This window comes from Muntiacus reevesi, chromosome 9 (genome assembly GCF_963930625.1).
Source record: "Muntiacus reevesi chromosome 9, mMunRee1.1, whole genome shotgun sequence".
Lineage (NCBI taxonomy): Eukaryota > Metazoa > Chordata > Mammalia > Artiodactyla > Cervidae > Muntiacus > Muntiacus reevesi.
In genome coordinates, this window is record NC_089257.1 from 13,238,197 (window position 1) to 13,310,285 (window position 72,089).

A 72,089-nucleotide genomic window follows, 5' to 3' on the forward strand; every position below is an offset into this window, starting at 1 on the left:
GTCCTTGTAAATTATAATCTCATCTGACGAAATATTCCTACTCGTGCTTTATTCTCCTAATTATATTAAGGAAACGTCTGTGCTAGTCTAAGTTTTGATTAAACAACAACTGTCACTCATCCCACCCACCAACCATCTATTATTTTCCTGGAAACATAAATCTTCTTAAAGTAACTAAATCTCCCAACTTGCTGAGGATTTGATGCTCAGCATGATATGAATGAAAGGAGAATCATTGATTGTCAGAGGAAGAGACGCGCAAATCTAAGAATGCTGGAGAGAAGGTTCTTGTGTTGATCAGGAACCTGCACACTCTCTTTCTAAGCCTGGTTACAAAGGCAAATACAGTTTCTGCGGGAAACACATCTGACTGCGACCTTTTCAGAGGAGGACATTGTGGCCAAGAGTGTATGGCCACCTGTGTAACAGTCTTTGCAGGCACTGTCCTAAGTGCTTTAAATATATAAGCTCATTTAATCCTCATAACATCTCCATAAGACAGATTATGATTTTTCTCCTCATTTCTTCAGAGGAAGAAAGTGAGAGGCACATTTAGAAACTTACAGAAGCACACTCAGCTAATAAGTTGCAGAGTTAAGACTTGCACCCAGGCAGTTCTGCTACAGAACTGTGGGCTTCACCATAGTATCCTGACACGTAAACTCACTTAAGCTTGAATATTTCCAGTACCATTTATTTTCCATGTAATCATGGACAATTTCTCAAAGCCTCAATGTTCTTATCTATAAAGTGAAAATAAGAGTACTGCTACGCCCTGAGTCTGTAAAGAGGGGTCAATGAAAACAGTGCATGTAAGTGTTTGTACAGAGCCTGGATATGATAACCACGCCAGCAGTGGTATCGCTGAGGTCACCGTCATCAATGCCATGGACAACAACTTACATTTACTGGATCTGAGAGCACAAGTATGTCATCAGGTGTTTTGTCTTCGTTTTTGTTCTTTTACATCCTAACATCATGAAATGGTGGACCTGGGCGAGTTATTAAAGGGTCACCTAGACCAGCTCCAAGCATATCAACGCAAACATCTCTGTTTCATGTGCTTAAACTCCTGTATGAGATTAAAACTGCTTTTCTCATTTAGGCAGATCTCAGACTGGGGAAGTACTGTTGATTGCAGGAATGCATCTGAGCTGAAAGTTTCTTAGACTAGCATTAGGAGAAAACCCCAAAGGGCATCATTCATTCATAAGCAGCTGAGAATTTGTTCCATTATCCATTTCCCTTATTTCCTGAAAAACTCTATGGCATTTAAAACCACCCTTTCCAGTTGTCTCTGTTTTAAAGGTAGTGGATTTAAGGCTCAGAAAGATGCGGTGCAGACTGCCCAAAGTTGAACTGATGGTTCCTGGTGGAGGTGCAGCTGGAACCCAGGTCACTCGACCCTCCAGGCTCTGTGCTTTCCAACATCACCACCCACTTCCAATGTCTACTTTCTCTATCATTGACAAGCCATGCTGTGGCTCACGTTAGGGAGAAAAGCCTCGAAACGAAATAGCTGGCTTGTCGTCCCTGCTTTGTACTAACAATGCTCGTCAACATGGTCTCAGAAACTCTTTCTCTTGCCGCTGAGAAGGGTGACTTATACGGTGGGCGTGATGACACGGTGATTATCACTGCTAGTTTCTCTGAAGACTGATGCTCTCCCCGCAGCATCACTTGCTGAAGCAGTTCTGGGCCTTGGTTTTGCCTCGTTCACAGGTTAGAATGCAATGTGGTGCCGTTGTTAATTAGACCCTTTGAATACAGTTTTGGTCTCACAAGGAAGAGACTTTCACCTTCCTAAAAGTGCCCAGTGACCTTCTAGTGTCTAGAGAGAGTCCACAAGTTGTCAGGAGGAAAAGGGAGTTAGGATATTTCAGGAACAGATATTGGAGGGTTAGTGTCTTTAGGAAAATTGCTGACTGGACAGCAAGGACAAAAGTTAATAGCATTTACTGATCATCTTCAAGTTCTAAGTGCAGGTCCTAGGCGCTTTCATCTCCAGTATCCTTTGTCGTTTACTCCCTAAGTTGTGTCTGACTATTTGCGACCCCATGGACTGTAATCCACAGGCTCCTCTGTCCATGGAATTCTCCAGGCAGGAATACTGGAGTGGTTTGCCATTTCCTTCTCCAGGGGATTTTCCCAACCCAGGGATCGAACCCAGGTCTCCTGCATTGCATGTGACTCCTTACCGCTGAGCCGCTGGGGAGGCCATATATTACACACAACAATGTTAAGTAAATGTCAATATTACCTCACTTATTGGGCTTTAATAAGAATTAAAGAGCAAAAGAAAAGCTCTTTGCACAGAGTAAACACACAAATAAGAAAAACCGCCATAATTAATTTTTTTACACTAGCATTGATTTTTTGATGTTTACCCCATCCTAAGGGTAGGGTCACCATTATGTTCAAATAAAGAAATATTTTAGACAGAGGTTTTCTCAGCTTGAGGCTTAAAGAAAGTCATAAATTAAGGTCAGAAATCTGTTGCCTCCCAAACACATAGAATGAGTGCTCAGGTCAAGACTTTATTCACAGAAAGGGCTCAGTAAATAGCTGTCATCAGCGTTACCAGTTTCATCGTCACCCTCATCACGTTTTTCTCTACATCATCCTGTGACATTCCATGTTTCTTGGGAACTACAACTAGATGTTTAAAAGATAACTTTGAGTTTTTAAATACACAGTTGCTTATATATATATTGTTTTCAAAATAATCACTCATTATGGCAAAATATCTATTGTTTAAAGCCTTTATAACTGCAGCGAGAGCTAACCTGGTAATAAAAGCTTAAGAACATTAGAAATGCAATGCTGGCATCACCTTATGTTCAAATTCCTGGTTGGGAACTCTCCTGAAAACAAGTTTCTGAAGTCTTCTCCATAAATCACAAACTCTGTGCAGAGATTGATCTCTTGGTCTCTCCAACTGAGCTCTCCCTTTTTCTCTTTCTTCCAGAGGATGGAAACAGGATAAAAGGATTCATTACCAGTGAGAGCTTCTGAAATAAGTGCTGCTGAAGCTTCCCTGGTAGCTCAGCTGGTAAAGAATCTGCCTGCAATGCAGGAGACCCTGGTTTGATTCCTGGGTTGGAAAGACCCACTGGAGAAGGGATAGGCTCTCCACTCTGGTATTCTTGGGCTTCCCTGGTGGTATAAAGAAGCCACCTGAAATGTGGGACACAGTAAACTCTTGTATACTACAGGGAATGAAGAAATGTAATTTTCAAAAAGTACTTTTTTGTGCAAATGTTATCTTTGTGGGATTGTGATAAGTAAAAATTTCTTTTTATTGCTGTGTTTATTTTATTTATAAACCTCTCAAATCTGGAAATATCAGAAAAAGTGTATAAATGTACTTTTATTTAAGTACAAGATTTTTTTAATGAATATTGACATGCAGTTAACTTCTAAATTTTCTTTTTAGCTCTGAATGTCTCACAGATAGCTTTCTTTTACTCTGGGGGACAAATTTCATTGACAATTCTTTGTAAAGTTATATTAATGCTTGTCTATTAGAATGAATATTCATAGGTATATGGACACAATATTTTAAATTTAACTTTGTATCTGACATGAAAAGTGCCAGTCAAACCTTACTCTATACCAGCTGTGTTCTGTGACCCGTTATACTCTTTTTTCAAAGTAATGCGCATGCACACACAGAGGCAGAGCTGCAGATGGAGTTTTTGTCCCTTAAAATGCAAAGAAACTATCTTTATAACAGCTCTTTGAGCAGCATTCACTCAACAGCCCCGGATGTTGTGTCTGGCTCAATAAGATAGTTACGCTCACTCTTTCCACATCTTTGGATGCGAACATGTAAGTGGTGCAAAGTTCCCTGAAAAGTTCTCAATATTTCTGAAATGAACTTTCTGTGCAATTGTTCTTTCATCGCACTAGAATGATGCTCTAGGTTAGCTATATTACCCTACTCACATTTTGCTATGAAGTGATATAAGTCAAGAAGTTTTCTTGAGTTTCCTATTGACCAGACAAAAATGTTAGGACCACCTGAAGTAATACAATTTCCCCTTTTGGAATAAGTTTTATCAATTAAGATGAACTTGAAATTTTCATTACTAATGTAAAAACATTGAATATATATAAGAATGCATTCTTTCTCTTGGGGAGTGAGCCTGTATATAGGTTTTTAAGATAGACTACACATTGTTGAAACCAAGATCATAAGTTATTTTATTCATTATCTTTCTTTTTCTCTTCTTTCCCTAATCCTTGCCAAAAACATAATCACATATTTTTTCCTCAAAAATTTCTGGGCACAGAAGTCAGCATCATGATCTCTCAGGTTTCACTAAGGATGAGGTAAGACAGTTTAGAGTTTTCAGGAAAGCTTATGCCTGAGCTGTTTTTCTCTCTCCATGACTCCAACCATGGTGACTATGGCCAATCATTCTCCAAGATTTAGCTCACAAATCCCGACTTCAATGTGGTGGCACAGAAGTCATGAAAAGAGGGGAGAATTTTTAATAATTGCAGAGATCTTCAGGATCAATCTACTTAGTGAGACTTAAACGTTAATCCCAAGCTTGTAAAAGTGGCTTTAGTGGTTCTCAGCATCATCTTGCCTGGGAACACTCCAGACAGTATTTCCTATTAACATTTTCACATCATTGTGTCCAAATTCATTTTTAGAGAGAAAGGCTAAGTGTCAATTTACAGAATCTAACTACAAATATTATTTCAGTGAAATGAAATTGGCTAAGTTAACCTTAAATTTTGGGGAAAAGAATTAGTTACCACTAACTTGGATCATTTGGTTGTGGATTCCTCAGTTTCTAGATTAGACACAGACATTGCTTTCTTCCCACCAGGCATTTGCCCCACAGCTGCAGATAGACTGTAAACTAAGGAGGAGGACAGTGGAATTCTTCTGTCTCTAGACAACTCTTCCGTTTTCTGGATTTACTCAGAAAACAAGCTGCTTTAGTTGGGAAACTTTGATAGCTTTCAGATTTAATTTTAACTCACTTTCTGGGCTTATTATGAGATTATAAATGCATCTTCAAAACATATATTATTCAAATGTATACATCAAATTATTCACATGATTCTTCAAAGTAAGAAAAAACTTGTATATGAAATTGTAGAATGTGTGTGAAAGGGAAAGTATTAGTCGCTTAGCTGTGACCCCATGGACTGTAGCCCGCCAGGCTTCTCTATCCGTGGAGTTCTCCAGACAAGGATACTGGAGTGGGTTGCCATTTCCTCCTCCAGGGGGTCTTCCTGACCCGAGGATCGAGCTCCTTTATTCCTGATTTAAGCCCTTCTTCTAGCTCATACTGACCTTGGGAGCAGGGTCTCCCAAACAGACCTCCACCTTGTTGATGCACGGCTCTGTGGCTGTTATTTACTTCAAGGTTCTTGTTTGTAACTCTTTCTTCACTGACTCTAGAGAAATGTTTAAATAGACTTTCAAAACAGCTCAGAGTTTGGTAATACATTGACCTCCCAAGTCCTCAGAGGATTAGTAATTGGCTCTGTTGGAATATTTGCTAAAGCATCAGCCAAGGACTTTTTTTTTTGCTCCTGTTTGACTCCCACAAACAACGTTAGAGACCAGCTTTAGAAATGCTGTTGAGCTTTGGTTAAAAATATACTTCTGGCTATGGGCTTCCCTGGTCGCTCAGGTGGTGAAGAATCTGCCCTCAATGCAGGAGACGTTGCTGATCCCTGGGTTGGGAAGGTCCCCCGGAGAAGGGAATGGCTATCCACTCCAGTGTTCTTGCCTGGAGAATCCCATGGACAGAGGAGACGTGTGGGCAACAGTCTAGGAGGTTACAGAGTCAGACATGACTGACTCACACACACTTCTGGCTGTAGTTTAGGATGAAACTTAGGTAAGGTAAGTGCAAAGCTTGGTATTAGGATTTTGTTGCTCATTTTGATGTTGGTGACCTTGCCAAAGTATATATGGGGTGATTTTAGGCATAGGTCAGAGTTCAGAGGATGGATTTCTCTCTGAAAACATGAGTGTTTGGTACAATATGGTTAACCTCAGGGTAGAAATGCCAGTCTGGGCCAGATTACCCTCGGACATTGTGACATGTTTATTAGTGACCGACCGAGGAGACTTAAATAGCAGGTTCCCAGCTCCCAGTTAAAAGAAATCAGGGCAGTGGGACAGACTGAGAGTGAGGGTGGCCGCTAACAGGAGCAGCATTGTTAACCGCTGAGAACAGAACTGAAAGCATTGCTTCTCTCTCTGTTCTGAACTCCAGGAATGCATCAGTTTGGTTTAAAGTTAAAGGCAGGTGAGAAAGAAACATGATTCTGTACAGAGTTCCAGCCAGCTCTTCATCACTTCGAAGCTGAGGGAGAGAAGACTGTATGGAGCATCCTTTCGAGTAATTTAAAAGTCATGAACATTTAAACTATCTCTGGGATGAGTACCTAGGTGACAGAGTCTCATGGTGTGTTGTAGAGCTTGTAGCTCTGCCACACACAGAGAGAAGAACCACAGGAATGTATAGTGATTTTACTGCACTCTATGCTTTCTTGGAGGAGCCTTGGAAAAAAGTCACGCTCAGCCAAGCACGTGTGTATAAAGACACCCAGAGGGAAAGAATACAAACACTACAGAAAGGATGCTGTTTTATTTTTAATTTTTTTAATTTCTATTTTTTTCCATTTATTTTTATTAGTTGGAGGCTAATTACTTTACAATATTGTAGTGGTTTTTGCCATACATTGACATGAATCAGCCATGGATTTACGTCTCACTACCTTTAACTTTAAACCAAACTGATGCACTCCTGGAGTTCAGAACAGAGAGAGAAGCAATGCTTTCAGTTCTCTTCTCAACAGTTAACGATGCTGCTTCTGTTAGCGGCCACCCTCACTCAGTCTGTCCTACTCCCCTGATTTTTTTTAATTGTCATAAAACACATATAAGATGAAATTTACCATTTTAAATACACACTTGAGTGGCATTAAATACCTCCACGTTGTTGTGCAAACACCTCACCAACCATCTTCATAATGTTTCACTTTCTCAGACTGAAACTCCATGTTCATTAAATGGTTATTTATCATTCCTCCCTCCCCTCACGTCCTAGGCATCACTATATAACTTTTTTTCATGAGGGTCTGCTACTGCTGCTAAGTCACTTCAGTCGTGTCCGACTCTGTGGGAGCCCATAGATGGCAGCCCACCAGGCTCCCCCATCCCTGGGATTCTCCAGGCAAGAACACTGGAGTGGGTTGCCATTACCATCTCCAACGCATGAAAGTGAAAAGTGAAAGTGAAGTCGCTTAGTCGTGAACGGCTCTTAGCAACCCCATGGACTGCAGCCTACCAGGCTCCTCCATCCATGGGATTTTCCAGGCAAGAGTACTGGAGTTGGGTGCCATTGCCTTATCCCATGAGGGTCTAGGTGTCAATATATCATAATCTGTTTGGGAGAATAGAGGTTTGCTTCTATGATGGGAAATCTTGAGGACATAAAGGAGTATGCTTATGTGCAGAAGTGACTGAGAAAATCACACTCAGCCAAACTTCTTTGTAGAATACCCCTGTACAAAAATGGAGAACAACCCTGTAAGTAGGAGAGCTTTGCTTCTGTTTCCTCTTTTTCAGACTCTGATATGGAGTTGATTGCAACCTTACCACCAATCATCTGGAGTGATGTAATTCACTGGGCACTTTGAGTTCAGGATGTTTCTCTACCTAAGGAGTGGATCAGGAGTAGGGATGGTTATGCTCCCTACCCACAGAACAATGCCCTATTGAGAGGCTGTCTTTGAGGAAAATGTCAGAGTCCTTGGGAATTTAGAGAAACGCTTATTCACATAAGTAGAACATGGATTCCATCAGCTTGACTGGTTGGTTGGGGCTTTGTCCTGGGAGGAGGATGCCAGCAGACACAGGATGACTGACCCATAGTGGGACCTTCCTAGCAATGACCCAGAATAATTACAATTCTGATTGATCATTGATTTCGAGAAGACAAGAAGGAAACTGCTTCTGTAATCATCCCTATTTTTTTTCTTCTGGAACACAATCCCTTAGATTTATCAAGACCCAGAGACACTCTGAGAGATAGTGAGGGACAGGGAGGCCAGGCGTACTTCAAGTCAGTCCATGGGGTCTCAAAGAGGGGGTGTGACTTCATGATTGAACAACAGCAAGGACACTTGAGTGTGATCTGAGAGTTGATAGAACGGTGAAATCATGCAAAGAGATTGCGAATTCAGTAGGAAGAGCTGGTCTCCTAATTTACAGAAGGAAGGATGTATTGGAAAGGGAAATAAGCTAACAAGGAGAATTTGGTGGGAGAGGGAAGACTGGGGATGAGGTTAGGAATAACTGAGGAGGGACTTAAGTGATTGCATAGATTGGAGCCAAAGGTACTGTTGCCTTGTTTAACCCCAGATTGCGTGTGAATGGGGGTTCAGTTAGAGCATAAAGATTAATGACCAAAGGTTAAAATTTTGATAGTTAGCAAAGTAAGATTTCTAAGAGGAGAGAAGGCAGTTGCATGCAGAACACACATAGCTACATTAAAACTAAATAGGAACCCTTGCATATCTATTAATACCTTGCAATAGAGGGCAAAAAGGTGATATGGATACAATTATTGATGAGGAGGCTTGAGATTAACAGAAAGATTCTGTTTGGGTCCCCGTTTTTCCTGAGAAGTAGGGAGCATAACGTCCTCCTGAGATACATGGAAATTTTGTGGGGATAAAGTTTATAGGAGATCAGTGAAAATTTAGAACATATACTAAAAAGAATGTGTGGGAATAAGGAACTGTTTGGAACAGCCAGAACATTTGCTCAAGAAGTTTTGAAGATGTAATTTCAAGAAGTTGAAATTTTTGTTGTCATTCCTAGTTAATAATGGGCTCCCCAGGTGGCTCGGTGGTAGAGAATCTGCCTGCCAACGCAGGAGCTGCAGGAGACTCAGGTTAGATCCCTGGGTAGGGAAGATCCCCTGGAGGAAGAAATGGCCATCCACTTGAGTATTTTTGCCCAGAAAATCCCACTGACAGAGGAGCCTGGAGGGCTACAGTCAGCCCATGGAGTCACATATAGTCAGACATGACTGACCGACTGAGCAGCAATACCTAGTTAATAATTTTCTTCAAGATTGCCTTATATCTCAGGTGGAGGGAAAGACATGATTGTGTATGAACTTGTGGTTTAGATACTTCAGTTACTGTAGTGCATTTAGTTCAGTTCAGTTCAGTCGCTCAGTCGTGTCCAACTCTTTGCGATCCCATGAATTGCAGCATGCCAGGCCTCCCTGTCCATCACCAGCTCCCAGAGTCCAACCAAACTCATGTCCATTGAGTCGGTGATGCCATCCAACTATCTCATCCCCTCTCAGTCGTCCCCTTCTTCTCCTGCCCCCAATCTTTCCCAACATCAGGGTCTTTTCAAATGAGTCAGCTCTGCGCATCAGCTGGCCAAAATATTGGAGTTTAAGCTTCAACATCAGTCCTTCCAATAAACACCCAGGACTGATCTCCTTTAGGATGGACTGGTTGGATCTCCTTGCAGTCCAAGGGACTCTCAAGAGTCTTCTCCAACCCCACAGTTCAAAAGCATCAATTCTTCTGTGCTCAGCTTTCTTGATAGTCCAACTCTTACATCCATACATGACCACTGAAGCAAAAATGTTCTATTTGGATTTGTTTTTGTAAAGATTGCCATTTATTCATTCTGTGTTTTGAGAACGAAGATAACTGCAAAAGTGATGGAAACCTTTTCTCTCCTTGATATTTATAAGTCTTTTAAAAGATGAAATGAGTCAAGATAACTAGTCAGGAAGGATCGTTTTGCTGTGGCAACAAATGAATCCTGAATTCTCAGTGGCTTATCACTTCAACTCTCATGTTGTGTTCAGGCCTAATTCACTGAGAGATAGTTGCTCCTCTAGGACAGCCCTCTTCCAGATAGCTACGGGTCGACACAGCTTGCTTCACTGGGTGGCTCTGCCATCTCAGTGTGTGTCTTCCAGGCTTGCTGTAGCAGGGAAAGAGAAATGGAAATAGTCCTGGCGAGGAACATACTGACTTCTCAATGTTTAAGCCTAACTGTGACACGTATTACTTCCTGTTTAAAAGCAAAGGGGCTGGAAAATATGGTAGTAACATATGGATTCTTAGTGATCAGCAAGGTAACACTTGAAAAAAAAACCAACCTCCCATTTCAGGGGTTTCCCAGATGGTGCCGTGGTAAAGAGTCCACCTGCCAACGCAGGAGACAGAGAGACGTGGGTTCAATCACTAGGTCAGGAATATCCCCTGTGGAAGGGAATGGCAACCTACTCCAGTATTCTAGACTGGAAAATCCCATGGACAGAGGAGTCTGACGGACTGCAGTCCATGGAGTCAGAGTCAGACATGACTGAGTGTCTCCCATTTAGAATAAATTACTTACTAAACCATTGAAGATTAATGTATATGCAATGAATACCTTAGGTATGCCTATGGAGTCACTTGGGTTAATTCAAGTCCTTCTGAAGGTAGACGTAACTTTGATGGATTTGCAAAACTTGAGTCTTAGCCCCAATTTGGATCCCTTTCTTTTATTGGGGTTATTTCCTTTAAACTTGCACTGTGTCTATATCTCATATTATTTTCCGTCTCATTGCTTTACAATTGGTCTAAAATTTTCCATTCAAATTTGAATGTGCACGCTTTCTGTCTTGATTACTTACCTATCACCAACTTAATTTTTGTTTGTACAGGATACTTTTCTATCCATTAGCTAAAGCACAAATCAGTCTCCCTAAAATTGTTTGGATATCTTTTACAAAAACAGTGCTCCACAAAACTCTGCCTGGGAAATTGTGTGCAAGATAGCTGTACAGCTGTGCCTGGAAGAATTTTATATCCCTTCTTGGCTTTAGACATAGAAACTAATTTACTTTGATAACAGCCCAGATTACACTATAAAGGGTGCCCCTGGAATTGTGCAGCACTTGTTACTAATTTTGGAATGAGTCCTGCCTTTATGTCACTCTCATTTCTCAAAATTCATTCATTTCTCATTGGTCATCATCTCTCACAGTAATAACTCTACCTTACCTACAGTACTAAAACTATTCATTTGAAAAAAAAAAATGTGGTTGTTAGGACTTATTGTTTACTTAAATATTGTGGTTGTTAGGACTTATTTTAATTATTTGGCCTATTGGTTATGTAATGTATATCTGAAGCTTTACAGAGAATCATTCTACTGAAAGCAGTAACTCAAAGTTTTTCCAGCCTCTGTGATTCTCTAAGGTGATTAACAATGCCACTTTGAGGGCTTCCCTGGTGGTCCAGTGAAGAATCCACCTGTCATTGCAGGGGATATGGTTCAGTCTCTGATCCGGGAAGATCCCACATGCTGAGAAGCCACAACTGCAGAAGCCCATGCACCACGACTACTAAAGCCCTGACACCTAGAGCCCGTGCTCTGAAATTAGAGAAGCAGCTGCAGTGAGAAGCCCGAGCACCTCAACTAGAGAGATGCCCTCGCTCACTGCTACCAGAGAAAGCCCGCATGCTGCAACGAAGACTCAGTGTAGCAAAAGAGAAAAAAAACAAAAACCCTGAAAAAATCAAATTAAAAAGTAATTTTTTAAAAAACAACATCCCTTGATTAGTAGTAATTTATAGAAGCAAAGAAGTTTCTAATTGAAGAGCTTTAGTCATCATTTAATCAAATCTTGATATTTTATGAAAGATGAACCATTAAAGATTCAGAAAGCAAGGGGGTGAATAATATACTTAAAGTCACATATTTTAACTTCAAAATCATTTTCCTTTCTATTAGTCACTCTTGTCCTTAAGATATGAATAGATTTTATCTTCTCTACTCACAAAAATTGTTACCCAAGGTTACTCTTTGGCTCCAGAGCGTCTTCATGGCATTTTCACCTCTGAGTTTCTGAGGGTGTAGATTAAAGGTTTAACATGGGTGTTACCATGGTATAAAGCACAGCCGGCGCTTTATCAATAGGGAAGGTGATCGTGGGCCGAAGGTACACAAACTACAGGCTACAAAGAACAGGACCCCTACGGCAACATGGGAAGCGCAAGTGGAGGGAGCTTTCTGCTGTTCTGCAGTGCTGCGTGCTCTTAGGAGCAAAGGATGAGAACGTAGGAGGTGATAAGAATAGAAAAGATGAGCATGCACATCAGCACCCTGTTGGCAGCAGCAAAAAGACCAAAGGCGTGAGTGGCGGTGCAGGAGAGTTCAGCAGAGGGAAAAGGTCGCAGATGAAATGGTCAGTGACGCTGGGGCCACAGAAGGACAACCAGACTCTGAAAATAATCTGAAGCAGAGCGTGAAGAAATCCTCCGGCCCAGGCCGTGGTCACCAGGACGCCACGCACTTGCCTGTTCACTGAGATGGTGTGCTGCACGGGCTTGCAGATGGCCACGTGGCCACAGGCCCTCACCACGAGCAAGAGGATCTCAACTCCTCCAAAGAAGTGCTCTGCAAAGAGCCGAGTCATACACCAGCTGAAGGAGATGGCTTTCTTTTGAGCAAGTAAGTCAAGTATCATTTTGGGGGCCATGGTAGAAGAGCAGCAGCAGTCTATGAAGGACAAGAAAGACAGGAAAAAATACATGGGGGAACCTGAGGCTCTGCTAGTGGCGACTGTCACAGTGAGAAAGCAGAGGAGGGTAAACAGAGCAAACAGGGGCTTCTGTACCTCCGGGCTCTGTGTCAGGCCAAGCAGGAGGAATTCTGTCACATTGTTCATTTGCTCCCGGAATCCAGTCTGGCGTTCAGATAACTGATTTCCCTGAGAATAGCACAGGGATCGCAATTGTGAGGATCAATTTAGACCAATCGCAGTAAGTTTTCTCAGAATTATTTTTTTGTAAGAAAAACATCAAGTAGATAAACCCAAGACTAAAGTTGGGCCATGTTATTATTGACCACAAAATGAACACGTAACTGTCTTCTCTCTCTCACACACACCCCCACTCACCCACACATGCACATACACATTCGTGCACACAAATGCAGTTTTATCACTGTTGACATCCCAGTCATCTTCCTACAAGTGCACATTGATGGGTATTCCCCCTAAAATGCTCATGTATTTTCTCTGTAGGAAAAGAGGAATAAGAAGAGGACTCATACGAAGGAGCAGAGGCTTGAGTTCCTGAGAATTTTCTCTCTGTGTCGCTTCTCTAGTCACTTGTGCTGATGGGGTGCTGCAGAATTTATTATTCTTACTTTTAACTTGTTTCAGGTTGAATATACAACATCAGGTAAACTCAACTCAAAATTAGGGATGATGTAGTTACACCTCAGGAAAAACTGAACGGAATGAATGCTTAAGGCCCCAGTAAGGTATAACTTCTTTACTTAAGGTATACTTCTTAACAAAGTATCACTGAGGGCGTCCCTGGTGGCTCAGGTGGTAAAGAATTCACCTGCAATGCTGGAGACCCTGGCTTAATCCCTTGCTAGGGAAGATCCCCTGGAGAAAGAAATGGCAACACACTCCAGTATTCCTGCCCTGAGAATCCCATGGATAGAGGAACCTGGTGGGCTACAGTCCATGGGGGTCACAAAGAGTCGGACATGACTGAGCAGCTTCACTTTTTGCACTTTCACTTTTGAGTTATAACTGGCAGTTATATTTGTGAATTTATATTACATTCAAATAAAATTTTCTAAGAATACCACCACATAAGAAGAAAAAAGAATATTTTGAAGAGGATAAAATAGCATAATGTAATGCAATATCTCCAAAATCACTGCAGATGGTGATTGCAGCCATGAAATTAAAAGACGCTTACTCCTTGGAAGGAAAGTTATGACCACCCTACATAGCATATTAAAAAGCAGAGACATTACTTTGCCAACAAAGGTCCATTTAGTCAAGGCTACGGTTTTTCCAGTGGTCATGTGTGGATGTAAGAGTTGGACTGTGAAGAAAGCTGAGCGCCAAAGAATTGATGCTTTTGAACTGTGGTGTTGGAGAAAACTCTTGAGAGTCCCTTGGACTGCAAAGAGATCCAACCAGTCCATTCTAGGGGAGATCAGTCCTGGGTGTTCATTGGAAGGACTGATGCTGAAGCTGAAACTCCAATATTTTGGCCACCTCATGAGAAAAGTTGACTCATTGAAAAGACCCTGATGCTGGGAAGGATTGGGGGCAGGAGGAAAAGGGGACGACAGAGGATGAGATGGCTGGATGGTGTAACTGACTCGATGGACGTGAGTTTGAGTAAACTCCAGGAGTTGGTGATGGACAGGGAGGCCTGGCGTGCTGCAATTCATGGGGTCGCAAAGAGTCAGACATGACTGAGCGACTGAACTGAACTGAACTGAATGCAATATCCCCCAGGTTTATTTGAAACATTATGATTCACTACTTTAAGAATTTTTATCATGTTTAGGTTTCAGAGGAATTTTGTTAATCAGGCTTGGTTTAGGGAAGACTATGAAAAATACTCTACATCTCTTTAGAAAACAGGTACTTTTAAGGTAAGGAAACTAAAGCATTATAGTTTGTTTAGCAGCATGTGTTCTGTGCAGTCAGGTATTTCTAACTTCTGTTTTCACTGATTAGAAGCTATGTGATGACCTTAGTCTTATTGCACCTAAACTTTCTCATATACAAATAAAGAAAAATAACAGATGGTATGGAGGAATTGAAGAATATTATTATTATATAGATCAAAATGCTGTACTAAAAGTAAAATGCATAACTTGCCACATACTACAAATTTTTGATGAGTATAAAAGTGAAAAAACAGACCTATCATTATTCTTATCCTTGAAATACTTGATTATTATAGTTAGTATCTAGAAAGAACACAAAGAGAGAAAATAACTGAATTAATTAATCAGCTCAAGAGGTTAGAAAAGCAACTAAATATATTCAGAAAAAGCTGAATGCAGAAATTAACATATTAAATAATACAAAACTAGTAGACTATAAATGAATTCAAAAGGTTTTTTAGAGTTTTAAAAATATGAATGAAATAAATGAGCAGACAAGCTCAATAAGAGGAATAGATGGGGAGACAGTGGAAACAGTGTCAGACTTTATTTTTTGGGGCTCCAAAATCACTGCAGATGGTGATTGCAGCCATGAAATTAAAAGACGCTTACTCCTTGGAAGGAAAGTTATGACCAACTTAGACAGCATATTACAAAGCAGAGACATTACTTTGCCAACAAAGGTCTGTCTGGTCAAGGCTATTGTTTTTCCAGTGGTCATGTATGGATGTGAGAGTTGGACTGTGAAGAAAGCTGAGCACTGAAAAATTGATGCTTTTGAACTGTGGTGTTAGAGAAGACTCTTGAGAGTCCTTTGGACTGCAAGGAGATCCAACCAGTCCATCCTAAAGGAGATCAGTCCTGGGTGTTCATTGGAAGGACTGATGCTGAAGCTGAAACTCCAGTACTTTGGCCACCTGATGTGAAGAGTTGACTCACTGGAAAAGACCCTGATGCTGGGAGGGATTGGCGATAGGAGGAGGAAGGGACGACAGAGGATGAGATGGCTGGATGGCATCACTGACTCGATGGGCATGAGTTTGAGTCAGCTCTGGGAGTTGGTGATGGACGGGGAGGCCTGACGTGCTGCAATTCATGGGGTCGCAGAGTCGGACACGACTGAGCGACTGAACTGAACTGAACTAACTGATGGTCAAACAGTAAAAGGCCATTATTTTTAAAGAAAATTTGAAGAAATATTATGTGTAGTTCATAAAAGATTTTTTAACAACTGAATAGACATTTTTCAAATAAAGCCTATCTTTTATGCCATCACCAAATAAAAGAAAAAGAGAGAAAAAAGGGTAGCATGCATTAAAGACTTTCAATAAAACAGATTTCTTCAAAAACAGAAAATCAAATGAACAAATATATATCTAATCTCTAGGTCGGAAAGAGCATTTTAAGCAAAATTCAATGGTATAAAAACTAAGACAAAGCTAACAGATTTAACTACATAAAGGTATAGAACACATTGGAAAACAATTTGCAACAAGTCTGATAGACAACTATTATCATAGACATAGTTTTTACAAAAAAAGTTATACCTACACAATTATAAAAATTAACAAAACTTTTTAATAAAAAGAAAATTCTTAGAAAAAGCATTAGATGCCTTAAAAAAAATCCCTATTTCATAAGCCATCAAGGAAATACAATTTAAAAACAGTGAAATAAATTAGAAAATGAGCAAAAAATTATGATAATTTTATTAGTACTGTGTTGATATAAAATATTCTGGAAAGAAGTTTGACTTTGTATAGTAAGGGCTTTATAATTGGTCATGTCCCTTGATCCAGTACTCCTTATTCTTCAGAATCTATTCTGTATAAAGATTATGGACAAAGACTGCACACAGGCTATATTTTATATTTTGTATGATAATAAAAAAGTGAAAACATTTCAGATGTCTACATAAAGAGGAACAATTAAGCAAATTATAGTTATAAAATATCAGGTAACCATTGAGGCTATTTACAAGAAAAATTAATGTGGTGTGAAAAAATTTTTCCAACATAATATTGAGTGGAAAACACAATATATTAAACAGCTTCTGTGCTACATATACACCATGGAATATTACTCAGCCATCAAAAAGAATTCATTTGAATCGGTTCTAATGAGATGGATGAAACTGGAGCCCAATATACAGAGTGAAGTAAGCCAGAAAGATAAAGACCAATACAGTATACTAATGGATATACATGGAATTTAGAAAGATGGTAACGATAACCCTATATACAAAACAGGAAAAGATACACAGATGTACAGAACAGACTTTTGGACTCTGTGGGAGAAGGCGAGGGTGGGATGTTTTGAGAGAACAGCATCGAAACATGTATATTATCAAGGGTGAAGCAGATCACCAGCCCAGGCTGGATGCATGAGACAAGTACTCAGGATTGGTGCCCTGGGAAGACCCAGAGGGATGGGATGGGGAGGGAGGCGGGAGCGGGGATCAGGATGGGAACACATGTAAATCCATGGCTGATTCATGTCAATGCATGGCAAAAATCACTACAATATTGTAAAGCAATTAGCCTCCAAATAATAATAAATTAAATGGGAAAACAAACAAACAAAAAAAATAAACAGCTTCTTTATTATGATCTAAATGGTCTAAAATGACATATAAACATAGAAAAGCACCTGAAAGAAATACTCTAAAGTCTAGTAATGCTTATTTGGATTATGGATTTAAGATAAATTTTTTATTCTTTTTACAATTTTCTGATCTGAATTTCCTACAAAGAGAATATGTTACCTTTATAATAAGAAAAATAATTTAATAAAAGAGATAATATTCTGTGTGACTCCTTTTCTTATTATTAATAAAAATCTGTGACAGCAGGAATAGATGTCTAAACCTAACTCACCTTTAATTTGAATACGCTAGTATGAGATGGTTGGCATCACTGATTCAGTGGACATGAATTTGGGCAGGCTCTGGGAGATGAGGAAGGACAGAGAAGACTGGCGTGCTGCAGTCCATGGGGTCGCAAAGAGTTGGACATGGCGATTAACAACAACTGCAAAGTATCCCCTTGGGAAAGCGTGATAAGGAAGCCACAGACTGTGCTTGCCTCTCCGGGTGCATTTGGGAAATAAGTGACGTCTCATTTCATAACAAGGTGTTACTTGGAGAGCATAATTTGCTTGGGGGTAGCGATCATTGACCTATCAACGCTGCTGCTTTAAAGGTTTATTCACTTTTTATCTTAATTGTAAATTCCCTTTTCCTTACTTAATGGTTTGAAAATGATTGCTGAAAGAGAATTCCTAAATAATGCTGAGTTCATGGACTGTGTTTTAGGTTTACTTTATTGGCTCATGCCATTATGTGAGTAAGGTACACACATCTCAGCTCAGATAACAAATTTCTTTAGTCTGACACCTTCCGAAGTGTTAGGCTTTGAAAGAAAGTGATGGGAAAAAACCTAACCATTGGAGGAAATTTCCATTTATGCCATCTTACTATACATTTGTCAGTCTATCTTGTGCTCAGATGAAGTGTATTAAAAAGAGCCACTTGAGATCTATCCTGACTTAAAGCCCTGGAAATAGCAAACTCTTAAAGTAGAAAAATTAAGGATTGTAAGCACCATAAAATCAGCAACAAATAAAAGTTGATTTGAGGTAACAATTCCCTGAAGTTATCTCTTTCAAATCTTTTTCTTACTAAGCCTGTGCTCAGCCTATAAATATCTTATTTGGTTCCTAGGAGTCTGGATCCAAATGTGTTGAAGACTCAAAACCACACAGCTTCTGTGATTTGGGGATGATTATGCTTATATGATCTTCCTGGGTTCATCTTTACCAACACTTTCAAGTGTGGTTAAGGGAAATATTTAAATAAGTATTACTCAAGTGCAAGGAGTTAGGGAGTCTCTGATCTCTCAGCTCCCAGAGGATTAGAACTAGCAGCTTCAACCAAGATGGCAGCCAAACCAGTTTATCCATTCTCTCTTGTGGCCATGGCATCTTGATCAAGGAGACGAGGGAGGGGCATCTGGGCTGGGTTTGCAGCCGCTCTATGACTGTGTTTAGAAAATGATCTTGGTCTCTGGGACCCAAGGCACAGAAGGTCCTAGTCATGGGATAATGGATGCATGAGCCCCCTAGTGTTCATAAAACAGCCTTGTTCATACCTGTCTCACAGAGTTACAGGGGGGATTGAGGAAGATAACATGTGGAAATATCTAAGTCCCTGCAAAACTAAGTCCCTGCTAATGCCCTGTAGATAAAGATGTGTAGCCTAGATTGGCTCAGACTGTAAAGAATTTGCCTGCAATGCAGGAGATCTGGGTTTAGTCCTTGGGTCAAGAAGGTGCCCTGGAGAAGGGAATGGCAACCCATTCCAGTGTTCTTGCCTGGAGAATTCCAGGGACAGAGGAGCCTAGGAGGCTACAGTCATTGGGATTGCAACGAGTCAGACACGACTGAGCAACTGCCAGCTAAAGAAACTGCTTTTAGTAACAGAACAGTGAATCGTGATTAACTGTAAGAGTTTTGCCGCCTCTTCTGTTGGCTAACTATGTGATCTTGGGCCAGCTCCTCAGCCTCTTTCTTTGTACCTGAGTTCTCTCACTTGTGAGGCGAGGGCGATAGGAGCACCTGTCACGGGATGTTGTGGGGCTTCTACGAGTTAGCACGTGTAAAGTGCTTACAGAGGCGCTTGGCGTAAAGAGAAAGCTCACCGGTGTCTGCTGTCACTTTCTGTAGAGGAAGCCAGAGCACATGGCTCGACTGATTCAAGTTTCTCTGGAAAGGATTGTCTCAACTCACATACATGGCTTCTTTATTCTTAAGGTTGGTAGAATCTGGGCAAATGCAGAAACTAAGAGAGAAGGCAGGTTAAGTTTTAAAGTATCAAATGCTGATTCATAAGTCATTATAGTTCAGAAATCTATGGATGTTCAGCCATCTCTCACTAAAAAATCTGAGAGTGTAGTTGAGTCCTAGAAAGGTTGTAGGAGATACAGGAAATGTGGATGCAGTGAGAACTAACAGATAATGAGCACTCTGAATTTACATCACTGTGCTACATGTGATATTTCATCTAATTCTCACATAGCCTCCATGTGGGATATATTAATCCTACTTTATATAAATGAAGATTGATGCTTACTGGGAGCATCTTTTGACCAAGATCTAAAAGGTAATAACAAGTAGACCTTGGATTGAAATATAAGCTGGTCTAATTTCTAAGCTTGAGCTCTAACAATTATGTTATTTTAGGGCACTGAACATTGATTCCATGATGTGATTCGTGCACTGGGCTAGGTGGGGGAGGAGGTGCTGATTCAGACCAGCTGTGCATTGTATAGAGGCCTTGCTCTTACCACCAGTGGCAGGGAGGACATATCCCGCAGACAGACCCCCTGTGTAGCTTTGACCAGAAAGGACCTTCGAGGAAAGAGAACATTTCTCATCTTCATTTCCACATTTGGCCCTCATCTGGGATATCTTCCTAGGCACTCTGTTGGGAGTTTTCATTCTGGAAATTTCCTGATGCTTTCAGAGTAGAAAGGAAGACTGACCAGATGTTCACACCTAGGACCAGGAGTATCTTCTATATGAATGGGACATGGTGGAGTCCTAGAGAAATAATATACCAAAGACACAAACCTGGGTATTGATGATCAATTCTATTTACTGTAAGATTTTAAGCTTGTTACTGAACTTACCAGAACCTGTAATACAGCTTAAGTACAGCTTAAATAAATAGGGGTTATTAGGAGTAACACCAAAAAATAGCACATAAAATTATCCATTAGTGCTTTATGCATAAAAAAATCTTTCCTGAAATAAGTTGAGAGAAAATTTTGCATTTCTTCACTACTATAATACTATTGATCATCATTTATTGAATCCTGGCTAAGCTGTGCAATCTTGGGTAAGTTATTCAACTTCTCTGTGCCTCAGTTTCCTTTATCTTATAAAGAAAGATAATAATAGTACCTCATAGAATCTAATAAGGTACTTAGGTATTGTCTTGGGATATGGGATTGAAGATGATTGTTTTTCAAAATGGGAGAATGTTGATCATGTCCAAATACCAACGGAAAGAGCTAACAGAGGAGATGAGGGAGGGTGAGAAATTGGGAGAGAGGAAGAGAAGATGAAGAGTTAGGGGAAGGGAGATAGGAGGGGACAGGGAAGGAGAGATAAAGCTATAGGAGTGAGGAGGGAGCAGTCAGTAGAGGCTTATTATGTATAGCAGATAGTGTTAGCTGTCCACAGAGGGGCTAGTTCTCAGCTGCTTCCTCTCAACCAAGTCTCCATTTGTTCTGGTACCAGGTGCCATGTGTTTGGGAGAAACTGGTCCAACTCCAGTTCATAGTGTGAATCTGAATTAGTTTAAGTAGCTATGACTATGTTTTTCTCCTTTCTAGTGATAAACTTAGGGATAGGCATGTGACACAATTCTTGCTAAGGAAAAAACTATGGGTGTTCTTTTCAAAAACATTTTATTGAAATATAGGTGAGTCACAATATTGTGTTAGTTTCTTCTGTACAGCAAAGTGACTCAGAATATATATATGTATACACATATATATGTATGTATGTGTGTATATATACATATATATGTATATATATGTATGTATGTGTGTATATATATATGTATGTATGTATGTGTGTATATGTGTGTGTGTATGTAAGTGTATATATATATGTATGCATATGTGTATATATATTTGTATGTATGTGTATGTATATGTACGTATGTATGTGTGCATCTATCTATGTATGTATGTATATATATGTATGTATGTATGTATGTATATATATGTATGTGTGTGTATATATATATGTCTGTGTATATATATGTATGTATGTATATTTATGTCTGTATTCTTTCCCATTACGATTTGTCGCAAGATACTGAATATGGCTCCTGGTGCTAAATAGTGAGACCTTGTTTATACATCCTGTATGTAACAGCTTGCTTCTGCTAACCCTAAACTCCCATTCCATTCCTTCCACCCCCATCCACCTTCCCCCTTGGCAACCACAACTCTTTTCTCTCTGTCTGTGAATCTGTTTCTGTTTTGTAGGTATGTTCATTTATGTCATATTTTATTTATTTATTAAAATTTTTATTGGAGTATGGTTGATTTGCAATGTTGTGTTAGTTTCAGGTATATAGGAAAGTGAAGCAATTATACATATACATATACCCACTCATTTTTTGGTGTCATATTTTAGATTCCCCATATAAGTGATGTCATATGCTATTTATATTTCTCTTCCTGACTTCCTTTTCTTAGTATTATAATCTCTCAGTCCACCCACGTTGCTACAGTTGGCATTGTTTCATTCTTTTTGAGGGTTGAATAATATTCTGCCACATATATGTACCACATCTTTCTTTATCCATTCCTCTGTCATGGACATTAGGCTGTTTCCTTGCATTGGCTATTGTAAAGTGTTGCTGTGAATGCAGGGGTGCCTGTATCATTTTGCATTAGTTTTCTGAGTAAATGCTCAGACATGCAATTGCTGTGTCACGTGGCAACGCTAGTTTTGTTTCTTGGAGGAACCTCCATCCTCTTTTCCAGAGAGGCTGCACCAGTATGCATTCCCACCAAATTTGTAGGAGGGTTCCCTTTTCTCCGCATGTGGGTGCACTTTAGAGTGATGCGTTTCTGTTCCTGATAAGAGTCATGGAAGCATTTTCTTTTCTTTTCTGAGAAATGCTTTTTCACAAGGGAATGCCAGAATTGCCACTTGTCAGTAATCAGTGGGATTTTGGACTGAGCAGTTACCTGAAACACTAAAAAGAACCCACTGATAGATGATTTGCTAGCTTGTAATTGAAAGTTATGACCAACCTAGATAGCATATTAAAAAGCAGAGACATCACTTTGTCAACAAAGGTCCATCTGGTCAAGGCTATGGTTTTTCCAGTGGTCATGCATGGATGTGAGAGTTGGACTGTGAAGAAAGCTGAGCACCAAAAAATTGATGCTTTTGAACTGTGGTGTTGGAGAAGACTCTTGAGAGTCCCTTGAACTGCAAGGAGGTCCAACCAATCCATTGTAAAGGAGATCAGTCCTGGGTGTTCATTGGAAGGACTGATGTTGAAGCTGAAACTCCAGTACTTTGACCACCTGATGCGAAGAGTTGACTCATTGGAAAAGACCCTGATGCTGGGAGAGATTGGGGGCAGGAGGAGAAGGGGATGACAGAGGATGAGATGGCTGGATGGCATCACCAACTCGATGGGCATGGGTTTGGTGATGGACAGGGAGGCATGGTGTGCTGCGATTCATGGGTTTGCAAAGAGTCGGACACGACTGAGCGACTGAACTGAACTGAACTGAATTGAACTTTACCTGAAACTGCTTTGTATTACTGAAGGACGTGCATTATTGAAATCTAAAATACCCTGAATTATGTCAGATGATCATTCTAGTACATCGGGAAATGAACAGAAGAGTTATTTTATCAAACAGGAAATCAAATTTAAGAATTTGTGAATGCGGCAATCATTGCATGTCTGAACAATGGCTGCTTTGCCTTCAAGCCCTATATTAGATCCTCCTGAAGAATATGTAAGCCTCATGGCTGAAGGAGTACCTCCCTATGATCAGTTATTGGAGGATGCCTAAAATCAGTATTATTTACAAATGGTGGCTCAAGAGTGAAAAGCCATCTCTCAATCTGGAAAGCAGCAGCATAGAAACCAATTCACTGAAGAGGAAAATGTAAATCTACTCAATGAATAGAATTAAGAGTGGTGCTCCTTGTGTTGCAGGAAGGGGGACCCCTTCCAGGGCCCGAAATTGGACTCTTGTCTAACACTCGGAAATGAATTGTCCAAGTAGACACATGTGCTGACAAAGCAAGAGATTTTATTGGGAAAGGGCACCCGAGTGGAGAGCAGGAGGGTGAGGGAACCCAGGAGAACTGCTCTGCCGCATGGCTCGCAGTCTTGGGTTTTATGGTGATGGGATTAGTTTCCGGGTGGTCTTTGGCCAATCATTCTAACTCAGAGTCTTTCCTGGTGGTGCAGGCATCGCTCAGCCAAGAAGGATGCTAGCGAGAGGGATTCTGGGAAGTGGACCGACAAGTGGTGTCTCCTTTCGAGCTTTCCCAAACTCTTCCGGTTTGTGGTGGCTTATTTGTTCCGTATCCCTTGTCAGGATCTCCTGTCATAAAACAACTCATGCAGATGGTCACTACGGTGCCTGGCCAGGGTGGGCGGTTTCAGTCAGTGTGCTTCCCCTGACACTTGTGGAATGAGAAGCGGATTCTAACGGTAGTGACATCAGATGGACTGTACTGATTCTTACTAAGCATCCAGTGGATTCATAATAGAGTCTGCAAAATGGACCTTAGATAACTGGAAGATAGGGGGAACCCTGCATTATATCAAATGGGGGGATCTGAGTGAAAATTAATTCAAATAATAGAAACATAATTGTTGCTAAAAAGGGAGCCAATAAATAAATCATAATGTACCTGTTTTTTAGGTTAATACAGGTATAACTGGTAGGATTAATTTGATTTCAATGAAATCTGTGACAATACTGATATTGATGGTCAAACATGCTAGGAAATTGAATTTAAAATCTCCCCATGAGATTCATCCAATGAAAACTCATTTGTTAGAGGAGGAACTAGAGTTAGTTAACAATCAATGAATTGTTATATAATCAATATATTGATACCGTTAATAAAGTTTAAATTATAGTGGTGGCAGGAGATAAAGCAGTTATGAAACTCGTGCATCCTTATGAACAAGAGTGTGGTGAAATATTTGGTTAACTGAAATGCTTCTTTTAAAAATGCCTGCACCTCATTTGATGATACCATGTATTAGCAGTTTGGCAGGGGTCCTTCTGTTTTTTTTCTGTTCTATAAATGATATATGCAGGAGATGAATAATTATGAGTGATTTTAATTTAATGGCTTGACCAGGAGTCAGAGGACAGCATCTGTGGATTTCTGGGGCATGATTTTCTGAAAAGTCTCAGAAATTTAATATAGCATTGGATATATTAAATATTATATCTAATATAGTATTGGAGGTCTTATCCAAAATAATGTTCTAAGTTGTTTCAGTCATGTCCTACTCCTTGCAGCCCTATGGACTGTAGACCACCAGGCTCCTCTTTCCATGGGATTCTCCAGGCAGGAATACTGAAGTGACTTGCCATGCCCTCCTCTAGGAGATCTTCTTGACCCAGGGATCAAACCTGCGTCTCTTAGATCTCCTGCATTGGAAGGTGGGTTCTTTACCACTAGCACCATCTGGGAAGCCCATCCAATATAATACAACAGGAAAATAAAATGAAAGGCATAAAGATGGGAAAATAAAATATAAGACCATCATTATTCACAGATATAATAATTTTATATATAGACTCAAGGGCTCAGCTGAGCAGAAGAGAGAATTGAGTTGTCAGATGATAGAGGAGTGAATAAACTAATAATCCACAAATGAAAGCAGCGGCCTTATCATTTGCTGACATAGTATAAGTGACAGGTTGAAACTAGAGTGAGTTAGTATCAACTTCCCTCTTCCTTTATCCCTCAAGAAACACTGTGCAGTGCATGGTTGCTGCTGAACGATAAGACGCTGGGATTCTTGGCCTCCGGAGGAGACGAATTCAATCTGGGGCCAGAGACGAGGCTGGATCGCTCAGAGCTTTTGTGTAATAAAGTTTTATTAAAGCATAAAGAAGATAGAGGAAGCTTCTGACATAGACATCAGAAGGGGACAGAAAGAGTACCCCCTCCTAGTCTCTAGCTATATGTTATATAGTCACTCGCAGTCTGTTAGTGCAAAGAAAGGATGTCTTAAAACTCAGAATGGCACCAGGTAATTCATCCCAGGCCATAAAATGATTGACTTGAATCTTGTAGAAGGGCAGATTACCATACAAATAGTTTTGTTTACATAGATTAGGGGAACAATATCTGAGTATAACATGCCGGTTTGTCAAGTGGTTTGAGCCGTTTGGTGGAACCAACTTGAAGACAGTCTGGGGTACATTAACATAGCTTAAGACAAACATTTCCATAAGAAAAAATGTATTGGTTAACTCAAGGCTTCAGAATAGTTAGCCTCAGGTGAAACCAGGTGTCATGGCAACACAGTATTTTAAGAGAAACCTCCTTCTAAATTTGTATAGAGAAGGAAAAAAATATCGGTAGTTTGTTTCCTCCTGCCGCTTAAGAGAGATAAAAATGTCTGACACTTGCAGCCTACTTCCTCCGTTTGGAGACCCCTGGCCTTCCTGCCTGTTACCCTCTCAGTAGTCAAGAGTTAGGTGGATTAGCACAGATATGGGAGTCATCTCATTGTTGAGGGAGCCCTGAATTACCAGTAATTTTATAAAATAGAAATGGTTTAGCACTCCAGTTAATAGGCAGAGATTGGCAGAATGGACAAAATCATGACTCATATATATTCTATCTACAAGGTTCATAATTCCAAGACACAGATAAGTAGAAAGTGAAAATGGCAAGAAATATATATTATGGAAATAGTAGCAAAAAGAGAGGTGAAAGAACAGACAATGCAAATAGAGGACAAAATAAACTTTAGGCCATAAATTGTTGCTATAGACCAAGAAAGACATTTTATAACGGTTAAATAGTCAGTTACTCAAGATATAATAATCATGAACCTATATGTATCTCAACCTCCTCTGGTGACCTCAGTCAGTGAGTAAATTTTCTTAGGGATATTCCACCTGGATGAAACCCCATGGTACCCTCATTTAGAGTCCTTCGTGCCTCAGCTCTTGATACCCAAGGGCTTGCATGAAGAGTACTTTATCACATAGTTTTCCAGACCAAGAATGCAGGCTGTCAAAGTTCAGGGGAAGAACCAATCAGGTGAAAATGTGTTGTTCATGGATGAATTCCCCCAGATACCTGCTTCTAGGCAAAACCTTAAAAAAAACATAATTAATTCCTGGGAGGATAACGCCTTAGATAGAAAGGCTGGTTCTTTGCTGTTCTCAGTGTCCTCTCTAAACACTAAGATTCATGGAGAAGATGTTTCCTCATCTTAAGAGAAGACTAAGAAGGGCGCATTGGTAACAGAAGGATTTGCGTCTCTTCTTCTTTGTCCATCGACTAGGTTCTGAGGGTCAGAAGGTTCCTCTTAGTACCTAAGACTTTGGGTTTCAGATTCAACATAGCATTTTCTTTTCTTTTGACTCGATTTTCCAAGGCATTGGAGCATGCTGAATCCATTTAAATAAATTTGTGTCATCTTGACAGAAATGCTTCCTGTAGAATTGTCCAGGCAGTGGGGACTTGAGAAACACACATGATTTGATATTACAAGTAATGGTTATTTCGTATTTCTAAATACCTTGGGCATTCTTCTTAACCACAGGGAAGCCACAGTAAGTGAACTAGAATTGCTGTTTTTTTATAGAGTTTTTAATACTCCTGTTTTTTTCCAAGGGATTTTTACAGTGAAAATCATTAAAGATTTATTCTCTGATATTTTATGGGGGGTTACTTTTAGATACCCTGGGATCTTTAGCAGAAATATTTGTTCTTCCTGTATATGGATTTATCTATGATTTATCCAGAATAGGGTTGCAATCTGTGGATTCTGAAGACAGTTTTTAAGTCTGCATGGGACTGAGGGGAAGGTCAGCATTTACATCATGTTTTTTGAAGGAATTTGTCAGCTCATATTGAATTCCAAATTGAGAATGTATAAATTTATAGCATTTACAAGGGAAAACGTACCCTTTGCTGTGGTTGGGAATACACATTAAACCCCAAGTTCTGAGGCACTTTTTATTCTGATTATTTTCAAACTTTCTTGGATCTTCTAACTAGCAAGATCTTATTTCTGCTGAAGTGGATGTGGTCCCTGCAATATAACTGAGATTTTGCATCCCTGACCTAAGACTTAGACCTTTCTCTTAGAGAGTCAAGGCACATATTGCTGAAGATAAGAGATGAAAGTTAATTTTCTTGGTCAGCTTAAGGTGATTTTTCTTCCCCCTTTGTATACACTAGACTTAAGTCATCTTATGGGAGGTAAGGTGTGGCGGGGTAATAAAATCACTGTGTTGGGCATTAAAAGACTTGGATTCTTACTGACCACTAATCAGCCATGTTCCCTCTCTGGGCCTCAGCTTCCTTATTTGAAAAGAGCATACGAGTTGATAAAATGCAAGGACCTGGAAGAATTTTCTTTTAAACTTTTTATTTGTATTGGAGTATAGCCAATTAACAATTCTGTGATAGCTTCAGGTGACTCAGCCGTACATATACACGTGTCCATTCTCCCCCAACTCCCCTCCCCTCCCGGGTGCCACATAACACTGAGCAGAGTTCCATGTGCTATACACTTCCAAGCATTGATCCATTTTAAATCCAGCAGTGTGTACACGTCCACCCCAAATGCTCTAACTATCCTTTGGTGCTGGAAGAATTTTAGGGCACAAAATTTCTGAACTTGTTAAATAGATCCTGAACTCATTAACATCTGACTATACATCACACAGCTTGCCAAAATAACTGCCATAGATTACACATGGTCATAGGTGGTGGCTTTGTCCGAACTCTGACATTGCTGATTCCAAGAAGCAAACTAGACCTATACTGGAGACCTAAATTCCAAAGAGCTAGAGGCAGACATCCTGATTTTTTAATACAGACTGCTCTATTTTATTTTTCTATCATGACTCGGGCAAGTTGTTTACCTTCTAACCACATTTCCTTATCTTTAAAGTAGGTAATAGTTTACCAACCTCACAGGATTGTTGTGAAGGTGTTGTAAATGGAATAGTGAATGTAAAACTTAGTATAGTGTGAACACAGCAAAAACCCAACAACATTTAATGATTATTATAAGAATCATACGGTGAAAATTAATTTCTGCATTCTATTAAGAATGAGAAAACAGCAGATTTATAGTAAAAGTTTGTATTTCATAATGTGTGGGCATATGGAATTTAAACAAGTAATAAAGGTTTCTCCTCTTGGAAGGAAGTTTGTCTAAGTTCTTGCCTATCAATTGCAGTATGAATGCCCTTATGAGAGAAAATAATTATTCTGTGAGATGAACACTTTATTTCTCATTTCTCCAAAAATATGTATTATAGAGGATTTGAATGTTAATAGGCATAGCTAAGGTACAGAACTACAGGTACACAGCGAAGGTACAAAGGAAGAAAATGATCATGTGTTTGAGTCTGTCTGTTAACAGAGGATATTGAAGACATTGATAAGAGAACTATTTTTAACTTATGTCCTGATTACTTGACGGTTTGCAAGAAGCTGAAACAATAAGTGAAATAATAAAAATGAATGAATCACATTTGAGATTTTCTATGTGATTTTGATCATGAAATCCAATCTTTGCTACAGGCCTTCAGGAAATTATAAAAATGTATTATTAGGTTCTTGGTTCTCCCAAGGGCCGTCTTCTCCAGGGAAGAAATGGCAATTAGAAGCAACTTGTTCCTCAGGTGTTCTTTTTCATGGAAGGATTCTCTGATGCCCTGAACTATCCAGAAGGGAGACCACTATCCTGGGGCTTGGAACTCTAAAGCTAGCTTCTCAATGAAGAGTTGATGGGATCATTTGTAAGAGGTTTCCTTTCCACATACCTCAATATTCAACTTGACCATGTGTAACTGGGAGAACTCATTTTACTCTTCACTGCTTTTTTTGCTTTAATAATATATAAAGAGAATAATGGAGTCTGAGATACAGGAAAAAGTGAACATTAATAATGTCATTATTGATGTCCTATAAAACTTAGTTTTATATACTACCTTAAAGTTTAATTGAATAATATGTGTATTCCTCATCAAGTAAGTTGAAATAGACTTTGTAGTAAACTGATCGGTTTGGTTATTCAGAGGACTTATTGGCTAAAAGTATAAATCGTATAAGTTAAATGCAGAGGACAATAATCTTTGCATGGTAGAGTAAAGATGGGATTTAGGGTAGTTATGAGACCCATGGGGCAGTCAGGGCAGCCTCACGCCTCACAGTAATTTTCTCAAAGCAGTGAGCACCCAATCCTGCCCCTACTCTATGTCTAGTTGGTGAATTGATAACAATTTTGAGTATATTAGAGCAGTTACTTTAATTATATTCAGATATTTCTTGGGGTCCCATGATGTGTCAAAATACAATTCCCTATGTCTGTTTTCTCATGCATATTCCAGTCAATTTAAAACCACATAGTTTCAGCTTTAGAACTCTAAGACAAAACATGAAGGTTATATTTAATTTCTAATCATAGAATTAGTTATGTAAGCTGTAGAAATTTAGAAAATATTGAAAAACATGGGAAATAAAATATAAACCATAATCTCACATTCAGGAGCAAATGTCCTCAATGTATTAAATTATTTTTCTTACCAATCTTCTATGCATATGTTTAAACATAGATTAGAAAAGTTTATAACATTTTCTAAGTGAAATTGTTGAATTTGAACTTTATTTTTAAAAGGTGCATATAAAATCTGTAATCTTTAAATGCTAATTCAATAAATATATTCACCAAATTTCCCCCTATTTTTACATAATTTGTAAAAATAGACTATTTTGTGATTTTTCAATTCATGTTATTTTGTGCATAAACTTTTAGATTATCCTCCAAAATTGTTTCTACTAATGTCCAAATTATTCCAATAAATTGATGTTCCATTAAAGTATTTCAGACACTATGGCCAAGGAAATTGAATTTCTTTCTTTTGGTTACTCTATGTCTTATAGAAATAATTTGAGATTAGAATAAAAAAAGACTAGGTCAACTAAAATAACTTTTAAGACACTATTCCTATAGCATTTTGGGAAAAGCAAGACTCATCTGTGACATCATCAGAGTACTGTTAAAAGGCAGAGTTTTGGTATATTTCACTTTTTTCATGGTTCTTTTTTCTTTTCTTTTTAAGGCAAAGCATTCTTTCCCGAAATTTTTATTACCCGCACCACATAGATGGAGCATGAAAGGAATGTGACTGTGTTCATTCTAGTAGGTCTTACACAGGACCCCCAAATGCAAAAGGTAGTGTTTGTGGTGTTTTTGGTCTTGTACATGGTAACCCTCTCAGGCAACCTGCTCATCATGGTCACCATCACCACCAGCCAGGCTCTGAACGCCCCCATGTACTTCTTCCTGACCCACCTTTCCTTGATAGACACAATTTACTCTTCTTCTTCGGCTCCTAAGTTGATTGTGGACTCCCTTCATGAGCTCAAGACAATCTCCTTTCATGGCTGTATGGCTCAGGTCTATGCAGAACACGTTTTTGGTGCTGCTGAGATCATCCTGCTGACGGAGATGGCCTATGACCGCCACGTGGCCATCTGCAGGCCTCTGCACTACACGGCCATCGTGAGCCGCAGGCTGTGCCTGCTCCTGCTGGGGTGGCCTGGACTGGAGGGTTTCTCCATGCAAGCGTTCAGATCCTCTTTACAGCCCGGCTGCCCTTCTGTGGCCCCAGTGTCATAGACCACTTCATGTGTGACTTGTACCCTTTGTTGCAGCTTGTCTGCATGGACACCCACATCCTTGGCCTCTTTGTTGCTGTCAACAGTGGGTCCATCTGCCTGTTAAGCCTCCTTCTCCTGTTGGTCTCCTATGTGGTCATCTTGCACTCCCTGAAGAACTCTAGCCTGGAGGGGAGACGCAGAGCCCTTTCTACATGTGGCTCTCACATCACGGTGGTTGTGTTATTCTTCGTGCCCTGCGTGTTTGTGTATCTTCGCCCAGTCGCCACTCTGCCCATTGATAAAGCTGTTGCTGTCTTTTACACTATGGTGGCCCCTATGTTAAATCCTTTAATCTATACCCTCAGAAATGCTGAGGTTAAACGTGCTATGAAGAAACTCTGGAAGAAAAAAGTGACTTCAGGTAATAGTTAAACAGAATCATTAAACGTTATGGATAGAAGTAATAGAGGTACTCTAGTCCAAGCCTCTTGATGATATATTGAATCTAACAAGGGAATGAATAACACTTGCTGATTGCCACTTAAACACAAGAACTAAAGCTTGGGTTGGAATCCAGACTTACTGTGTCCCATCTCACTCTCCTTATCACAACTTAATGTGCCTTAATCAATAAATACTTATCTATTAACAGGAAATCTGGAAATACCTTCAGAAGCTAATAAGTAAGAGTTTGAATTGGTCTTATTACGTAGCATGGAGATGTGTTGGTTACTACTGATTATTAAAACATGCCTAATGATACTCCTTTACTTTGGACTCTGGCCTCAATATAGAATTTTTTTGTGTGAATTTTCTTGTTCATTAAATCTTGACTGTACAGTAAAAGAAATACTATTTATGATATGCTTATAAGACTAGCATTGTATTACGTATTTTCCATATTGTATTAGGTGGGATCCAGTCAGAGAACAGAACAGAGTAATGTGAACTGAAAAAGTTCACATGCAGTCAATAAGTATGTCATTACCCTTTTCTAACTATGAAAAGGGTAATGAGCTCTCCAAAAAAAGCCCTTTGACTGAGAAATGAGCATCCAAAGAAGGAATTAATTTAGAATGTGGACTTCCTTCCCAGGCCAGGATTTCAGTCTTTTGGAGGGAGTGTAGATTTTGCCCATGGATGAAGTGATGGCATGTTTGACCAAACTTCAAGTTAGTGGTAGAACTGAGATACATTCTGATACATACTCTTTATCCACATACTTTTTACTCATTAAACGCAACTCTAGTGTGTCTTTCCAGGCAGTTTGGACAGAAATGAGGTAATGAAACTGGTGATATTTATTAAAAAAAACTTCACATGGTTTCCCACTGAACCTGATCCGATGGACCCAGATATGATCATTCGTTCATCAGCTGTGGCAGTGATCTCTACTCACATTGCACTTCATTGCTTATGCCACTTTTACTTTTTTCCCTTGAAGTTCTGGTTCTTATATCACAAGACAGTTTTAATTCTCATTAAAACAGTTAAAATACTGTTCTTTTATCAGTTCTAATTCTCTCTTCCTTTGCATCCATGTACCCATGTTGCTCAGACCAACTTGCTGCCACCACAAACTCATTCCCATATGTTTTTGTGCTTTTCTGTTGCTAATCACTGCTGTCAGCAGTTGCGGTTATGCCAAACTACACTCACATTTATAATTTTTATGAACAGTTTTGATTTGTGAAAATAATAATGTAAAACATTGGTGTCTTTATGTTAAGGTACAAACAACATATTATAATAATTACATCATATAATTTGGCCTTTAATTTTTAAAATAAAAGCTTTTTCATATGTGAGGAAACCTATATAACACTTTATCGTATTCATATTTAAAAATTAAACTGGGCACACACATTTCTACAGATCCTCATAGTTCTTTTTTAAAATTAGTTTTAATCAGAGTATAGTTGCTCTACAACGTTGCATTAGTTTCTTGATGTACAGCAAGGTGAATCAGTCATGCACATACGCATGTCCCCTCTTGTTAGGATTTCCTGTCCATTTAGGTCACCACTGAACAGAGTTCTCTGTGCTATACTGCGGGTTCTTATTGTTTATTTGTTTCATGCGTAGTAGAGTGTGTATGTCAGTCCCAATCTCCCAGCTCTTTCCACTCCCCCTTCCCCACTTGGTAACTGTGTTTGTTCTCTATTATGTGTGACTATTTTTGCTTTGCAAATAAGTTCATCTGTATCATTTTTTAGATTCCACATGTAAGTGATAATATTCAATGTTTGTTTTTCTCTTTCTGACTTACTTCACTCTGTATGATAGTCTCTAGGTCCGTCCACACATCCGTGAATGGCACGGTTTCATTTCTTAGGGCTGATTATATTCCATTGTGTATATGTACCGCATATTCTTTATCCATCCTCTGTTGATGGGCATTTAGGTTGCTTCTATGCCCTGGCTATTGTAAACAGTGCTGTAATGAACATTGGGGTGCGTTCGTCCCTTCAAATTGTGGATTTCTCTGGATATATTCCTAGGAGTTGAATCACTGAATCATATGGTAGTTCTATTTTTAGTTTTTTAAGGAACCTCCATACTGTTTTTCATAGTGGCTGTACAAATTTCTATTCCCTACACATTTCATGGTATCTTGTCCTTCCACTATTTTATAATTTATAACACCTTGTTGTAATTTTTTTACTTCCTCTTGGGAGTTTTTCAATGGATCTTAAGCTTTTTGAAGGTAGAATCCAGGTTTCTGTCTGTCTAGCTCTCTTTTTTTAACCACTGCACCCCCAGCAACTATCAACATGACTAATACATTCTGTGTGCTCCAAATATTTGTTAGCTAATGAATTAAGACAAAAAAGTATAAAAGGAGTGCGTTTATCTTAAAATTGCTTTATATGTAGACAGAACCATGTATTTTTAAAAACAGCTTTTAATAATGAAATGTTACTGAAAAGTAAATAGGTTAATTGAAGAATATCGCTTAAAGAGCTCATATTAATAAGATAAAAAATTCTTGCTGAGAGCAGGGCGGATATTAAGGTAAAACATTCGCTCATATGCTGAGAGGTGTAGTTTAAATTTCTTTCTCATCCTCAGTTTAAACAGGAATAAAAGCAAATTGTAGTTCCCTCTGAGGTCAAGCCAGACTTTTCCTTGAAGTTCAACCAACTTAAAGGAGAAAGGAATTCCCTCGCCTCTAGCACTGCTTCTTTCATTTTAGTGACTTTAATTGTTCTCCTTTATATGTTCACCCACACATTCAGTATTTACCATGCATATGATACTGTGCTATCTCGTAGAAACTATTGCTATATAGCAGGCATGCACTTTACAGGACTTTACAGAGGGTGACTGTATATGGGAAAGACAGAAATGCTTTTCTGACATCAGAATGTCCTTTTATCTGAGTCTTTACTCTTTCTGATGTGTGACCGGCGGAGCCTGGGTTATATGAGCAATGCCAAAGAGTGCCGAAGGCTGCAAGGGAATTTGGAAATGGTGTAACATTCATTATCCCCCCCACGGAGGGAGACAGGGCCAGTGCGTTTATAGCATTAAATAGTTACATACTATAATATTGCGGGTACCATGTGACTATCAATGGTGATATATAAAAACAAGCACAGTTATTAATGAAAAATTATTAGATTTTTAGTGATAATGATCCAACACATACTCTGTTAAGCACAGGTTCTGGCTCAGTAAATGGTTAGTAGTACAATTATCTGTAAACATTCTGACATCACTGCCTGGAACTTCATTGAAGTTCAGTGCCTGACCTGGGAAATTAGTCAATCTTGGTTACTGGCCTTCCAATATATCTGCTTTGATGCTTTTCTCTTTAGGACACTTTTTGATCCTTTCCTTTTTCTGCTTCCCAGGTGGTGCCAGTGATAAAGAATCCGCCTGCCAATGCAGGAGAGTCAAGAGACACAGTTTCAATCCCCTGGTCGGGAAGATTCCCCTGGAGTAGGAATGGCAACCCACTCCACTATTCTTGCTTGGGAATCACAGGGACAGAGAGGGACCTACAGTCCATGGGGTCACAAAGAATTGGACAGGATTGAGCATGGGTGTATGCACACATATCTTTCTGCATGCCTTCTTGGTTTATTATAGAGATTACTTGTTACTGTTCAGTCACCCAGTTGTGTCTGACTCTTTGCGAAGCCATGGACTGCAGCGTGCCAGGCCTCCCTGTCCCTCAACATCTCCCGGAGTTTGCCCAAGTTTATGTTTATTGCATCAGTGATGCCATCCAGCCACCACATCCTCTGATGCCCTCCTCTCCTCTGCCCTCAATCTTTCCCATCATCAGGGACTTTTCCAATGAGTTGTCTGGAGTTTCAGCTTCAGCATCAGTCCTTCCAGTGAATATTCAGAGTTGATCTCCCTTAAGATTGACTGGTTTGATCTCCTTGCTGTACAAGGGAGTTTTAGGAACCTGGAGTCTTCTCCAGAACCACGGTTTGTGCCATCTTTATGGTCCAGATCTCACAATCGTATGTGACCACTGGGAAGACCATAGCCTTGACTATCTGGACTTTTCTTGGCAGAGTAATGTCTCTGCTTTTTAATATGCTGTCTGGGTTGGTCATAGCTTTTCTTCCAAGAAGCAAGTATCTTTTAATTTCATGGCTGGAGTCACCAACTGCAGTGATTTTGGAGCCCAAGAAAATAAAGTCTGTCACTGTGTCCACTGTTTCCCCGTCTATTTGCCATGAAGTGATGGGACCAGATGCCATGATCTTTGTTTTCTGAATGTTGAGTTTTAAGCCAACTTTTCCACTCTCCTCTTTCACTTTCATCAAGAGGACCTTCACTTTCTGCCTTAAGGGTGGTGTCCTCTGCATATCTGAGGTTATTGATATTTCTCCTGGCAATCTTGAGTCTAGCTTACGCTTCCTCCAGCCCAGCATTTTGCATGAGGTACACTGCATTTAAGTTAAATAAGCAGGGTGACAATATACAGCCTTGACCTACTCCTTTCCCAATTTGGAACCAGTCTATTGTTCCATGTCCAGTTCTAACTGTTGCTTCTCAACCTGCATACCTATTTCTCAGAAATCAGGTAAGGTGGTCTGTCTGGTATTCACATCTTGATGATTATTACATGTCATGCAAATACTTTGTGGAATATAACTACATATATAATAAATAAAATTCCTGTCTAATGATATTTTTTGAATCATTACTTTTTATGATTATTTTTCAACCTAAGATGGTGTCATGAGCAGTACTAGATATTCTGAAACCTTACAAGAAAATTGGAAAAGATTGTGCAATCTTCATTCAATGGTTACAGAAGTTCAATGACGCATTGCTTTTATAGCTATGTAATAACTATATACTATAATGTGACAGTCAACATACAACTGTCAACAATAATATATAGAGTTACTAGTGAAAGTTAATGGAATTTTTATTTATAGTAATGAAACAGTATATTCAATCTGTCAAGCATGAAAAATAAGTGAAAGTCCTAGCTGTTCATTTGTGCCCAACTCTTTGCGACCCCATGGACTGCAGCTCACCAGACTCCTTTGTCCATGGGATTTTCCAAGCAAGGAGACTGGAGTGGGTAGCCATTTCCTTCTCCAGGGGATCTTCCAGGCTTAGGTATTGAACTCACGTCTTCTGTACTGCAGGCAGATTCTTTACTGACTGAGCTACCAGGAAGCCCAACTCCTGGCTTAATAAACGGTGAAGTGAAAGTGAAAGTCACTCAGTGGTGTCCCACTCTTTGAGACCTCATGGACTATATAGTCCGTGGAATTCTCCAGGCCAGAATACTGGAGTGGATAGACATTCCCTTCTCCAGGGGATCTTCCCAACCCAGGGATTGATCTCCCACATTACAGGTGGATTCTTTACCAACTGAGCAACTATTAATTATATTCCTTTTCCACCATAATTGCAGGAGAGTATACCAGAGCATTTAAGATTATGGTCTGGAGAATCAATCATATTCTGATTACTGACTCTTTCAATATGTCTGTTTTAATATCCTCCCCATTCTGAATATTTCCTCACTTATAAAATTGGGATGATAGCAGTGCCTGCTTCTTAGGATTCCTGTAAAGATTACTGCTCAAAACCAAACTACTTAGCATTTTCAAAATCTTATCAGAAGGAAAGTCTACAAATTCACATTCATGGTTGCTGTTGTAAAATTTAACATCAATTTGGTAGAATCTTCTATGTATGAAAGAAATAGTACTGGGTTATGTTTTTCTCCTTTTGTGTAGCTATTTCTGTTCCATTCAATGAGAAATGCTATAATTTTCTGTAGTTAATTTCTTTATCCCTTGAGTAGTTCTTACTGAGCTCATCCAAAATGTCATTTTGACATTTGCCTGGTGGGCTACATACAGTCCATGGCATTGCAGAGTCAGACACAACTGAGTGACTAACACTAATCAATGGTGAGTTCTAGGTACATTTATCTGTCTGCTGAAATAACTTTCCTACTGCACAATTGCCTAATGGCATTTTTCATCTGGGCATTTCTCAAGGTATAGATTAAGGGATTTAACATGGGAGTTATCATAGTGTAGAATACAGCAACTGCTTTATCAATAGGTAAAGTAGCTGTGGGTCTCATGTACACAAATGTGCAGGGCACAAAAAATAAGACAACCACTGTGATGTGGGAAACACAGGTGGAGAAGGCTTTGCGTCTTGCCTCCAAACTGTAGGTCTTTAGGGAGTAAAGGATGGCCACATAGGAGACCAGCAGGAGAAGGAAGTTTAACAGACAGATTAAACCACTGTTGGCAGCAACAAAGAGCCCTAGAGTGTGGGTATCAGTGCAGACAAGACTGAGCAAAGGGTTCAGGTCACACATAAAGTGATCTATGACATTAGGGCCACAGAAGGGTAAGTGGAAAACAAACAGGACCTGAATGAATACATGAAGAAAGCCTCCCACCCAAGCGGCTCCTGCTAGCAGCCCACACACCCGCCAGTTCATGATGGTTGTATAGTGCAAGGGCTTGCAGATGGCCACATAGCAGTCGTAAGCCATCACGGTGAGCAGGATTATCTCAGCAGCTCCAAAGAGATGTTCCCCAAAGATTTGGGTCATGCAACCATTAAATAGGATAGTCTTCTTTTCATAGAGTGAATCGGCAATCAGTTTGGGGGTACTTACAGAGGAATAGCAGACATCAACAAAGGAGAGATGGGCCAGGAAAAAGTACATGGGAGACCTCAGTGATGAACTGGCATTGATGATGACCATGATGAGCACATTCCCTACCACAGTGGTGAGGTAGATGACCAGAAACACAACAAATACAATTTTCTGCATCTTTGGATTCTCTGTGAGCCCTAGTAGAACAAACTCTGTCACGTTCCTGTTCTCCATGTGTATCATATAATGTTTCATTTCATTACCTGAAAGAAACCTGTAATTTTCAATCATGCAACTTTGAATATATTATACTCCATTCCAGTAAGTGATAAGTGCCCAGGATATAATGAGTGTGGATTCTTTTGAGTTTATTTGACAAATAAAACGTTCTAAGTTTTTAAGATTACTCCTGTTGCCGCCTAGAGAAATTTCTGTTAAGAGTATAGACACAAGGAACTTTAGTAACCACATATGCAGGAGACCTTTATCTTCTGAGATCTCAAGTTACAACTAAACTGAAGTAGTAGATTTCCCAAATAATGGTATATATGTTTGAAAGGAGTTATAAAATGGACATAAAACCCATGAATATAAAGTTTAGGAAGTTTCTTTTTACTCCCTAAGAAATGGGGAATTTTGGAAGGTTGTTAATATGTGTAGAGGGATGAAAGGAATTTGATCAAGAGGGAATCTTGTATGTTATTCTAGCAAAGATCTTTAAGTGTCTTAGATGAAGCTGGCTGAGTTTCACTAAAGGGATGTAAGATGGAGACAGAAACCACAGAAGCTTCTTATGAGTTGGAAAAGGAGTAACAGGAAGGTGGTGATGGGAATATAAAAAATGAATATAAGAGCTAATTAAAAGTATTTATAATGCATGTTGACTAAATCTAATCACTTAGCATTAATGTAAGCCTTATAAGTTAGTCACTCAGTCATGTCCAACTCTTTGCAAACCCATGGACTGTAGCCTGCCAGGCTCCTCTGTCCTTGAAATTCTCTAGGCAAGAATACTGGAGTGGGTTGCAATTTCCTTCTCCAGGGGAATCATCCCAAACGAAATATCGAACCCAGGTCTCCTACACTGCAGGCAGATTCTTTACCGCTGAGCCACCAGGAGACCCCATGAATGATTGGCTACCTTAGTAGGTTAGAGGTAAAGAATCTCCCTGCTAATGCAGGAGACAATGCTGTCTTCAGTCTCTGGTTTGGGAAGATCTCCTGGGGAAGGGAATGGCAACCCCCTCTCATATTCTTACCTGTAAAATCACCTGGACAGAGGAAACTGGCAGACTCCAGTCCATGGGGCTGCAAAGCGTCAGGCAGGATTTAGTGACTAAACAGCCACAGGAATGGATATTCCTGTGTGCAGGAATGCTGTGTGCATGCTGTTTCATTCCCTCGCTTCCTTTTCTCAGCAATGCAGCCCGTGCAGTTGCCGGCGTATCATCCCCTCTGCAGGTGAGGAAGCAGTGCCGGAGACTAACGGTAGCAGCTGTAGTAGCAACGCTTGTACTAAAGCTGCACGCTTTCTGTGGCTTTAAGTGCTCACGTAGACACGTGACCCTCAGCCCAAAGCTAAAAGGTCCTCAGTGCTGCCACTTTTATACTGATCTTATACATTAGGAAAGAGAAGCATAGAGAAATTTAGGATTTTGTCCACCACCAAGCGGTTAATAATGGGCAGGGCCAACATTAAATCTCAGGTTAATCTTATTTATTAATTTTCCCTTCAAAATTTTAACCTATACCCAGCATTGTTAAGTTAGGATAGACAATGTTGAACTAGTAATCTCATTTTGATAATAATTCAAATTACTTTAATACTACTTCAGAAGCTAGTTTATACAGAACAATTTCATCTGCTCTCTCACACACACAGACACACACACCCACACACACACGATGATGTATTTGAAATCTCAACTAGTAAGTAAAATGTGGTATTGCATTCATCGAATGGTCCTTCCATCTTGACTTTTCCCTCAGGCCTATCTCTCCATTCTCTTACACCACTCCAGACTGCTGGGACATCAGATTTCTCTGCAAAATGTTAAACAATAAATACTGCTTGAGTATCAGAAAGACCTGATTCAAGTCCTGGTTCTTCTGAATGCAATCTCTTTCATCGAAGGTACATTTCTTTGTCACCTCATATCCTTGTTTTCTCAGCTAGAAATTTATAATAATGATATCCACCTCATAGATCATTGTGATAATTGAAGGAATATGTATGAACTCATCCACCACGGTACCATGGATGCAAAAAAGAGCTTTTGGTTACTTCTGTGACTGTGTATGTCCCTGTGGGATAGAAGAGCTAACAGTTGGAGCAGAAATGCAGAGAACTGTTTAACTGTGCAATGAGCTCCAGAAGAATCATCACCAATTTTACTCTCAAAGATGCAATGGAGATTCATCTTACTCTTAGCAGTTTTTTTCATGAGAGCTTCCATATTTGTGTTTGATGAAACCACTAATGATTTATGTCACTGATATTTGTAATTTCCTCTTTTATATATGTGAAATGTATTTACATTTTGTTTTAATCCTCATCAATAGTTTTGCTTACTAAAAGAGAAGTCTCATGACAAAGCCTAGTTCATGGTGTCAGAGAACTGGGCGTCTACAATTTGTTAAACCTCTATGAGCCTCAAAATATCCAACTTTCAAATTAAGTTAATAAAATCACAAATTACCTTTTGAAGAATTGGAATGAAGATGAAATGTTCTATGACTATATCTGGAAAGTGCTGACAAATAATGAGTGCTATGCATGGGAAGTAATAACCTATAATAAATATTGGTACTATTGAGAAACTTACCTCAGGTCTCTTAGATGATTTTAGTGATATTTGAGGTGTCCAGAAAAAAATCCTATATTCAAATTGACCAATTCTTACTTTCAGTATGAAAAATGTCTCACTTGAGCAGAGTTTATTCACATAATTAACTGAAATGAGCAATTGTTAAGAAACTGTATGCCTTCAATATGTGTACTCTTTTGGGAATATTGATTATACCTCAATAAATCTGTTAAAAAAAAAAAAAAGAAAGCCTTAGAAATAAAAATCTTTCCACCTAGCTTAAAGCCTCAAAATTTCTCCAAGAAGACCTGTTGAAATCTGTTCTCTTGTTTGAATTTAGAACAGGTTCACTAGAAACACTATGGAGAAGTGATCTTAGATAAATCTATCTGGTCCCACAGGGCAAGGGGCAGAGAGTGTGGAGGAAGCATATTCAAACAGTTCACTGTGCTCATGATGAATCTTGCTTTGGAGAAGTGAGCTACAAGACCGATCATTTTCACCTTGTCCTTTATTGCTGTTTACAGAGATTCCCACAAGGTTCAGGGATCTTGTCCTGCGGTTGTTGCTTTCTCTCCGAGGAATTGCCTCCTTTAATGAAAAGGCTTTGCCTTAGAAGCAGGTATTCAGGAGTGACATATCAGAGATCCACCCATTCTGTAGCAAACAACTAACTTCTCTACAACTGAAACTAAGTTTATGGGAGTCCTTTTGCCTGAACCTGGACTGTTAAGAAAAATGAGCATCATGTAACAACAAAGGGGCACAATCCCAATGTGTGGACCTGTGAAGTAATTTCCCCATTGAATCAAGTCATGGAAGAGTTCCTATTTTGTTACGAATGTTAAACCCTTATTGGAAACCACAGCTGATTACTTGAGAGCCAGATCAGTGAGGGCAGAAAATTAATGAGAACCATTTGAAGTTCTTGGCTCTGAAACTGTTTTTCTCTCTGCCTCATTTATTGAAATATCATCAGTTCAGTTCAGTTCAGTCGCTCAGTCGTGTCCGACTCTTTGCGACCCCATGAACCACAGCACACCAGGCCTCCATGTCCATCACCAAATCCCGGAGTCCATCCAAACTCACGTCCATTGAGTCGGTGATGCCATTCAGCCATCTCATCCTGTCGTCCCCTTCTCCTCCTGCCCTCAATCTTTCCCAGCATCAGGTCTTTTCAAATAAGTTAACTCTTCGCATAAGGTGGCCAAAGTATTGGAGTTTCAGCTTCAACATCAGTCCTTCCAATGAACACCCAGGACTGATCTCCTCTAGGATGGACTGGTTGGATCTCCTTGCAGCCCAAGGGACTCTCAAGAGTCTTCCCCAACACCACAGTTGAGCATCAATTCTTTGGTGCTCAGCTTTCTTTATAGTCCAACTCTCACATCCATACATGACTACTGGAAAAACCATAGCATTGACTAGACAGACCTTTGTTGGCAAAGTAATGTCTCTGCTTTGTAATATGCTGTTTAGGTTGGTCATAACTTTCCTTCCAAGGAGTAAGCGTCTTTTAATTTCATGACTGCAATCACCATCTGCCATGATTTTGGAGACCCCCAAAATAAAGTCAGCCACTGTTTCCACAGTTTCCCCATCTATTTGCCATGAAGTGATGGAATCAGATGCCATGATCTTAGTTTCCTGAATGTTGAGCTTTAAGCCAACCTTTTCACTCTCCTCTTTCAATTTCATCAAGAGGCTTTTTAGTTCCTCTTCACTCTCTGCCATAAGGGTGGTGTCATCTGCATATCTGAGGTTAGTGATATTTCTCCCGGCAATCTTGATTCCAACTTGTGCTTCCTCCAGCCCAGTGTTTCTCATGATGTACTCTGCATATAAGTTAAATAAGCAGGGTGATAATATACAGCCTTGACACACTCATTTTCCTATTTGGAACCAGTCTGTTGTTCCGTGTCCAGTTCTAACTATTGCTTCCTGACCTGCATACAGGTTTCTCAAGAGGCAGGTCAGGTGGTCAGGTATTCCGATCTCTTTCAGAATTTTCCAGTTTATTGTGTGTATCATGGAGAAATAAAATTGTGTGTGTGAAGATATATAATGAGAGTTTGATATAACTATTCAAAGTGTAGTGCTGGAGAAGACTCTTTAGAGTCCCTCGGTCAGCAAGGAGATCAAACCTGTCAGTCCTAAAGGAAATCAACCCTAAATATTCATTGGAAGGACTGATGTTGAAGCTGAAGCTCCAATACTTTGGCCAACTGATATGAAGAGCCTACTTATTGGAAAAGACCCTGATGCTGGGAAAGATTGTGGGCAGGGCGAGACGGGGGCGAGAGAGGATGAGATGGTTGGATAGCATCATCAATTTAATGGACATGAGTTTGAGCAAACTTCAGGAGATAGTGAAGGGCAGAGAAGCTTGGGGTGCTGCAGTCCATGGGGTTGCAAAGAGTTGGACAGGACTTAGCAACTGAACAGCAACAACAATATACCTTGTCACAACAATATAATTACTACAATCAGCTATTTTACATATTCATGACTTACATTGTTACTAACTTTTCTTTTTTTTTCCTTCCATTGGTGTTTGGGGATAACACCTAACATCCACTCACCTAGGAAATTTCAAGTGTACAATGCAGTATTGTAACTATAATCACATTGCTGTAAAAGAGATTTCCAGATATTCTTCTTCTTCATCTTGTATAACTGAAACTTTGTTCCCCCAATCAGTGCCTCCCTATTTCTTGCTCCCCAATCTTTGGCAATCACTATCCTACTTTCTGGTTCTATAAGTTTGACATTTTAGATTCCATATATATGTAAGGTCCTGCATTATTTCTATTCTCCCTCTTGCCCATTTTACTTTGCATAACATTCCCTAGGTTTATTCAGGTCAAAGATTGCTTTTCCTTTTCATAAAGGCTACATGATATTTTATGATATTCTAAATTTATATCACACTACCTATTCAGCCATCAATGGGTGCATAAATTGCTTCCATATCCTGGTTAATGGGAATAATCTGCAATGAACATGAGTGCAGATATCTCTTTGAGATATTGTAATTGATTTGAATTCCTTTGAATATACACCCAGAAATAGGATTGATGGATTAAAAGTAGCTCTATTTTTATTTTTTAGAGGAATCTCCCTGCTGTTTTCCATAATGGTTATGCCAAAGTATTTCCCACCAAGAGTACAAAAGTGTTCCCTTTCTCCATATCCCTACCACTGCTTTTTATATTTTATCATTTTGATAATTATCATACTTAAAAATGTGAAGTGATAACATTGTGGTTTGAAATTGCATTTTCTTGATTATTAGTGATGTTGAACGTGTTTTTATACAACTGGTGATCATTTGAATGTCTTCTTTTTAGAAATGTCTATTCAGGTCCTTTGCCCATTTTGTTTAAAATTTGTTTTACTTCTAGTTTATTGATATGTAATTGATGTATAGAACTGTGTAAGTTTAAGATGTAGATAATAATTATTTGATTTACACACACCATGAAATGATTACCACAATAAGTTTAGTGAACATTCATCATCTGATGCAGATAAAAATTAAAGAAATAATTTTGTGTGTGTGTGATGAACTCTTAGGATTTATTCCCTTAAAAACTTTTATATATCACATACAGCAGTGTTAATTATATTTATCATGTTGTATATCATATTCCTACTACTTATTTATCTTATAACTGGAAGTTTGTATTCACTTTTGACTTCTCTTCATTTTTTCCCCCTTCTCCTACCGTCTATGGTAACCACAAATGTATTCTTTTCCTCAGTGAGTTTGTAAGTCTATAGTTTGTTTTTGAAGTATAGTTGACTTACAACATTATGTTATTTCCTGTTACAAAACATAGTGACTTTTTCTATACATTTCAAAATGATCACTAAAAGTCTAATTATGATATGTATCATAAAGCTATTACTTAGTTATTGATTATATTTTCCACACTGTACTTTTTATCACCATGATTCATTTATTCTTTCAGCTGGAAGTTATTCCTCTTAATTTTCTTCAACTATTTCTTTCCTCTCCCCATTCCTTCTCCTTTGGTATATAACTGCTATTTCTGTTACTGTTTATGTTTTGCTCTGTTTGATTATTGGTTTTGTTTTGTAGATTCAGCATATACATGAAATCATACAGTATTTGTCTCTGACATTTCACTCAGCATGATACCCTCTAGGTCCATTCATGTTGTCACAAATGACAAGATTTAATTCTTTATTTTTTATAGCCAAGTAATATTCCACTGATTCTACATAACACATCTTCTTTATTCATTCATCTATTTATGGGTACTTGGAATCATTCTATATCTTGGCTCTTATGAATAATTCTGCCATGAACATAGAGTGCTTATGTCTTTTTTAATTGAATATGAATATGTCTTCTTTGGAAAAATGTCTATTCAGGTACTCTCCTCATTTTGTAAAAACTGGAATGTTTGTTTTCTTGATGTATGAGTTGTATGAGGTTTTTTTGTATATTGTGGATATTAACCTCTTATCAAATATATTGTTTACAAATATATTCTCTCACTTAGTAGACCTTTTGGTTTGTTGATCGTTTCGTTCACTGTGCAAAAGGTTTTCACTTTAATGTATCCTCAACTGTTTATCTTTCCTTTTGTTTCTTTTGCCAAAGGAAACATATCCAAAAATTATTGCTAAGATGGATGCCAAAAACTGTACAGTCTATATTTTCTTCTAGGAGTTTTATCATTTCAGGTCTTATATTCAAGTATTTAGTCCATTTTGAATTTATTTTTGTGCCTGGTGTGAGAGAGTGGTTAATTTGACCCATCTTGTAGCTTTCCAATTTTTCCAAGTGTTTGTTGAAGAGACTGTCCTTTCCCCTTGCCTCCTTTGTCATGGATTAACTGATCATATAACTGTAGATCCTTTTTGGGCTCTCTATTTTGCTTCATTGATCACTGTGTCTGTTTTTGTTTAAGCCACACTGTTTGATTACTACAGGTGTGCAGTGTAATCTGAAATCAGCGAGTGTGCTACTTCCACTTTGCTCTTTCTCAAAACTGTTCTGACTACTCAGGGTATTTATATTTTCATATAAATTGTAGAACTATTTGTTCTAATTTTTTGAAAAATAACATTGGTATTTTGGCAGAGATTTCATCGAACCTGTAGATTGCCTGGGATTTTAATATTAATCCTTCCAGTTCATGAACATGATGTATATTTACATATATTTGTGCAGTCTTCAGTTTCTTTCATCTGTCTATTACAGCTTACCAAGTCCAGATCGTTTACCTTCTTAATTAGATTTATTCCTCAGTATTTTATTCTTTGTCATGTGATTGTGAATTGAATTGTTCTCTTCATTTCTATTTCTGACGGGTTCTTGCTGGTGTGTTGAAGAAATACAACAGATTTCTGTATATAAGTTTTGTATTCTGAAACTTTACTAAATTCTTTGATGAGCTCTAGTCGCTTTTCAAAGATTTTCTATGTATATTGTTATATCAGCTGCAGTAACAGTTTTACTTCTTCCTTTCTAATTTGAATTTCTTTATTTCTTTTCTCTGATCACTATGGGTAGAATTTCCAACAAATAATAAATGTGGCAAGAGTAAACATATTTGTCTCTTTTCCTTATCTTAGAGGCAATACTTTCTGTGAATAACATTATATACTGAGTATAATGTTAACTGTGGGATTATCATGTTGAGTTCAGTTCAGTTCAGTTACTCAGTCGTGTCCGACTCTTTGCGACCCCAATAAGTGCAGCACGCCAGGCCTCCCTGTCCTTCACCAACCCCCGGAGTCCACCCAAACTCATGCCCATCAAGTCGGTGATGCCATCCAACCATCTCATCGTCTGTCGTCCCCTTCTTTTCCTGCCCCCAATGTTTCCCAGCATCATGGTCTTTTCCAATGAGTCAGCTCTTCGCATCAGGTGACCAAAGGATTGGAGTTTCAGCTTCAACATCAGTCTGTCCAATGAACACCCAGGACTGATCTCCTTTAGGATGGACTGGTTGGATCTCCTTGCAGTCCAAGGGACTCTCAAGAATCTTCTCCAACACTACAGTTCAAAAGCATCAATTCTTCAGCACTCAACTTTCTTCACAGTCCGATGACTCTCACATCCGTACATGACTACTGGAAAAGCCATAGCCTTGACTAGACAGACATTTGTTGGCAAAGTAATGTCTCTGCTTTTTAATATGCTATCTAGGTTGGTCATAACTTTCCTTCCAAGGAGTAAGCGTCTTTTAATTTCACAACTGCAATAACCATCTGCCGTGGTTTTGGAGCCCCCAAAATATAGTCAGCCACTGTTTCCACGGTTTCCCCATCTATTTGCCATGAAGTGATGGGACCAGATGCCATGATCTTAGTTTTCTGAATGTCGAGCTTCAAGCCAACCTTTTCACTTTTTCCTCCTCTTTCACTTTCATCAAGAGGCTCTTTAGTTCTTCTTCACTTTCTGCCATAAGGATGGGGTCATCTGCATATCTGAGGTTATTGATATTTCTCCCAGTAATCTTGATTCCAGCTTGTGCTTCATCCAACCCAGCGTTTCTCATGATGTACTCTGCATATAAGTTAAATAAGCAGGGTGACAATATATAGCCTTGATGTATTCCTTTTCCTATTTGGAACCAATCTGTTGTTCCATGTCCAGTTCTAACTGTTGCTTCCTGACCTGCATACAGATTTCTGAAGAGGAAGGTCAGGTGGTCTGATATTCCCATCTCCTTCAGAATTTTCCACAGTTTACTGTGATCCACAGAGTCAAAGGCTTTGGTATAGTCAATAAAGCAGAAATAGATGTTTTTCTAGAACTCTCTTGCTTTTTCAGTGATCTGGCAGATATTAGCAATTTGATCTCTGGTTCCTCTGCCTTTTCTAAAACCAGCTTGAACATTTGCAAGTTCATGTTTCATATATTGCTGAAGCCTGGTTTGGAGAATTTTTAGCATTACTTTACTAGCATGTGAGATGAGTGCAATTGTGCGGTAGTTTGAGCTTTCTTTGGCATTGCCTTCCTTTGGGATTGGAATGAAAGCTGACCTTTTCCAGTCCTGTGGCCACTGCTGAGTTTTCCAAATTTGCTGGCATATTGAGTGCAATACTTTCACAGCATCATCTTTCAGGATTTGAAATAGCTCGACTGAAAAATCAAACAAACACACAAACAACAACAACAAAAAGAAATAGCTCGACTGGAATGAATTCTGGAATTCCAGCTTTGTTCATAATGATGCTTCCTAAGACCCACTTGACTTCACAGTCCAGGATGTCTGGCTCTAGGTGAGTGATCACACCATTGTGATTATCTGAGTCATGAAGATCTTTTTTGTATAGCTCTTCTGTGTATTCTTGCCACTTCTTCTTAATATCTTCTGCTTCTGTTATGTCCACACCATTTCTGTCCTTTATTGAGTCCATCTTTGCATGAAATGTTCCCTTGGTATTTCTAATTTTCTTGAAGAGATCTCTAGTCTTTCCCATTCTATTGTTTTCCTCTACTTCTTTGCATCGGTTGCTGAGGAAGGCTTTCTTTTTTTTTTTTCTTTTTTTTTTTCTTTAATTTTACTTTATTAGTTGGAGGTCAATTACTTCACAACATTTCAGTGGGTTTTGTCATACATTGACACGAATCAGCCAAAGAGTTACACGTATTCCCCATCCCGATCCCCCCTCCCACCTCCCTCTCGACTCGACTCCTCTGGGTCCTCCCAGTGCACCAGGCCCGAGCACTCATCTCATGCATCTCACCTGGGCTAGTGATCTGTTTCACCATAGATAATATACACGCTGTTCTTTTGAAACATCCCACCCTCACCTTCTCCCACAGAGTTCAAAAGTCTGTTCTGTACTTCTGTGTCTCTTTTTCTGTTTTGCATATAGGGTTATCATTACCATCTTTCTAAATTCCAAACATATGTGTTAGTATGCTGTAATGTTCTTTATCTTTCTGGCTTACTTCACTCTGTATAATGGGCTCCAGTTTCATCCATCTCATTAGAACTGATTCAAATGAATTCTTTTTAACGGCTGAGTAATGAGGAAGGCTTTCTTATCTCTCCTTGCTATTCTTTGGAACTCTGCATTCAGATGGGTATATCTTTCCTTTTCTCTGCTTTTCACTTCTCTTCTTTTCATGGCTCTTCGTAAGGCCTCCTCAGACAACCATTTTGCCTTTTTGCATTTCTTTTTCTTGGGGATGATCCTTTTTTTTTTTTTTTAATTTTGTTTATTTTACCTTACAACATTGTATTGGTTTTGCCATACATTGACTTGAACCTGCCATGGGTGTACATGTGTTCCCCATCCTGAACCACCCTCCCAACTCCCACCCCATCCCATCCCTCTGGGTCACCCCAGTGCACCAGCCCCCAGCATCCTGTATCATGCATCAAATCTGGACTGGTGATTCATTTCACATATGATAATTATGATCCTGATCCCTGTCTCCTGTACAATGTCATGAACATCTGTCCAAAGTTCATCAGGCACTCTGTCTTTCAGGTCTAGTGCCTTAAGTCTATTTCTCACTTCAACTGTATAGTCATAAGGGATTTGATTTAGGTCATACCTTCATGGTATAGTGGTTTTCCCCACTTTCTTCAATTTAAGTCTGAATGTGGCAATAAGGAATTCATTATCTGAGCTACAGTCATTTCCTGGTCTTATTTTTGCTGACTTTATAGATCTTCTCCATCTTTGGCTGCAAAGAATATAATCAATCTGATTTTGGTGTTGACCATCTGGTGATGTCCATGTGTAGAGTCTTCTCTTGTGTTGTTGGAAGAGGGTGTTTGCTATGACCAGTGCATTCTCTTGGCAAAACTCTATTAGCCTTTGCCCTGCTTCATTCTGTACTCCAAGGCCAAATTTGTCTATTACTCCAGGTGTTTCTTGACTTCCTACTTTTGCATTCCAGTTCCCTATAATGAAAGGACATCTTTTTTGGGTGTTAATTCTAAAAGGTCTTGTAGGTCTTCATAGAACCGTTCAACTTCAGCTTCTTCAATGTTAGTGGTCGAGGCATTGGATTACCATGATATTAAATGATTTGCTTTGGAAACGAACAGAGATCATTCTGTTGTTTTTGAGATTGCATCCAAGTACTGCATTTTGGACTCTTGTTGACTATGATGGCTACTCCATTTCTTCTAAGGGATTCCTGCCCACAGTAGTAGATATAATGGTCATCTGAGTTAAAGTCACCTGTTCCAGTACATCTTAGTTCGCAGATTCCTTGAATGTCGACGCTCACTCTTGCCATCTCCTGTTTGACCACTTCCAATTTGCCTTGATTCATGGACCTAGCATTCCAGGTTCCTATGCAACGTTGCTCTTTACAGCATCGGATCTTGCTTCTATCACCAGTCACATCCACAACTGGGTGTTGTTTTTGCTTTGGTTTCGTCCCTTCATTCTTTCTGGAGTTATTTCTCCACTGATCTCCACTGGAGTTATTTCTCCACTGATCTCCACTGATCTCCAGTGCCAGATTGGGCACCTACCCACCTGGGGAGTTCGTCTTTCAGTATCCTATCATTTTGCCTTCTCATACTGCTCATGGAATTCTCAAGGCAAGAATACTGAAGTGGTTTGCCATTCCCTTCTCCAGTGGACCACACTCTGTCAGACCTCTCCACCATGACCCGTCTGTCCTGGGTGGCCTGACACGGCATGGCTTAGTTTCATTGAGTTAGACATGCTGTGGTTCATGTGATCAGATTGATTAGTTGTCTGTGATTGTGGTTACAGTCTGTCTGCCCTCTGATGCCCTCTCTCAGCACCCACCGTCTTACTTGGGTTTCTCTTGCCTTGAATGTGGTGTATTTCTTCATGGCTGCTCCAGAAAAGTGCAGCCTCTGCTCTTTCCCTTGGATTATCATGAATGGCCTTTATTACATTGAGATTTGTTTCCTCTATTCCCACTTTCTGAAGAGTTTTTGTCATAAATGGGTGAAGAGCTTTGTCAAAAGCTTTCTTTGCCTATATTAAGGTGATTAAATGATTTTTATCCCTCAATTTGTTAGCCTGGTATATCTCATTGATTGCTTTATTGATACTGAACTATCCTTATATCTCTGGGATAAGTCCTATTTGATCATGGTGTATGATCCTTTCAACTTACATTGAATTTAGTTGCTAATATTTTCTTGAAGAATTTTGCATCTAGGTTTATCAGTATATTGGCCTGTAATTTTCTCTATTTTTGTGATATTTTTGTCTGGTTTTGGGTGATGCAGGCCTCATAGAGTGGGTTCAGAACCATCCCTTTCCCTGTAAATTTTTTGAAGTAGTTTCAGAAAGACAGGTGCTAAGTCTTCACTAAATGCTTGGTAGAACTTACCTGTGAAGTAATCTGGTCCTGGACTTTTTTATTTTTAATTGAAAGTGTGTGTTAGTTGCTCAGTCGTGTCTGACACTTTGTGACCCTATGAACTGTAACCTTCCAGGTTCCTCTGTCCGTGGAATTCTCCAGGCAAGAATACTGGAGTGGGTTGCCATTTTCTCTTCCAGGGATCTTCCCAACCCAGTAGTTGAACCCTGGTCTCCTGCATTGCAGGTGGTCTCTTTACCACCTGAGCCACCATAACTTTAATTTTTTATAAAATTATTTAATTTAATTACTGGTAATTGATATGCTCATATTCCCTGTATTTTCCTAGTTCAGTCTTGCAGGATTGTGCATTACTAGGAATTTGTCCATTTCATCTAAGTTGCTTATTTTATTGGCATAAAATTGTTTGCAGTAATCTCTTATGATCCTTTTTGCTTTCTGTGGGATTATTTGTAACTTGTCTTTTTTCAATTTTTGTTTTTATTGATCTGGGCCTTGATGAGTCTGGCTAAAGTTTTGTCAATTTTGCTTATCTTTTCAATGAACCAGGTCTTAGTTTTCATTATTATTATTATTGTTTTTATTATTTTTAGCCTCTTTTCCCATGTATTTCTATTCTGATCATTATGATTTCTTTCCTTCTATTGGGACTTGTTTATTTTCTATTTCTTTTAGGTGAATAGTTAGATTGTTAGTTGAGATTTCCCCTGTTTCTTGAAGCAGGCTTCTACTGCTCTAAGCTTCCCTCTTAGAACTGCTTCTGCTGCATCCTATAGACTCCTGGAGGAGGGCGTGGCACCCTGCTCCAGTCTTCTTGCCTGGAGAATCCCCATAAACAGAGGAGCCTGGTGGACTACAGTCCGCAGAGTCACCCAGAGTGGGACACAACTGAAGCAAGCAGCTAGCACACGCAGATTCTAGGTCATTTTGGTTTTTTGTTTGTTTCTGTTTTAATTTGTCTTCACCCATTTTAAAATTTCTTCTTTCTTTCAGTGATTCATTGGTTGTTTAGTTTTTTATTGTTTAGCCTCCACTTGCTTTTTCAGTTTTTCCCCCCCTATTGTTGATTTCTAGTTTTGTTGTGTTATGGCCAAAAAGTAAATTTCTTGATATGGTTATACTATTATTACTATTTCCCCTGTTCTCCATCCTCTGCCTGGCCATAATATTTAAATGTAATAGCTGCATCAAGTGGTACAACATGTGACTTAAACCCTCTCCTCTAGGCTGCAGAGTATTTACTAACTCTATGTGTTGCACTGTCCTGAGGATAATGCATGTGAGGAAAATTTGAAAAGAAATCTTTTTGCCTAGGCAGACTTCTTTTATTGAATGACCAGTGGAATTCCCAAAAGTCTAAAATAGTCAGTGAGAAGGCATATGATTATATGTTTCTATATTTCTACACCGGAAGTGTTGGTACTAGAATTTTAAACTCATTTGTTCCCCAACTCTAGATATCACACTTACTGAAAATATAGCAAGTCCCAAGGTTCCTGTAGATAGCGTATGTCCCGATGTGTTTATAGTACAGCTGAGAGCTTGACTCAGAACCTCACCCTCGTCTGGTGACCTTAGCTAGTGAGGAGATGCTCTCAGGGATATGCAACCTCGATAAAACCCCATGGAATTGTTCACATAGTGTTTACTATCCTCTATGTCTCAGTTCATGATACCCTAAGGCTTACACGAGGATTGCTTTCTCACATAAATTTCTAACCAGGAATGGAAACTGTTATTACATTAGTTGTAAGTTCATGGAGAAGAACCAACCAGGTGAAGATGTACTATGTGTAGATAAATTCTCCCAAATATTTGTTTCTAAGGCAAAATCTTAAAAAAAAAAAAAAAAAAAGAAAAAAACAACCCACAGAGATAATTAATTCCTAGGAGGGCAAAGCCTTAGATATTAATAGAAAAATCAGTCTTTTAACATTGTCTGTATCCTCTTTAAATACTAAGATTCAAGAAGAAGCTGTTTTCTTATTCTAAGAGCAAAATAAGAGGAGCTTATTAAGAATTGAAATATTTCTATTTCTCATTGTGGAATCATGAATCTAAGTGCTGAAGATCAGAAGATTCTCCTTAGTACCTAAGAAGTTTGGGTTTCAAATTTATCATAGCATTTTATTTTCCTTTGATGTGAATTTCCAAGACAGTGGAGCTTTGAAAATGTTTGCTGAATCCGTTTGAATAAATCTGTGCCGTCTTGACATTCTCTACTTCCTGTAGAATCGTCCAGTCAGTAGGAAGACTTGAAAAACATCCATTACATGACATGATATTTGAGCAGCTACAAATAATGATTATTTCTTATTCCTGAGTACACTGATCATTCTTCTTAAGGACAGAGGCCACCATAGTAAGTTAACTAGCACTGTTGATTTTTAATCTGGTTTTTACATTTCCATTTTCTTCTAAGGGGTTTAGAATTAAAATAATTAAAGTTTTCCTTCCTGATATTGATGGTTTTAGATGTTTTAGGATATTTTCCAGAAATATTTGTTTTTCTCACTGTTTATGAGTTTAACTATATTAATAAGAAATAGGTTTATGATTTATGGATTCCCATGGAGAATCCATGGGAGAGAGAAGGACAGCACTTGGAGTTTGTTTTTTTGCAGAAAAAGCTCAGTTCAAAAACCAAAGAGAAAATGAATTAAAATATGTCATTAAAAATGTACCCTCTGCTGTGAATCAGTCAGTTCAGCCATTCAAGCATGTCTGACTCTTTGTGACCCCAGGAACCATAGCATGCCAGGCCTCCCTGTCCATCACCAACTCCCAGAGTTTACTTAAACTCATGTCCATTGAGTCAGTGATGCCATCCAACCATCTCATCCTCTGTCGTCCCCTTCTCCTCCTGCCTTCAATCTTTCCCAGCATCAGGGTCTTTTCAAATGAGTCAGCTCTTTGCTTCAGGTGGCCTGCTGTGATTGTGAGTCTTTATTAAACTCCAAGCTCAAAGGCTATTTTATTCTAATCCTATTCAAACTTTGGTGGATCTTGTTAGATCTTATTTTTGCTTCAGTGTACGTGGTCCCAGTAGCATGACTGAATTTCTGTTCCCCTGAACTGGACTTCCCTGGTGGCTCAGTGGTAAAGAGTCCATTTGCTAAAGAAAGAGATGCAAGAGATGCAGATTTGATCCTTGGGTTGGGAAGAGCCTCTAGAGTAGGAAATGGCAGCCCACTCCAGTGTTCTTGTCTGGAAAATTCCATGGACAAAGGAGCCTGGTGGGCTGCAGTCCATGGGGTCACAAAGACTTGGACATGACTGAACACACACACACACACACACACACGACCTTAGACTTTCGTCTTTTTCTTAGAGAGTTAAAACAGGTATTGCTAAATACGAGAGATGAAAGCTAATTCTCTTTGTCCCTGTATGGTGATTTTTTTTTCTTTGTATACCATCACTTTAAGGTGTCTGAACAGAGTAAGATGTGTTGCTGTGAAAAAAAAAAATTACTGTTTTGGGCATTAGAAGATTTGGATTCTTGTGTTCTACAGATCAGTTAGCTGTGTTTCTTTCTGGGTCTCAGTTTCCTCATCTTTAAAGAGGATCAGGACATTTGGTCCCATCACTTCATGGCAAATAGATGGGGAAGCAATGGAAATAGTGACACATTTTATTTTCTTGAGCTCCAAAATCACTGCAGATTGTGACTATAGCCATGAAATTAAAAGATGCTTGCTCCTTGGAAGAAAAGCTATGACCAAACTAGACAGCATATTAAAAAGCAGAGACATTACTTTGCCAACAAAGGTCCATCTAGTCTAAGTTATGGTTTTTCCAGTAGTCATGTATGGATGTTAGAATTGGAACATAAAGAAAGTTGAGTGCTGAAGAATTGATGCATTTGAACTGTGGTGTTGGAGAAGATGCTTGAGAGTCCCTTGGACAGCAAGACAATCCAACCAGTCAATCCTCAAGGAAATCAGTCCTGAATGTTCATTGGCAGAATTGATGCTGAAGCTGAAATTCCAATACTTTGGCCTACTGATGCAAAGAACTGACTCATGTGAAAAGACCTTGATGCTGGGAAAGACTGAGGGCAGGAGGAGAAAGGGATGACAGAGGATGAGATGGTTGGATGGAATCACTGACTCGGTGGACAAGAATTTGAGCAAGCTCCGGATTTGGTGATGGACAGGGAGGCCTGGCGTGCTGTAGTCCATGTGGTTCTCAAGGAGTCGGACATGACTGAGCAACTGAACTGAACTGAACTGATGAGATTATAAAGTGCAAAGTACTGGGAGTTTTTTTGTGTACACAATTCTAGGTCTTTTCCAATCGACACTGGATCCCATTAACATCTTTCACTGTATTTCATAGGTTAGCAGAAGAACGGCCATGGATTTCATGTGGTCACCGGTGGTCATGTCTAAACTCTGACATTGCTGATTCCCAGAAGTAAGCTGGATTCCTCCTGGAGAGGTGCTCAGTGGTAAAGGGCTAGAGATAGGCATCCTGAATTTGAATATAGTCTTCTCTATTAAGTTTTCCATCATCATTACTTTGGGCAAGTCATTCATCTTCTTGTAACCACAGTTTCTTCTTCTTTACAATACAGACAACAGTACACCAACCTCACAAGGATCATTTGAAAGACCACATACATGTAAAGTATTTAGTATAATGCCTAGTACATTGTGAAACTCAACAAATCTGATATTTATTATAGAAGTGCCATGGTGTCAAAAATAAATCTCTGCATTCTATAAAGATTGAGAAAAACAGACTTATAGGAAAAGTGCATTTCCCAATATTTGAGTATACTGAATGTAATCAAGTAACAAAAATTTCCCTGCTTAAGAAGTAGTGTGTCTCCTGAAGTTCTTATCTGTCAATTGTAGTCTGGGTGCCATTTTATGGACGGTCAAGATTATTTTTCTGTATTATAACTTTTGTCCATTTCTCATTTTTCCAAAATTATGAGTATTAGAGAATATGAGTGGAAATAGGAAGAGAATTGGTCTTTGGACTAAGACAAAAAACCCAAAAACCTGAATATTATCCTGTGTTTGGGTCTATCAATGAAGAGAAGACATAAAAAATGTCCCCTGAGCTGTTTCATTTGTGAGTTGGTTATTGTGTTGTGTGGGATAAAAGGAGCTGATATAAATTGTAAAAGAGAACTATTTTAAAGCGAACTGCTTCAAAGTTTGCAAGAAACTGAAGTAATAAGTGAAATAATGAGGATGAATGGGTTAAGTTTGGGATTTTCTGTCTGATTTTGATCATGAAATCCAACCTTTGGTACAGACCATTGGGAAAGTATAAAAATATATCAGTTGGTTCTTGGTTCTCCCAGGTGCCATCTTCTCCAGAGAAGAGTTGGCAATTAGAAGTGCACACAGAATTTCTTCTCAAGTGTTCTTGTCCCTGGAAGGATTCTCTGATGCCCTGGGCTATCCAGAAGGGAGCCCACTATGGGGGCTTGGAACTCTAAAGATAGCTTCTCAATGAAGGCTTTGTGAGATCATCTGGAAGAGTTCCCTGGTGCAGAGAATCTGGGGCTTCCCTGGTGGCTCAGATGGTAAGGCATCTTCCTGCGATGCAGGAGTCCTGGGTTCAATCCCTGGGTCTGGAAGATCCCAGGGAGAAAGGAATGGCAACCCACTCCAGGACTCTTGCCAGGAAAATTCCATGGACAGAGGAGCCTGGTAGGCTAAAGTCCATGCGACCACAAAGAGTTGGACAAGACTTAGCAACTTCACTGGAAGAGTTACCTTGCCCACTTGTAACATAGGTAATTCATTTTACCCTTCACTGCCTATTTGCTTTTAAAATACATAAATATAAAGAGAATAATGAAATCTTAGTTATTGTAAAATGCAAAGATTAGTAATTACAATACTTAGTTGTATGTGTGCGTGCTAAGTCATTTCAGTTATGTCTGACCTTTTGCGACCCTATGGACTGTAGCCTACCAGGTTCTTATGTCCATGGGATTCTCCAGACAAGCATCCTGGAGTGGATTGCCATGCCCTTCTCCAGGGGATCTTCCCAACCCAGGGATCAAACCCACATCTCTTATGTCTTCTGCATTGGCACGCAGGTTCTTTACCACTAGTGCCATCTGGGAAGCCCACTTAGCTATATATATTACCTTAAAGTTGACTTGACTAAAACATGGATTCCTCGTCAAGGAAATGGAAATAGACTCGGCATTACAGTGATCTAGTTGATGACTGAGACTAGGCTTATTACTTGTTAGCATTAATGGCATATGTTAAAACTGGTGATCAATAATTTTTAGATGGTAGACTAAAGACAGCATGTAGGATGACTAAAAGTGGTGCATGGGGCAGCTGGGGCAGACTCACCCCCTGCCCTGATCCTCTAAATCTGTTAGAGTCAGTGAGGCCCTTATTCTGTGTTCATATCGTGAACTGATAGCAGTAACTTTATGAGCACATTAAAGTGATCTCCTCAAATATTAATATATTAAGATCATATATTTTTGGGGTCCCACAATATACCAGTACACAACTTTCTATATTTCTTTTCCCATACATATACCATTCAATTAAAAAATTCATATGACTAGCAAACACATGAAAAGATGCTCAACATCACTCATTATTAGAGAAATGCAAATCAAAACCACAATGATGTACCATTACATGCCAGTCAGGATGGCTGCTATCCAAAAGTCTACAAGCAATAAATGCTGGAGAGGGTGTGGAGAAAAGGGAACCCTCTTACACTGTTGGTGGGAATGCAAGCTAGTACAGCCACTATGGAAAACAGTGTGGAGATTTCTTAAAAAACTGGAAATAGAACTGTCATATGACCCAGCAATACCACTTCTGGGCATACACACCGAGGAATCCAGATCTGAAAGAGACACGTGCACCCCAATGTTCATCGCAGCACTGTTTATAATAGCCAGGACATGGAAGCATCCTAGATGCCCATCAGCAGATGAATGGATAAGGAAGCTGTGGTACATATACACCATGGAATATTACTCAGCCATTACAAAGAATTCATTTGAATCAGTTCTAATGAGATGGATGAAACTGGAGCCCATTATACAGAGTGAAGTAAGCCAGAAAGATAAAGACCAATACAGTATACTAACACATATATATGGAATTTAGAAAGATGGTAATGATAACCCTATATGCAAAACAGAAAAAGAGACACAGAAGTACAGAACAGACTTTTGGACTCTGTGGGAGAAGGTGAGGGTGGGATGTTTCGAAAGAACAGCATGTATATTATCTATGGTGAAACAGATCACCAGCCCAGGTGAGATGCATGAGTCAAGTGCTCGGGCCTGGTGCACTGGGAGGACCCAGAGGAGTCGGGTGGAGAGGGAGGTGGGAGGAGGGATCGGGATGGGGAATACTTGTAACTCTATGGCTGATTCATGTCAATGTATGACAAAACCCACTGAAATGTTGTGAAGTAATTAGCCTCCAACTAATAAAAAAAATTTAAAAAAAAATAAAAGGTAGGCTTTCCAGGAAAAAAAAAAATTCATTGTTTCAACCTAAGGCCTCCAAGAAAAAAACATGTAAGTTATATGTATTTTCTGATTAAAATTAGTAATGTAAGCTCCAGAATTTTGGAAAATACTAAAAAATGTAAAAAAAAATCTAAGAGAGTTAACTAAGAGAAATTTTGGTGCATGGGTTCCTAGACAGTTTGGGGAAAAGAAGGAATCATTTGTGATATTGTCAGAGTACTGTTAAAAGGTAGCATTTTGCAGTAATTCATTCTTTTATATTTCCTTTTCCTTTTTTTCTTTCTTAAAAGTAAAGTGCTCCTTGCCAGTGTTTACATTACCCGCACCACATAGATGCGGAATGAAAGGAATGTGACTGTGTTCATTCTAGTAGGTCTTACACAGGACCCCCAAATGCAAAAGGTAGTGTTTGTGGTGTTCTTGGTCTTGTACATGGTAACCCTCTCAGGCAACCTGCTCGTTGTGGTCACCATCACCACCAGCCAGGCTCTGAACTCCCCCATGTACTTCTTCCTGACCCACCTTTCCTTGATAGACACAATTTACTCTTCTTCTTCGGTTCCTAAGTTGATTGTGGACTCCCTTCATGAGCTCAAGACAATCTCCTTTCATGGCTGTATGGCTCAGGTCTATGCAGAACACGTTTTTGGTGCTGCTGAGATCATCCTGCTGACGGAGATGGCCTATGACCGCCACGTGGCCATCTGCAGGCCTCTGCGCTACACGGCCATCGAGAGCCGCAGGCTGTGCCTCCTCCTGCTGGGGGTGGCCTGGACCGGAGGGTTTCTCCACGCAAGCGTTCAGACCCTCTTTACAGCCCGGCTGCCCTTCTGTGGCCCCAGTGTCATAGACCACTTCATGTGTGACCTGTACCCTTTGTTGCAGCTTGTCTGCGTGGACACCCACATCCTTGGTCTCTTTGTTGCTGCCAACAGTGGGTCCATCTGCCTGTTAAGCCTCCTTCTCCTTTTGGTCTCCTATGTGGTCATCTTGCGCTCCCTGAGGGCTCACAGTTTGGAGGGGAGACGCAGAGCCCTTTCTACATGTGGCTCTCACATCACGGTGGTTGTGTTATTCTTCTGTGCCCTGCGTGTTTGTGTATCTTCGCCCAGTCACCACTCTGCCCATTGATAAAGCTGTTGCTGTCTTTTACACTATGGTGGCCCCTATGTTAAATCCTTTAATCTATACCCTCAGAAATGCTGAGGTTAAACGTGCTATGAAGAAACTCTGGAAGAAAAAAGTGATTTCATGTATTCCCCATCCCGATCCCCTCTCCCACCTCCCTCTCCCCACAATCCCTCTGGGTCTTCCCAGTAAATCCATGGCTGATTCATGTCAATGTGTGGCAAAAACCACTACAATATTGTAAAGTAATTAGCCTCCAACTAATAAAAATAAATGGAAAAAAAAAGAAAAACGTGACTTCAGGTAATAGTTAAACAGAATCATTAAACATTATGGATAGAAGTAATAGAGGTACTCTAGTCCAAGTCTCTTGATGATATATTGAATCTAGCAAGGGAATGAATAACACTTGCTGATTGCCATTTAAGCACAAGAACTAAAGCTTGGGTTGGAATCCAGACTTACTGTGTTCCATCTCACTCTCCTTATCACAACTTAATGTGCCTTAATCAATAAATACTTATCTATTAACAGGAAATCTGGAAATATCTTCAGACGGTGAAAAGTACAAATCGAGAGTTTTGAATTGGTTATTATGTAGCGTGGAGATGTGTTGGTTACTACTGATTATTAAAACTTGCCTAATGATACTCCTTTACTTTGGACTCTGGCCTCAATAAAGAATTTTTTGTGTGAATTTTCTTGTTCATTAAATCTTGATTGTACAGTAAAAGAAATACTATTTATGATATGCTTATAAAACCAGCATTGTATTATGTATTTTCCATATTGTATTAGGTGGGGTCCAGTCAGGGAACAGAACAGAGTGATTTGAACTGAAAAAGTTCACATGCGATCAACAATTATGTCAGGGTTCTAACTATAAAAAAGGTAATGAGCTCTCCAAAAAAAGCCCATTGACTGAGAAATGAGCATCCAAAGAAGGAATTCATTTAGAATGTGGACTTCCTTCCCAGGCCGGGATTTCAGTCTTTTGGAGAGAGTGTAGATTTTGCCCGTGGATGAGGGATGGCATGTTTGACCAAACTTCAAGTTAGTGGTAGAACTGAGATACATACTGAGTTATTACTCTTTGTCCACATACTTTTTACTCATTAAACGCAACTCTAGGGTGTCTTTCCAGGCAGTTTGGGCAGAAATGAGGTAATGGAACTGGTGATATTTATTAAAAAAAACTTCACATAGTTTCCATTGAGCCTGATCTGATGGTCCCAGAGATGATCATAGTTCATCAGCTGTAACAGTGATTTCTACTCACATTGCACTTCATTCCTTATGCCACTTTTACTTTTTTCCTTTGAAGTTCTGGTACTTATATCACAAGACAATTTTAGTTATCCTTAAAGCAGTTAAAATACTGTTCTTTAATCCATTCTAATTCCTCTTCCTTTGCATCCATGTACCCATGTTCCTAGATCAGCCTGTTGCCAACACAGACTCATTCCAATATGTTTTTGTGCTTTTCTGTTGCTAATCACTGCTGTCAGCATTTGCAGTTATGCGAAACGACACTCACATTTATAATTTTTATGAACAGTTTTGATTTGTGAAAATAATAATTGAAAACATTGGTATCTTTATGTTAAGGTACCTACAGCATATTATATAATAATTACATCATATAATTTGGCCTCTAATTTTTAAAATAAAAGCTTTTTCATATGTGAGGAAACCTATATAACACTTTTTAAATTCATATTTAAACATTAAACTGGGCACACACATTTCTACAGATCCTCACAGTTCTTTATTAAAATTAGTTTTAATCAGAGTATAGTTGCTCTACAATGTTGTATTAGTTTCTTGATGTACAGCAAAGTGAGTCAGTCATGCACATACGCATGTCCCCTCCTGTTAGGATTTCCTGTCCATTTAGGTCACCACTGAATAGAGTTCTCTGTGCTATACTGTGGGTTCTTATTGTTTGTTTGTTTCATGCATAGTAGAGTGTATATGTCAGTCCCAATCTCCCAGCTCTTTCCACTCCCCCTTCCCCACTTGGTAACCATGTTTTTTCTCTATATGTGTGACTCTATTTTTGCTTTGCAAATAAGTTCATCTGTACCGTTTTTTTAGATTACACATGTAAGTGATATTATTTAATGTTTGTTTTACTCTTTCTGACTTACTTCACTCTGTGTGAGAGTCTCTAGGTCCGTCCACATCTCCGTGAATGGCACGGTTTCATTTCTTAGGGCTGATTATATTCCATTGTGTATATGTACCACATATTCTTTATCCAGTCTCTGTTGATGGGCATCTAGGTTGCTTCTATGTCCTGGCTATTGTAAACAGTGCTGTAATGAACATTGGGGTGCATTCGTCCCTTCATATTGTGGTTTTCTCTGGATATGTTCCTAGGAGTTGGATCACTGAATCATATCAGTTTTTTAAGGAACCTCGTACTGTTTTTCATAGTGGCTGTACAAATTTCTATTCCCTACACATTTCATGGTACCTTGTCCTTCCAATATTTTATAATTTATAACACCTTGTTGTAATTTTTTACTTCCTCTTGGGAATTTTTCAATGGAACTTAAGCTTTTTGAAGACAGAATCCAGGTCTCTCTCTTTGTCTCTCTCTCTCTCTCTCTCTCTCTCTCTTTTTTTTTTACCATTGCAACCCCAGCAATTATGAACATCTGATATAGTGTGCTCAAAATGCTGTTAGTGAATTAAGACAAAAAAGAGTAAAAGGAATGCATTTATCTTGAAATTGCTTTGTATGTAGACAGAGCCATGCATTTTTAAAAACAGCTTTTAACAATGAAATGTTACTGAAAAGTAAATAGATTAACTGAAGAATATAGCTTAAAGAGCTCATATTAATAAGATAGAAAATCTTGCTGAGAGCAGGGAGAATATTAAGATAAACTATTAGCTCATATGCTGAGAAATGTAGTTTAAATTTCTTTCTCTTCCTCAGTTTAAACAGGAATAAAAGCAAATTGTAGTTCCCCCTGAGGTCAAGCCAGACTTTTCCTTGAAGTTCAATCAACTTAAAGGAGAAAGGAATTCCCTAGGAATTTCTAGTACTACTTTTTTCATTTTAGTGAATTTAATTGTTTTCCTTTATATGTTCACCCACACATTCAATATTTACCATGCATATGATATTGTGCTATCTTGTAGAAACTATTGCTATATAGCAGGCAAGTACTTTACAGTTTCACAGAGGGTGACTGTATATGGGAAAAACAGAAATGCTTTTCTGACATCAGAATGTCCTTTTATCTGAGTCTTTACTCTTTCTGATGTGTGACCGGCAGAGCCTGGGTTATATGAGCAATGCCAAAGGGTGCTGAAGGCTGCAAGGGAATTTGGAAATGGTGTAACATTCATTATCCACCCCTCGGAGGGAGACAGGGTCAGTGCGTTTATAGTGTTAAATAGTTACATACTATAATATTACATGTACCATGTGACTATCAATGGTGATATATAAAAACAACCATAGTTATTAATGAAAATTATTAGATTTTTAATGATAATGATCCAATGCATACTCTGTTAAGCAGAGGTTCTGGCTCAGTAAATGGTTAGCAGTATAATTATCTAAACATTGTGTCATCATTGCCTGGAAGTTCATTGAAGTTCAGTGCCTGACCTGGGAAATTAGTCAGTCTTGGTTACTGGCTTTCCAATACATCTGCTTTGATGCTTTTCTCTTTAGGACACTTTTTGATCCTTTCCTTTTTCTGCTTCCCAGGTGGTGCCAGTGATAAAGAATCTGCCTGCCAATGCAGGAGAGTCAAGAGACAGAGTTTCAATCCCCCAGTTGGGAAGATTCCCCTGGAGTAGGAATGGCAACCCACTCCACTCTTCTTGTCTGGGAATCACAAGGACAGAGAGAGGCCTACAGTCCATGGGGTCACAAAGAATTGTACAGGAATGAGCATGCGTGTATGCACACATATCTCTATGCATACCTTCTTGGGTTATTTTAGAAATTATTTGTTATTGTTCAGTCACCCAGTTGTGTCCGACTCTTTGCGATGCCATGGACTGCAGCATGCCATGCCTCCCTGTCCCTCATCATCTCCCAGAGTTTGCCCAAGTTCATGTTTATTGCATCAGTGATGCCATCCAGCCATCTCATCCTCTGATGCCCTCTTCTCCTTCTGCCCTCAATCTTTCCCAGCACCAGGGACTTTTCCAATGAGTTGTCTGGAACTTCAGCTTCAGCATCAGTCCTTCCAGTGAATATTCAGGGTTGATCTCCCTTAAGATTGTCCAGTTTGATCTCCCTGCTGTCCAAGAGACACACAATTTGAAGATGTTCTGCCTTCTTTATGGTCCAGCTGTCAGAACAGTATGTCACCACTGGGAAGACCATAGCCTTGACTATCCGGAGCTTTGTTGGCAAATCATTGCCTTCCTGCCAAGAAGCATGATTTCATGGCTGCAGTCACCGTCTGCAGTGATTTTGGAGCCCACTAAGAGGAAATCTGTTACTATTTCTACCTTTTCCCCTTCTACCTGCCATGCAGTAATGGGGCCGGATGCTATCATCTTAGTTTTTTTAATATTTAGTTTTAAGCTGGCTCTTTCACTCTCTTTCTTCATCAAGGGGCTATTTATCTCTTCCTCATCAAGAGGCTATTTAGCTTCTCTTTGCTTTCTGTCACTAGAGTGGTATCATCTGTATATCTGAGGTTGTGATGAATTATAGAAATTATTACTTGATGGCAATAAATTCCATTATTTCTTTAATTTGTTATTAGAAGAAAAACCTGTGAATTCATGTAACTGGTTGAAGCTAGTAAAACTAAACCTGAATCTGGTAGAATTTCATGCATATGGAAAGAGCAGTTATGGGTCATTTTTCTCTTTTCTTGCACTCATTTCTGATCTACCCAACGCAGAATTTGTGATTTGTAGCAGTTAATTTTTTTCTTTATCCCATAAGTATTCCTTGCTGAGATCATCCATGAGGTCCTTCTGACCATTACTTCTATTGAATCAATGTTGTGTTCCAAGCACATTTATTTATCACCTAAAATTTCTTTCCTACTACACAATTTCCTAATGGCATTTTTCATCTGGGCATTTCTCAAAGTATAGATTAAGGGATTTAACATGGGTGTGATGATAGTGTAGAATAAAGCAACTGCTTTATCAATTGCTAAAGTAGCGGCAGGTCTCATGTACACAAATACACAAGGCACAAAGAATAAGATGACCACTGTGATGTGGGAGACACAGGTGGACAGAGCCTTGCGCCTCGCCTCTAATCTATGTGTCCTTAGGGAACGCAAGATGACCACGTAGGAGACCATCAAAAGGAGGAAGCTTAATAGGCAGATGAAGCCACTGTTGGCAGCGACAAAGAGCCCTAGAGTGTGGGTATCCGTGCAGGCAAGATTGAGCAAAGGGTTCAGGTCACACATAAAGTGGTCTATGACGTTAGGGCCACAGAAGGGCAAGCGGAAGATGAAGAGGATCTGTATGGTTGCGTGAAGAAAGCCTCCCACCCACACCACTCCCACTAGAAGTCCACACACTCGCCGATTCATGATGGTTGTATAGTGCAAGGGCTTGCAGATGGCCACGAAACGATCATAGGCCATCACAGTAAGAAGGATGCCCTCAGCTCCTCCAAAGAAATGTTCCCCAAAGATTTGGGTCGTGCATCCATTGAATAGGATAGTTTTACTTTCATGGAGTGAATCTATGATCAACTTGGGAGTATTGACGGAAGAATAAGAGGCATCAATAAAGGAGAGATAAGCTAGGAAAAAGTACATGGGGGATTCCAGTAACGAACTGGTAGTAATGGTGACCACGATGAGCATATTTCCTACAGTGATGATATAGATGACCAAAAAAGCAGCAAATATGACTTTCTGCATCTTTGGATTCGGTGTGAGCCCCAGTAGAACAAACTCTGTCACATTGTTCCTGTTCTCCATGTGTTTCCTGTGATGGGTAATTGCATTACCTGAAAAGAAAATATATTTTATTAATGCACCCTTGGGTTTATGAAACTTCTCATTCTAATATATAATAATTTTAGAAAATTCTATCAAGTATTGAATTCTTTTGATTCGTGTGTGTGTGCTTGTATTGAAAAGATTGTGAGTTCTTCATGAGTAATCTCATTGCCTCCCAGGTGAAGTCCTTATTAAGATTGTAGAAATGAATAAATTTTGTAAACATACAGGCAGGAGACCTGCTGTGTACACTTTCTCATTCCAGGTTACTAAGAGTTTGACACAGTACATCACATACATAATAGCAATAAATCCTGAAAAGGAGGTAGAAGTTTGGTGTAAAGTCTATAAGTGAAAAGCTATAAAATTTTCATTTTAGTCTTTTGGAAATGGGGAATCATGAAAACTGAGACTATGGGTGAATTGGTGAACAGGAATATGAAGCGGAATCTTGGATGTTATTCTAGTAAAGATCTTTGTTTGTCTTGGAGGAAATGGCCTGTAGTTAAGTAAGGGGGTGGAAGGCAGACACAAGAACCCAAGTTGTATTAATAGACTGCTGATAATGATTGCGTAAGGAGCAACAGAACATTGGTGATGGGAATCTAAGGAATGGATACAAGAGGAACTTAGAAGTAGTCGTAATGCATGCTTCCTAAGTCCAGTGACTTTACAACAGCTAATAATGCATACTTTAAAATAATTGATTTCTGTATGCCCAAGATAGTAGCCATTGTTTTGTACGTATCCCTTTTCATGTGATAACAACCTGTGTGCTTGGTAAAATATCATCCACTTTGCAGCTGAGGATGCAATCTCAGAAACTAGTGTTAGTAATTGTACTAACAAGGATAATATTAACTAAAACCTATCCAACACTTGGTGCGTGCTAAATGATTTTGCAAACGTTTGCTATTTTAACCCTTAGTGCAAACTTAAAGGTGGTTACTGCTATCATTCTATACCTATTTTTATACATTAGGAAATAAAAGCATAAAAATTTAAGGATTCTGCTTAGGACCAAGCGTTAATAAAGGGGAGGACCAAGGTTAGATCAGATTACACTTGTTAATTTTTTTCTCTCTCCAAATTCTTAACCCATGCTCTGTTTCACTATGTTAAAATAAACAATGTTGAACTAGTAATCTTTTTTCTGAGATGACTGTAATGATTATAATCACATTTATACTACTAATACACTAATATTTCAGAGGCAGGTTTATATGGAGCAGTTTAATCACTTCACACACACACACACACACATACACACCATAATAACATACTGGGACCCCCAAATGTTAAGAAAAATGTGGTGCTTCTTTCATTGAACAGCCCTTTTATCTTGGCCTCTCTCTTAGCCCCAAATATTTCCTCCTTTATCTCCTTACAAAATATGAACTCACAGACACTTCTGAAAAATATCTAAAGTGATTATCCCAGTGGTTAAGTGATTTTGTTTGAGAATTAGAAAAACCAGATTAGTTCCTGGTCCTTCTCTCTTCCCTTTCCTAATCTGGGTACATTACCTTAACACGTTATATTCTGTTTCTTCATCTGTGACCTGAGAATGATATCCAGCTCACAGGCTGTTATAAGAATTATTTGAGGTGACATTATGGTGTTTGGAATACACATAGCTTTTCCATTAATTTTATCGCTGTGTGTACAACTAGGAGATAGAAAGTACTGACAGCTTGAGTAATAATATGACTTAAATATGCAGTGATCTCAGGAAGAATCATTACCAATTTTACCCTCAAGGAATCCCCCCAAACTCATATTATTCATAATAGTTGATCCCTGGAGAGGTTCTCTATGCTTGTGCTGGAACTAACAGCTGATGATTTATGTCATTTAATATTCATGAATGTCTTCCGTGTGTGTAAAATGTAGTCTAATTTGTTCTCATTTATGATCAGTCTTCCTTATTAAAGGAGATATCTAAGGCAAAAAGTTTGGTGCCTAGTATTAGGGAGCTGGGTCCTACAATTTGCTTGATTTCTATGAGTCTCAAATTTTTCAACCATCAAGTTAGGTTAAGGATAACTATAAACCATCTCTTCAATAATTGGGATAAGGATGAAATACTTTATTACTGTATCTGAAAAGTGCTGAGAAATAATAAGTACAATACATGGTAAGTAAGAATCTTTAATAAGCAGCAGCACTGTTTAAAAACTTACCTTAGTTTCTGAGATGGTCTTAATGACGTTTTGGGGTGTTTAGAAACAATCTTATTTCCAGACTGACTGCTTCTTGTAATAAGTAATTCTCAGTATAAAATATCTGTAACATCTGAGATGTCATATATAGGGAGATCTTATTCAGGTAATTCACTATTAAATGAACAACTGTATACATTGAACGTGTTCAATTTTTTTTTGTATGTCAGGTATACATCAATAAAATTGCTAAAAAAGGAAGTGATCTTATAAGACTAAATCTTTACATCTATCCTTAAACTTCAAAATTTCTTCACATAAATCCCGTTAAAATATGTTTTCTAGTTTTGACTTTAGAGTGGGTTCTCTTGAAATGCTATGGAGGAGTGACCTTAAATGAAGGACTCTGGTTCTTCAGGGCGAGGCAGAGTGCAGAGGTCAAATGGTAGTCTGTCCATGATGAAGCTTGCCGTAGAGAGGTGAATGACAACAGAAATAATTTTTGCCTTCTCCCTGCTACATGTATTTAAAGAGGTTTCCATAAGGTTCAGGGAGCTTGTCTCATAGCTGCTGTTTTCTCTCCCAGGAATTAATTGTCTCTTTTGAGGAAAAGGCTTTGTCTTACAAGCCGGTTTTCTGATGAGACATGTTTGAGAATTATGCATTCTTTAATGGGGAAATTATTTCCTACACTTGGAACCTAAGCATGTGGGAATCCCCTTTCTGTATCTGGACTGTTAGAAAAATTGAATGTGATGTGAATATCAAGGTGGCAAATCTCCAGTATGTGGAAATGTGATGTAGTTTCCCCATTGACTTGTATCACAAAAAGAGCTTCTATTTTCCTATCGATATTAAAACTTTTCTGGAAAACCTCTATTGAATGCTTGAAAGGTAGATCAGCAAGGGCATAAAATTAATGGTGGGCATTTATCTATTTCTGGGTCAGAAACTCAGATCACAATTACCTCTGGGATTCATGAGTGGTCATTATGAAGTACTAGGAAGCGTTAAAAATGTGGCGAAATATCTGAAACATAAGAAATTACCCAGCAAGGGAAGGGGGCATGGGATGAATTGGGAGGTTGGGATTGACATTACTGGTGTGTGTGCGTGTGTGTGTATGCACCCCATTATATACGACTCTTTGCAGCATCATAAACGGCAGCCTGCCAGTCCCCTCTGTCCATGGAATTTTCCAGGCAAGAATAATGGTGTGGGGTGCCATTTCCTACTCCAGGGGATCTTCCCAGCCCAAGGATCAAATCTGTGTTTTGCACCTCCTGCATTGGCAGGCAGGTCCTTTACCACTAGGCCCACATAACTAGCACGAAACCCGCTATACAGCTTGGGGGGCCCTACTCCGTGCTCTGTGATGACCCCAATAGGGAAGAAACCCGAAAAGAGGGGTGTATGTATGCGTATATCTGGTTCACTTTGTTGTAAAGACAGTACAGCCCAGGAAAGCAGCTATTTGTTGTTATCCAGCCGCCAGGAAGTGTCTGACTCTTTGCGACCCCATGGACTGCAGCATGCCAGCCCTCCCATCTCTCAGAAAATAAGACATCATTTTCAGAAAATAATGTAATAATAAAAAATAAATGTATTTATTAATAAATACATAATAAATTTATTTTCAAAAAATAAATAAGAAAATAAGATGGTGTTTCTGTATCCCCATTATTTGGTGGCATTGCTTTCTTTTTAGCCCTTATATGAGGACATGTAGACACCAGTTAGTATAGTTTTAATTTTCATCTCCATGATCATTAATGGAGGGAATCATTAATTCCCTTCTTTATTGGCTTTTTGTATTAATATATCTTATTTTGTGAAGTTTCTTTTCAAGTTCTTTATAAATGCTAAAAATAGGAGCTCTGGGCTTTTTTATTGCTGAGTTGTAATTGTTCTTTATATACTGTAGACGCAGATCTTTAGTCACCTATATATAACATATATGCAAAATTTTCTCCAAATCTGTGGCTTGCATTTTCACTTTTAAGAATGGTATCATCTGATGAGTCAAAATTTTAAAATTTTGACTAAGTTTAACTTTTCATTTATCTTATGATTCAGGCTTATTGTGTCATACCTAAGAGACATTAGTTCACCCCAAGGTCACATTAGAATTTTTATTATTTTCATTACCTTTGATGCATTGACCTCTCATTCATTATGTGTTAATTTTTGTGTATGGTGTGAAGTAAGGGTGAGGTTTATTTTATTCCTTCTAGGTGTCCAAATGATTCAACATAGTTTGTTGAAACTATGTTCAACATAGGTTGTTGAAAAGTGCTTGTCTTCCCTATTGAATTACTTTGATATCTATTAAAATTTATATATTTGGTCCTATATCTGTACATTCTCTTGTATTTTACAGGTCTGCATGTTTATTCTTGTGCTAGTGCAATACACTCTTAATTTCTGTAGCTTTATATAAGTTTTGATATTAAGTAATTACTTCAATTCATTTTTTGCAAGTGATTTTTTTTACTAGATTCTTTTAAATTTCTACATCTTTATACATATTTTACAATAATCTTGTCAGTTTCTCCAAAAATTCTGTTGAAATTTTGATTGGAATTTCATGAAATTTTTAGCATAGGTATGGTAAAAATAATGTTTCTAATCGATGATATATCTCAATGATTTGTGCATTTAATTTCTCTCAACAATGTTTTTTTCAGCATTCATAAACAGGTGTTGAATATTTCAAAAGTTAATTCTCATATTTCATTTTTAAAAACAGCTTGGATATTGTATTGTAGATGACATGATAAAGGCAGAAATCAGCAAGCTGTCTTCCAAAGTGGTTGCTGCATTTCCATTAGCAGTATATGAGTTGCTGTGGCTTCACATCTTCAGGAAACAGGTAATAGTTATAATAACAATGATAATATTCGCTAAAACTGAACACGTAGTGTATTTAGTCTTTGTGCAGACAGTTGGTATTTAATCCTCAGCAAATCTACTACTGGTTACTGTGATTATTTTTATACTTATTTTATACATTAGGAAATAGAAGCATGGAGAAGTTAAGAATTCTGTCCAAGACCAAGCAGCTAATAAAGAGCAAGGCCAAGTTAGGTCTCAGGTTATTCTTATTTAAATATTTTCCCCCAAATTCTTAACCTAAACCCAACATTGTTATGTTATGATAAATAATGTTGAACTAGTAATCTCCTTTTGAAATGATCATAATAATTCTACTTAATACCACTTCAGAGACAAGCTTTATTGAAAAAATTTCATCAGCTCACACACACACACACACACACACACACGTTTACACACACAGACACAATAACATTGAGGTCCCAAGTGGTAAGTAAAATTGGCCTGGTACTTTTAGATGTTCAATGAACACTGTTAAAAAAAGAATTGAGGTTCTGATTATAGCTTCAAGATTATCCACATCACATAGATAAATTCTAACCCTTCTCATCCTCTGATCACAGGGATAGTAGAAAAAAGGTAGAAACATTTAATTGCCATTTTGGGAAAGCCTACTAAAATAAATCACTTTTCCCTTGAGGAAATAAACAGTGCTGGTTAATGTACTTGGAAAAAACTCATCTACGTTGTGAGAACTAAAGGAGCTGAGAAGGCAAGGCTGTGAGGATTTCTTGGGGAGCAAACTACAAAGGCAGCGCTTCTCCCCAACACCCTCTGTGGCTACACTTGGGGTTCTAGTGAAGTGAGTGGAGAGCAAGAGGAGCCCCACAGACCAGAACACACAGCTCCGCTCTGAGCACAGGTGCTCTGAATAAAAGCTCGGAAGAACTGACTTTGGAAGATTTCTCATGCAGGGAACATTTACTAACTGCTATCTTGATAACCAGATTTGCTTTTCTACCTTAAAGAAAGAAACTCTGCCGTGTTCTTAAGGTCCTGTGGTAGTCAGTGGTCTTCAGAGAAACAGAACCGTGGAATACACTCATGCACATGCATACACACATACATGATTTAGTATAAGAAAATGGCTCATGTGATTATGAAGTCTAACACATTGCAAGACCGGCAACTGGCAAGCTAGAGACCCAGGAGACCTGATGGTACAATTCCCTTACGAATGCTGGCAGGGTGAGACTCAAGAAGACCTAACATTTCAGTTCAAATCTGAAGGCAGGGAAAAATCTCAGTGTCTCAACTCAAAGGAAGTCAGACAAACAGAATTTGATCTTTA

At 39.0% G+C, this 72,089-nt stretch overlaps 2 protein-coding genes and 2 pseudogenes across 2 annotated transcripts; 2 read left to right on the forward strand and 2 right to left on the reverse strand.

Annotated features, from left to right (window-relative positions):
- The first annotated feature begins 30,440 nt into the window (after positions 1–30,440).
- On the forward strand, positions 30,441–31,369 carry LOC136175683 (olfactory receptor 4C12-like; annotated as a pseudogene).
- A 5,986-nt stretch (positions 31,370–37,355) lies between these two features.
- Positions 37,356–38,282, reverse strand: LOC136174019 (olfactory receptor 4C46-like). The gene has a single exon (XM_065943797.1). It carries the CDS (start codon positions 38,280–38,282, stop codon positions 37,356–37,358), a length of 927 nt encoding a protein of 308 aa, XP_065799869.1.
- A 20,710-nt stretch (positions 38,283–58,992) lies between these two features.
- LOC136175684 (olfactory receptor 4C12-like) lies at positions 58,993–60,372 on the forward strand (annotated as a pseudogene).
- A 4,421-nt stretch (positions 60,373–64,793) lies between these two features.
- LOC136174884 (olfactory receptor 4C46-like) lies at positions 64,794–65,720 on the reverse strand. The gene has a single exon (XM_065945146.1). It carries the CDS (start codon positions 65,718–65,720, stop codon positions 64,794–64,796), a length of 927 nt encoding a protein of 308 aa, XP_065801218.1.
- Positions 65,721–72,089: the final 6,369 nt, after the last annotated feature.

Excerpts from the sequence above, each read along its gene's own strand:
- LOC136174019 (XM_065943797.1), bottom strand. The coding sequence starts at position 38,282 with ATGGAGAACAGGAACGTGACAGAGTTTGTTCTACTAGGGCTCACAGAG.
- LOC136174884 (XM_065945146.1), bottom strand. The coding sequence starts at position 65,720 with ATGGAGAACAGGAACAATGTGACAGAGTTTGTTCTACTGGGGCTCACA.